This window comes from Vanellus vanellus (assembly GCF_965231255.1).
Source record: "Vanellus vanellus genome assembly, chromosome: 5".
Taxonomy (NCBI): Eukaryota; Metazoa; Chordata; class Aves; order Charadriiformes; family Charadriidae; genus Vanellus; species Vanellus vanellus.
The window spans coordinates 74,781,616-74,842,563 of record NC_138910.1 but is presented as its reverse complement, the minus strand read 5'-3'; the positions used below and the strand labels follow the sequence as shown (position 1 = coordinate 74,842,563).

Genomic DNA, 60,948 nt, shown 5'->3' with positions numbered 1-60,948 from the left:
TCTCTTGTTGAAGGACCCACTGAAACTTCCATGTCCGGGGTTTGGTGCCCTTCTCCACTTCTCCCTGTGGTAGGAACCCGCTTTGTTCCCCAACACAAGGGCTGTGTACCCCGTAGTCTTACCCCAGGGGTGCCGGCTGCTTTCTCACTCATTCTCTCCCTCCCAGGATTTTCTCCAGCCTGACCAGATTTCTTCCTGTTCCATCCCATTTTCTGTTAATACCCACTGCTGTTCTGTATCAGTGGGTACAGCATTTAAAAATGCAGAACTCTGGCTTTAAGGTGTAGAGATTAGCACCGTAATTTCAGAGGCTTGTCTCCTACATGTATCAGTTTAGTAAGCGGATTTATACTGAATAATTTTAAACTGTTACAGCCCTCTGAAACTGTTTCTGTCTAGCTTCTGTAATACCTCAAGTGACATAAGGTCACCGATGCTGTGGAAATTGGTTTTGCGTTCATATGCTAATTCAGAAAGAAATCAGTTCTTGCAGAAACCCAATGAAAATTATTTTAATATAGTACCATGCTACTTTATTGACTTTCAGGAAAGATGTAATTAAAATATTCAAGCGAGTTCCAAGCTGGAGAAAATACCATTATGGAAATATAAGGTTATTTTTACCACACAGCTTATTAGCTTCCTTTCTAAAAGCAAGTCAACTGAATGTGAATGGACACAAAATAACATTTTCACCTGCTCAAGAAGATGAGAAACGAGATTTTTTTATAAAATGAATTCAATATAAGAATAGACTTGATATAGTCTCTTCTGTGTCACTCACTCCAGGTTTACTCTAACCGCTGCTCCAATTTTCTGGATGAAAACTTCCATCCAGATACATCCAGGGCCATTAATAAGGCTGCATCAGTGCAACTCATTGCAACATGGAACGAAATTACCTTGATGGTGCCTAAGGAGAATCTCTGCACTCAGTATGAATAAGGGGTAGCAAATGCCTTATCTTTTCAGAAACAAATAATTAGATTGAATTGAAAATAATTATAGTAGACAATCTCTAAGAATAATTACTAAGAATTTAGAAGCCATATATTTTTTTCCAAACAGTGCATTTATACTAGAGAATTTTTAAGCATAAAAAGTAAAATTACTGTAATATTTACTGTGTAAAGATACTAAAGGAAAACAATTTTACCAGCATAAACTGCTTCGTCTTTTTGAGATGAAAAAGAATAAACAAAATTTTGTTTATTGAAGAATAAACAAAATAAAATTGAGTTTCTAAGAGAAAATTCTAAAAATAACTATATTGTAAAAATTTTATTGTAATTGTCATGTTTTAAAAGCTATTTTAATTTATGAGACATTAAAGGAAAAAACCGACATTTTACTCTTATGTTCTTTCGTAAAACAGGTACAATACTGCTATTCCCAAAGGAAAGATACCAGTTTCAACAAGAGTAGTGTCTGTTCTAGAATGAAAAATAGATGGTTCAAAATATATACATGAAGAAGAAAGTTAGAACACATAATGTGAAAATAACATTATTGTATGTAGCAGCATCCACTGTGTTCAGACTGTTCTGTTTCAGATGGCCCAGGAATGCAAACAGGTATGACGTGGTATCATCTTACATCATTAATGGAAGTGTTTTCTTTAAAATGCACCTTGTTATTTTCTGCTCGAACTTTCTTTCATTAATTCCAAAGTTCGTTTGGCTGAGTCATCTGTGTGTCTGCTTAGCTGTGTTTGCTAAACATGGTTTTCCAGTGTTTTCTAATATAGACTTTATACTGGACAATATATTTAACTGCATTACATGGCATTTTAATAAACTAACATCCTAATAGTCTATATTGATGTATATTGCGATCTTTCCTGGTAATCTGTTTCAGGGTGATGTTGTTATGGAATGGACTACCTCGGAGGTTGCTTTAGCTGTTTTCACTCCATTCCCATAATCCAGGCTTCATTTTTCAGCTGGTAACTTGTCCGGCAATGAGCATTATTATAAAAAGTGGTGATTTAACAAAGAGTAAATCTGACTCTGAATTTCATTGTCGTCTAGGTTTCTTTCTTAGTGCAATACCTGTAAATGAGATTATTTTCAGCTAACAGTCTTCAGAGGCCATGCCAATGTCTTAGCTGTACTCCCCATCCCTCTTCTTCCAAGACTGTGCAGCAGTGGGTGGCGGCAATGATTATTTACCTCCTTTACAAAAGATACATAGCTGTAAGAACAGAGAAGGTTGTAGGTTGTGGAATCCATGTGAGTCACGTATCGCCAGAACCCAGCAAGCTACAGCTCCTGGGTAAGATCTGCAGACTCCGTCGCAGGTGAGTTTGCTTCCGTGGCTGACAGTGCTTATTTGAGCTAGCCTAAGATTTTCTGTGCTTGGTTTCTTCCCAGAGTGGTTTGGTTTTCTCAAATGCTAGACCACTTCTGAGAGTTACCTTAGATGTCAAGCACACATACCCATAAAAGTTTGTTAACTATAAGTATTTATTAATTTAATTCAACTTAGTGAACTCTGATGTTTGCTGTAACGTTCCAATTCAGTTAGAAATTGTACAAGGGCAATGGGCAGTTGTGGAGCAGCATCTGCCAGGCAAAAACTTGATTTACTGTATCACTATAATGATTAATTGGGAAGAGTTTGTGAATGCACAAAAATACAGAAGAGGTGAGAAGAAAGAAATTTATGCAAACTTCATTTGAAAAGACAAAGAAAGAAAAATCAACTGAGACAGCAACTTGAAAGAAGTTTTCCCAGCTGAAGGCTGCAGAGTTTCCATGCCTTGCTTTAGTAGTTATATATTTGTCCAGAGTTCAAATAGAAATGGAAGTGCTCCAGTGGGTGAGCTGTCTGCAACAGCTTTCATATACTACTAAGGACAGTTTGTGGAGAGACCGTGATATGGTCAGTATTAGTTGAAGGGCCTGCAGTTTGGGCTGCAGATCCATATTTGAAGAAGAGACATGAAAGAAGGGTCTGCACCCCGATCCTTTGCGAGAGGCACAGAAGCTGTTCAGACACAGCAGGGTTTATGCACGTGAGATTCCCAGGCAGAGTTCAGCACAGTCCATTGACCCTCCAAGAGGGAAGGAAACTCGGTCCAAGCTGTCATCTTCCCCTCTACCACCTTCACTTTATGCTAGTGTAAATAACAAGTTGTATGCAGTTACTTTTTGAAGAGATGGGAATAGAAAATGCAGTTGCATTTTTAATATTATGCTTCCATAGCTTAGTCCAATAGACATACACAGGATGGATATACGCTGCACACAATCTTTCTGTTTAAAATTCTGGCTCCTCTGTGCGTTACTGATTTGCCTGTATAGCAGATAGAGTACTTGTAACAGTAACACCCTGTTATCTCAAGTGTGAAAAGTTTATTCTGGGAATCTAATGGCAAACAGTGGGATTTAATTTGATTTTTTGTTGTTGTTTTTCAGCAAGCATTTGAAAGTTCCAACAGTTCATCTCTGTCAGAGATTATTTTTCTTGCGGCTTAGCTTGGCCACTAATCTCACTGTTGAGTTTACATTAATGGGGCAGGATCTAAGCTTTTCTCCATGTTATAATTCAGTGTTATAATTCTGACCTTGCAAATCTTGTTGCTTGGGATACTTGCCTGAGAAGTGTCTGTTTGCACAGCAACAACAGAACTAGGGTTCAGACACTGCTAGTTAATCAATCAAGAAGGAACAAAAATAATTTTGATGGCTATCACTTCTTGGCTGATGCTCAGAAGAGTTGGTGAAAGCTGCAAAGACAACTGAGTACGCTGATGACAATATTTATTGTACATTTTATTGCATAACTGGATTTTTAGGAATATTTTTTTTCAATTTAGTTATTTTACTTATTTATTTATTTATTTAGCAAATCATATGTGAATATAGTTGTTGTTTTTCAAAAATGCCTGCTCTGTTTCAGTTGCTGTTGTTGTCACAAGTCGAGTTTTCATTCCATGTGGTAATGTCCACAAGGTGGTGCCACAGCTAAAAAGTTAGCAATAAATAAGACAAATATTATTTTATAATTCTACCTGCTTTTTATAACTGATTCAAGTATTTGCATCATTAAATAATTAATAATTATTTTATAAGTGTAATATCATCTGCATTTCTAATGACATCACAGGTTTGCAAGCTTTTTTTTTTTAAATCACTTGCGTAGACAGAGCTGGGTCTCTCCTCTCTGAGTGGGAGCAGCACCCACACGCTTGTGACTGTCCAAAATCACGTACAAAAATGAAGAGACAGCTCAGGGTTAAGTAGATGGGCTGATGAAGAATGAAGAACTGGATCCATAAAGGCTAAGACCAGGAGAGCTGTTTATGTCCTCGCAGGGTTACCAGTGCCATGCGGATCTGTCTTCTCATGGAGGGCATGAGGAGATGTATGTCTAGATTGCTTCAGCAGTACCGTAGGAGTGAGCCTGAATCTGGACAAGCAGAATAGTTCAGCTAAGTCAGCTTCCGTGCAGTCACCCCGGTGTGGCTATGGCACATCATAGCCTAATTTTCAGAGTTCTTTCTACAGCCAGGGGTAGCCAGGCTCCCCATTACCCTGTCACATGGTAATGTAGTGTTAATTCCAAAGAGGTATGAAGTGCTTACAGGGAGACCTGGAATGAGAGAAACTGGATTAATATATACAGGTAAAATTTAGTAGTAGTCTTTTCTTCAATCATGGTTAAAAAGGCAGCCATCCCAAACTGTGTTTAGTACAGGTGATCAAGTCTCTGAGCATCTTTCTACACAAGATCAGACTAGAGAAAATAAAAGGCAATAACAGGGAATGTAAAATGACTATGTGCATTAACCACCCAGTACAGAAAAGACAATAAAACTTAAAGGGAAAAGTTCTTTGTGTGGATCTGAATGGCTGTGCTGTTTTGAGCAGACTTGCATGTCGCAGAAGAGCTGCAGTGCAGAGAGGCTTGGCCATTCCTCTCAGCATGTGTGTGTCCGGTTCTTCAGCTGCCCTTGGCCACATGGCTGTGGCTGCTTCTTGCACCCCTCAATGACCTCTGCAGTGCAGGTACACATGCTAACACCATAAATATTCTCTAAGAGCTTCCGCAGTGGCTAGCTTAAGTTTGAGTCATTTATTCATCATATTGTTTTGTACCAGAGGCAGCAAGAAAAAAGGATAATTTAAAAATATCTTTCAAACAAGCACTGCATTGATTGCTGCTTCCTGCTAGAATCTCTGTTCGGTATGGTAGGCCTGTATCAGAAACAGAAAAAAATAACAGGTTTTGCATAATATGTTTTCTCTAATTTGCTATATTATTATTTTTAAATATATTAGAATTCTGGTGGCTTGTAAGACTCAGTGGAAGTTATATACACCCATGAATTGTGGTCTGTCTCCCAGCTGTCAACCGGAATGAGAGTTAGAGGCTTAGTAAGCCCAGTTCTAAAAGTTGTCAAATAACACAAGGGTCACCTCTTTTTTTTTTTTTTTTTTAAAGATAATATTTTAAAGTTATATTTTAAAGTGGTTTTCAGTATTTTTAAACTTTGTATTGGGTTTAACAGCAGTTTGGAAAAGTCAGAATCAGAGGACTAACTAAAAGTATAAAGTCACTGAACGGGTAAACTAGATTTAATTCCTGAGTCAGTCGGTGCAGTTAGTTAGTTTGGACTAACTGAATCTTGACAGTGACATTTGGTCAGCGTATTCCTGTAAGACTGTTCTGAGTGTATGGCAGCAATGTGTGTTGCAATAAAAATGACATATTTCTGGTTCAGTATGGGTTTTGCTTTTTCTCTGACTTCATGTGTATTTTTCAGATATTTTGCATCAGGAGAAATTATGCTCTGTTCTAAAGGAAATGGCAGAGGACCTGAGATCATGCATTTAAGTCTCCACTGTATGTAAAACTGAAGTATGCATTATTTTAGTAATTTAACAACTAAATTGAAATACTGAACATTTGCCCTTGCAGTGTTTGCAATGATTTTGCATTCTTGTTAGAAATCCTTTACGTATTTTTATAACATCAAAACTGTTTTTCCTCTAAGTCTGTTTTTCTCGTTTCCCATTTAGGCAATCATGAACAAAACATGCTTTAGCTCTATATCTATACATAAATCTGTATTTAGATACTGTTAAATATTAGAAGGAGGTAACTTCCAGTAGTCTAACTTAGGACTCGGTCTGAGCATGGCTCAGAAATCATCCTGCAGATGCACAGTGTTAACCGGAAACAATTTAGAATGGCAGTGGTATCCTGCAGGATGTGTGCAACTCATTCGGCTATGTGTTGATTTACACAGGACTACATTATAGATTATACATTCTGGTAATTGTGGTATTGTTATTGCTAGGCTATATCTAAGCACAGGAAATACATATAAGCACATTTGAAGTGATAACATCCACTCCTGTTTAAAAGGCAATATTTTATTCTACTTGAAAAACTCATACATAATACGGTATTTGCAAGAGAAAATAGACAATTTCCTAATTAGTACTTAGAAAGACTTTTAGGAAAAAAAATATTAATTACGGGAGGCCCATACCCAGGATTTACAAATAAATCCATGTAAATTTTTATTCTTAATCCCTTTAAAATGTTTTTTTTTTTTCAGTGTGGACTCTAATCCAAGATCAGGAAGGAGACAGTACCTTTCCATCTGAAAACACAAGAAAGACCAAAACAAATTCTGAGTGTGTCACTAAAACCACAGTAGTAGGTTTCTGTCAAGGAGAATGAGTAATACCATTCTAGCTGTGTAGAATTCTGTGAGTAGGTAATAATTTCATCTGACTGATAGGGCAGGTTATATATCCTACAAGAATCGTGGAATCAAGGAATCTTCAGAGTTGGGAGGGACCTCTAGAGATCATCTAGTCCAACTCCCCTGCTAAAGCAGGGTTGCCTAGAGCACATTACTCAGGACTGCATCCATGCGGGTCTTGAAAACCTCCAGAGAAGGGGACTCCACAACCTCCCTGGGCAGCCTGTGCCAGTGCTCTGTCACCCTCACCGTAAAGAAGTTTTTCCGTGTATTTGAACAGAACTTCCTATGTTCCAACTTGTGCCCATTGCCCCTCGTGCTGTCACTTGGAACCATTGAAAAGAGCCTGGCTCCATCCTCCTTCAACCCACCCTTTAGATATTTGTATGCCATAATAAGGTCTCCCTTCAGCCTTCTCTTCTCCAGGCTAAAGAGTCCCAGCTCTCTCAGCCTTTCCTCATAAGGGAGGTGCTCCAATCCCTCAGTCGTCTTAGTTGCCCTATGCTGGACTTGCTCCAGCAGTTTGCTGTCCCTCTTGAACTGGACACGAAACTGGACACAGTATTCCAGTTGTGGCTTCACCAGTGCAGAGTAGAGGGGGAGAATGACCTCCCTCAACCTACTGGCCACACTCTTCCCTATGCAGCCCAGGATTCCATTGGCCTTTTTGGCAACAAGGGCACATTGCTTGCTCATGGATCATTTACTGTCTACCAGGACCCCCAGATCCTTCTCCTCAGAACTACTTCCCAGCAGGTCCACCCCTAACCTATACTAGTGCTTAGCATTCTTCCTCCCCAGGTGCAGGACCTTGCACTTGCTTTTGTTGAACCTCATTAGGTCCTTCTCTAATAAAGAAAATTATCCCATTTAAAATCTTGCCCTATTTTTCCAGCTCAGAGAAAGCCTACCCGCCATACCTGCCTCTCTCACCATTTCTCTTGATGGTGTCGGCTACAGACCTATCTATGCACTTAGGAAAGTTACTGATCAAGTCAGGGGTCTCCCAAGTTCCTTCCTGGAATGGGGTATGGATCTGTCCAGAAGAGGAAGGAAATATCCATCAGATTTTGTATGCCAACCTCTTCTCCACAGGCATGACTAACTGAAAAAATACAGCTAACATATTATGTATGCTATGCCTATTTCTTACTTTGTTTCACCAGGGAAAATAGATTAAAATTGGTATAAGGTTTCCCTCTTATTCCTCTCAACAATGGAAAATTACCAGGGAAGAGAAAAGAAGACAAAGATTTAACTTTATGGAATAATTAGAGGAGAGCATATGATGTTCTCTCAAAAGGCCTTCCAGCTAAGCAAGGGTTTTTTTAATATTATGAAACATTCTTGCCTGTATTAATACATGAGAAAATTAACAGTAGAACTGTGAAACAGCTTAATAAATCCAAAAAATATAAAACCCCGAGCCATAGATAAATCTATATCCATACTAGAGCATGACTTCAATTGTATTGCAGGGTAAAATTAGAATTAGAGTTGATGCTGTTTGACAACTTTTCCCGTTTGTAATCCTGGAGCTTATAATACTGTTGCAGGTCAATAATATCATGCTTTACTGAGTAAATTGATTTGCTGAAATGATAGTTATGAGTGAGGTTCTAAACAGACACTACAACATATAATAAAGCATTGACCTAGTAACGGATCTAATGGCTATGTGATAAACACATATAAAAAATGGCCCAAAGCGCAATGATTTGCTTCACGATTTTACGAAAAGCTTTTTATCGTTATCCATCTATATTATTTAACATTAAGAATACATTTGTCTATGAATTTATAAATGCTACTGGTCTGAGATTTTTGTGCTGATAGTTCAGCTGATACTGAACAAAACTTTAGTTTTGTCAGATCTTATATTAGCAAAATTTTGAAACAATAAGGTGGCTGATGCCTCTAAATTAATATTAATATGCCTTTGCTTTTTTGGGGGGGTTCATTATAATATGCTTTTGGAAACATCACCTGCTTAGGTAAGATTTGATTTACAAGATAATATGAAGATATGTTTAATTTTAAATATGCTCATCAGTATTTTCCTGAATCGGAATCTCTGTCCCTCGTATAAACTCGTAATATCCTGTTTAACAAAGGAGCAGCTTCATTGTACTTAAAATACATCACAGTATGCCAGTTTTCCAAGTTTGTTGCTGGGATCAGGGCTTTAAAAGCAAAGATCAGGTAAAGATGCCTTCTTGCAACACACTAGGAAATGAGGCCCTCTGTTTATTTTTTTCTCATAAGTCTACTTACTAAATAGATGAATAATAACTTTACCTTTAAGTATAATTTAATATATTTATATTTGTGTGAGTCACAGGAAAGGAACAAATATATGTATTCTGCTGAACAGCACACCTAACAGCTGCAGCATGTGTGAATCTTTCTGCACTACATTCAGATTTTGGCTGTCATTAAGCAGTAAAAAATGTCTGAAAAAAAAACCTTGAAACTTCAAAAAGAGATTCTAATGTCTATCTATTTCATATGGGAAATATATTCCATTACTCTTTTACATGATATCAAAATCATTGTGTCCTTCCTTAATCATGAGCATGGAGAATCAATTAATGGAAATTAAAATACCAGACTCTGCATACTGTATGATTTGTAATTAGCTCAAGGTATCTAGAGAAATTCTGTAAGTTACTTTACTCTTGATTTTGCCTTGTCTCAAATCTGTTGGATTCTGTTTGAGTTTATAAGAGCAACTTGTCACTAAACTTTTAGTGGAAATGTATGTGTTTCAAATGAAGTGCTCTAATGAGTCTGCATCATTAAAAACCCATGAGTTCTGTCGCTTGCAAGGAACCGTGCGGAGCCCCGGAGCCCTTGGATAACTCAGAAGCTTCCTCATCTTGCATGAGCAGTGTGACATAACTCTAAAACACCTGAGATATCTCTAGGGCTTAGATATTTGGTGTAAATATCTCAAAGATAAGAGTTTCTTAAGCGTTAGAAGATACAGAGTTTAAAGATCAGATTGAGCCATGTCTCTTGCATTTATTTCTTTAATAAAGCTGTCAGGATGCTGACCAGGTAGCCTGCCAGATGCGTGCTTCCGTATTTTGGGTAAGTAATCTCTTGGGCCTGGGGTCTACTGTACAAGTTATGTCTGAACCCATTTGCAGTTATTTTAGGTGACACGATAAAGTGGTCAGCATAAACTGAAAACTGTTTAGCACTTTGTCAGCATGCCAGAAGAAATTCCTTGGGATTCAGAGTCTAAGGTTTCATTTCAATTAATTGTCAGGCTGCTAAATATTATTTATTCCACGCTAAGGCTCATTTGAATCCCAAACACCGTCAGCTACCATCACTGCAGGCTGAATGATATTTCTTCCTACATAGGAGCCCACCTGGATATAATCCAGTTTGCTCTCCTATCTCTGAATTTCATTTACAAGGACGACAGGAGCAGAGACTGCAGCTGGCCTGGGATTCCTTGCACTTGATCGTGTGGCAGCAGCCCGATCTAAACAGGCAAGTCTGTTTTTCCACAAAATAAAATTATTGCAGACAACAATATGATGAAGTGAAAACTTCTCAAAGTAGTTAAATTATATCTAGTTTTGAAAAGGAGCTGTCGCGAGCAGCTAGTCAGCGAGGCAATGAAGCCCAGTGGGCAGAGTGCTGGACGAGGATTGAGAAATCCGGGTTCTTTTCCAAACTCTTCTGACTTTTAAGTGACCTTGAGCTGTCACTTCTCTGTGTTTCAGTTTCACTGTCTTTAGTAGGAGGATAATAATCCTCCATAATGATTTTAGATTTACTGAAGAAAGGATTTCTATCAACCCCAGGCATTTCTTGCATTGGATGCAGCTGTGGTTAAAGATGGCCAGGATTTGGTCAATACCTCCTGTATTCCAGAAAATCTGAGAAACTTTGGTTTAGACTCCTTGCTTTCTATTGTCTCTCAAAACATATTTCCATGTAAAAGGTCTTTCTTATCTTTCAGACCATTACAAAATATCTCCAGAACATTTCGTATTATTTAGTTGCCACATTAATACTCACAGTTCTCACTAACATTACTGGGAATTGTGATTGCCCAGTGCCTCTCAAGATTTTACAAATGATAACTTAACATAGATAATGTTTTTTTTTTACAAAAAAAGTGTTTTGCAATGTTATACTTAACATATCTGTGTAAAATTGGTATCGGTTAGTTTATGTTATAAGATATTTCAATAGGACTTTTAGCTTGAGTTTAAAACACTCTGATTGAAACTAAAAAAAAAGGGGGGGTTAAATTGTATCTTGATTTTACACATTTTGTATTGATATACAACTGCAAGCTCTGTGCACAAGAACAGTCTACTTTCAAAACTGTTGAATGCTTTGACCTCAAGGGCATAGAAACTGTTGACTCATTGTTTTTACTGCATATAATATTAGTCCTTTGTCACATCCAGGGAATGACATCATCTTCTTCATTGTTAGCAGCAGGTTTGAATAATAGAAAAAGTGCAGCATTAGTTGTCTGCTGTATTTGCTCTTAATAAATGAATGGATATCTGGAACCAAGATTCAGATTAGGATTTTTGAGTAACATTTAGAACAAGTTTGTGCCCGGTCCCTGCAAGGAGCTTTGCTCCTGCCCACCGTCTGCAGGGCAGGCAAGCTGGCAGGAGCACAGAGCCTGCAGAGTGTACTGGCTCCTCAAAAGCAATAAGGAAGAGACAAGGCACAGGATGGAACCGATCTTTTCTTCGAGGTCAGTTTAGTAAAAGGAATCCCTGAACGTTGGGAGTCATATTTCCCTGGAATCTAAAATTGGGAAAGGTAATCCTCTGAAAATAAGTCATCTCTAGGACATACTACCAAAATGGGAACTGATTATCTTCAAAATGCACCAGGATAAGTATTTCATCCATTCCAAATTTGTATTTGTGTCTATTAATCTTCTACTCCCTATAACTAAAATGTCTTTGTCCTGTTCTCAAAGTAATTCCCTATTGGAAGTATTTGCTTACGCCTGCCTGCTTCATGGAAAAAGGATACATCGTTATAGGCAGTAATCAGGTAGTGGAAGTCTTCTTTGGGGTGATAGACCCCCTTCTTCTATAGGATTCTGCAGAATTATTTTATGGTGAGGAAAATTTTAAGTGTTGCTTCCTGAACAATAAATATTCCTGGTGAAACAGAGTTTACACAGGGAGAGATTCCTTGAGAGTCTGATAAAATGCCAAATCCTAATCTGTCTCCATTATCTACTGCCTTTGAGTCTTCCCAGACAAAAAAATGTGATGTATTTAACTCTAAAATTATACCTTTGTGGTCCCAAAAAGATTTTATGCCAAATATAAGTTCCTGTGTTGACAGACTGAATCAAACTGGACTTCGAAAAGCTGAAATCCATACAGCTGTAGAGAAGAAGAGAGGCAGCAGGCTGGGAAAGTTGGAGGCAATGGGTTAAGGATCCAGGATTGCTTAATTGCGGAGTACCACGAGTGGACTCAGACAAGGGGTACAGACATGGAAATACTTCCTAGAATGCCAGAACTAAAAAAGAACAAACCAACCAGGCTGTAAAAGATTAAATTCAGACCCACTGACTGGGAAGCAACAGGGACCTCGTGTATTGGTCTTTTTGCAACAGACTTCTCTACTCGTGCAGGTAGTGACAGCTGCCTTGCAAGGAGATGGCTCAGGTTTAAGCAGGTGCAAGTATCCCAATTCCTATCCCAAACTTCTCTTCCAAATGTCAGACTTATCCACTGTGAGAAGTAAAAAATGTTACGCTTTTTTCGTTATGTTTCATACGCTCTTGCAATACGAAGTCTGACTTCTTTTCTCAGCCTTCTGTTCCAGTCCACAGTTCCTCTTCAGTCAAGATTTCCAAAAGATCTCAAGTGGCATGAATTTTGGTGAGGCTAAATCACTTGATTTTCCCTTACCCTGTTTAGAAGAGACTATACTTGGACAAAAGCAATAATGCCGCCATTTCCCTTCATCCCTTTAAAATTACTGGCCACCTCTAAAGAACTTGGTCTCTCTTTTATGTCACTGTCTGACAACTCGTCCGAGTTAAACAGGTTGCTGTAGCCAAATTAAATGCTTGGGAAATAGACCATAGAATTAATTTGCAGTAGTAAGTTGTCTCACCATCATTTCTCTTCCTCTCGAGGGGAATGCTGGCTCAAGCAAAAGAAAAGATTAACGTAATAATATACTAAAGACATCCTGTTAATTGTCCCAAGCTCAGATGGCATTGTCTGTTCTTTTGTTGTACATAGTCAGCAAACAGTGTAAAATTCAGAATTTCTTCCCACTGTGACAGTATAGCTTTCAGTGCTACAGGATAATCTCTGCCTTAGTGGGTGAAAATGTGGTGTGGCAGAGCTTTGCCTTGGTTTTCGTAGCTGATATCAAATTCTCCCCATTTATAAATATAATAATAGGACTTGTTAATTTTGACACTCCAACAACTTTAATGAAGAGGATAAAGGTATGTGAACAAAAGGAAAATTGCAAACAAAGTAACAGCAAATTTTGGAAAAAGAAGGGATTTTTTTTCTCTGAATATGCAAATAAGGTTTTCCATGTTTGTTTAGGGACAGAAAAGACTTGAAGTTTTAAATTCAGCCAAAATATATGCTTTCATTTACAACTATATTTGAAATATTGAGCTTGAATGTCGAACTCGGCGACAGCAAATCTCATTTAAAAAGTGAGTATATGCAATAAAACTCAAAAATATTCACAAATGACTGAGTGAAACACAGCTTACAGAAAAGTGAGATGTAACAAGAATCTCTATTTGCTCTAAAAGGTCCTTTCCTCAAAATGGGTGAAATCTGATTTAAGGCATTTTTGCTTACATGAAAACAGTCATAAAATAGAGAAGAAAATGCAGAACGTTATTTGCTTCAATTCATGTAAAGTAATCAGGCTGAATGATGAGAGCGTCTTCCTGTAATTCGGAGCACTACTGACTACTGTGTATGAAACAGTGTTCCTCCCCTCGTAAACAACTCGAGCTTTGCATATGGATCAGTGTAGAAAAATAAGTATTGACTTATTCACAAATCACTTTTTAGGCACTGGATTCCCAGAAATGTGTTTGTATAACAGCATCTAGAAGCAAATGAATTTGTTGATAATTTAATCAGTTTTTGTTTCATTTTATGGCCTTAAAGACAACTTGATCTGAAAAAAAACAAATGCCCACTTCCTTACTTCCAATATAGATTTTTGCCGTGGATTCAGTATGCTCTATATAGTTTTCTTTCAGGCTGCCAATTAAGATGTTTCCAAATATTTTATCAAACAAACAGGTTCTCTACAAGAGGCTAACTTGTTCTCCTGGTTTTATTATTTATGTATCTTTCCAAAATGAAATACTTTGAATGGGGTGCCTTTTTTTCATTTTCAGTGTGAGTTTTTTAATTCTGTAATTTTGCAGGACAGTAAGGAGAGACAATAAATCAGATGTTTTATCAGCTTCTGCCTTGATCAGATTTTTCTGTGTTCTCCAAAGAGAACAGTGTGAAGCAAGTGAAGTTCCTGCAGTTTTAGCTTTGAAAATATTTTAAAGACCCAACACTAAGAGAGGAGTTCTACTCATCTTAAAAAAAAAAACAAACAAACAAACAAAAAAAGACTCGTATTGGTTTACTATAGTCATATCTGACCATTTAGGATCTCCTGGTATTTAATCTCCATTACATGAATTGGGAAAAACTTATCAGTAAGAGCCAAAATACAGGCAGAATTTTACCCACCATAATACTTCCCATCCCTGTCCATCACTGACATGAGTGGGTGATGAAAACTGTGTGTAACTGTGCTTCTGGGTTCGTCGTGTGTGGCAACCTAGGAAATATTGACATTGTTTATTAATTAGGCGCTAACCATGATGGGAGAGATGTGTGAGCCTTCACACTGGGGAATTTCTCTGGCTTTGAATTGAAATTAATAATGTTAGCAATAAGTTCATGGTGGCCATGAAGTCTAAAGGTTGTGGTGGAGCGTGTGTCTTTTAATAGACAAGTTGGAAAAGGCAGACAAAGTAATGTTGCCCTCCTTGTGTGATGCTCTTGCTATAGGCAAAGGATGTTGCAGATTTTTTCTGAACATTAAGTAATCCAGGAAGACAATAGGACTGTGAAAACCCAAAAGTTAGGCTTTGATTTTTTTCCATCTCCTTTATTACCTTCTCAAATTATACTGCAAAGCTTCGGAGGTTAGATCTCTGGGAAAGCTCCTCTATCTCTGGGGAAAAGCCTGAGGAAGATGTTCTTCAAAATGATTTACCATTTAGTTTCCTCAGTATGGTGGAAGCTGGATATAGCTCTTCTGGCTCCTTTCAGTCCTCCACAGATCCTCCCATTTATAAGTGGCACCTAACAACAAGTAAACCTTTTTGAAACGTTTGAAAGCCTTCTCAATGCTCCAAAACAGACAGTATTCTCATTATTTAAGATACGTGCCCAAAGTGATTTCTCACTCTTGGTGCCTCCAGTGGAAAATTATTACATTGTCAGAAATAAATCAAGTCTAACTTGTGGGGACAAAACATTGGATTCCATTGTGTGTTTCATGTTGTACCATTATGAAAATGGTATATTAAATTCAAATACTTCAATTGTACCATTAGATGGTGTCATTATGTGGCTTGCTAATTGATAGGTTATTCAAATGAACATTGTCATTTTAGATTTCTTAGAAGCATCCATATGAGGAATTTCCAAACTACAGAGAAGTGAACTGGGTGTTAGGAAGGGAAAACATGTACTGAGAATATTTCCTAACGCATGTCACCAAAAAAATCATTACATAACTGCTGTGTGCATTCCAGGACTTGGTGCAGTCTATTTTTAATACCTGGTATGAAAGAACTTCCTGCTAGTTTTTCTCTTTGAAGGCTGCTTTGTGGTTCATTAGATCATGTTGTCAGGCCAATTTTTCTGCTATCCTGAAACCTCATTCTTCCTGCTAAAAAAAAAAAAAAAAAAAAAGGTGAAACTGTATCAAATGCAAGAGGATGCTGAGCACAAAATATCATTAAGAGTAAGGCACGTTATGTAAATGTTGCAGTGATCCCAGACCTAGGCACTGCCCACTCAGGCTTCACGTTAAACCTGAAAAGAAACCTGAACATGTTAAACACCTGCACTTTTAAGAAAAGCAAAAAACCCCAACTTTTATGCCAAGCAACAGCACCTAGCATGAATTTTCAACTTTGTGTTTATTAAGTTAAATATTATTATTGTTTTTATATTAAATTAAAGAAGTTTTAATTTCATGCTAGTGTCCATACAGTGTTATCACAGGTCACCATTGTGACCATTATTTATATAACCATTATCATTAACACAAAGCATTTTGCTTAAATGCAACCAAACTTCTTCAACCATAGGCTATGCAAGATATTTCCGAATGTGTTCACTGCACAGAAAGTTTACAGCATTAGTGTGATTTTGCTGTTAAAATCCTAGACAAAGACAGACTGCTAGAGATGAAATGGCCAGAGGGGCCAACATTTTCACCTCGTCTGACTTCCTGCAAAACAAAAGGCCACAGGACTTCCTGAATTAATTTCTTTTCAAGCTAGAACCTATCTTTTAGGCAAACCTGCAGTCAAGTGACAGCCAATCCATTCGATCTGCTAAAAGAAATTAAAAGTATTTATTTTATATGTAAAAAAAACAATGAATGTACTTGTGAATTAACAGACAGTTCATTGTATATGACAAAGGACTTCTGTGGCTCTCTTACTTTCATCCATAGCATGGATGGAATGACATTTTTAAATGCGAAATAGCATTCGGTGGTAATTGCTGCAAGCGTTGCCATGAACCTACTCTTGAAATCTCTAGCAGGGAGGCAGCGAAGCGTTTAAGTCAGATGACTGAAACAAGTAATGCCCTCAGCTGTCCAACCTGCCACTCTGACATACATCACCGTTGCCACAAAAGGGAGGTTTCAACGTATGGAGCTGCTCCTGAACTGCCCCAGGTTTCAGTTTGGTGTACGAAGGCAAAGAATTGACTATGGAGATATGGAGCACCTTTAGGGGCCATTGGGTTATGCTCACCCTGGGGGTTGTAATGGTCAGCTGCACCAACGAGAGCGTGGGGGCGAGGGTACCTGCTTCCCACCGCAGGCTTAATCCATTGGCACATGCGGAGCAGAGCCAGGGTATTCAAGAATCCCAGAGCTAAAAAAATATTTGGACTTCCCTTACTGTTGCTTTGATGTTCTCCCACCAGAAGCAATTCCTTTCCTCCCCTTCCCTCTGCTGTCTCCGTAACGTTTCATCTCCACAGAATACTTTTTGATCATTTATTTCTGCACTTCTTTAGATCTTTCAAATTGTTTTTGTTACCAAAGAAACTCCTCCAGCCCTCAGTCCCAGTGCTCCAAGTCTCAGTCCCAGCACACACCTCCCTCTCCCTCTTCGTGTCGAAGCATTCTGGATCATAACCTGTATTTTCAGAGGAAATATCTTCACCCAAAAAATGTGAAATCTGAATTCTGCTTATTGCAACAAAGTTGTTATTAAAAAAATTATGACAGGTCACTTTAAAATTTTCCACACCGATGGCAAAGTCATGGAACTGCTCTGCTTAATCTTGTCCAGTGCTTCATAATAACATCTTGTTTTCAGTTGCTTGTAACTGTTTCGGCTGGTACTTTCCAAGCCAAGCATCTGCCCCAGGTTTAATTTTTGGCAGTTTCCAGCTAAACCGCTGTAGTCATTTTCAAGAACAAGGTTAAAAAAATATTTTGCCCATATTAAAAAATAATAATCTGGTTGCTTCATTCAGAAGTGCCGGTATCCCTATTTCTCTACAGAAGGAGTTTGAAATGGAACACGGTCACTGGTCTAGTTTCATCTGTGTACCTTTTGAGCAGCAACTTGGAATTTGGCAGCCCGACTGCTCTGGTTTCACAGATGTGCATCCAAATGTAACAAAGTTATAAAAACTCCATAAAATCTCATTTTGCACGTGATCGGTTAAGAATTGTTAGCTTTTGGCAGTTAAATTTTCCGATGATCAGCCTGTGCTGATGGAGCCCGTTCCATGTTGGGCTGCTGTATGACACGCAGGCGTCGTGTGCAGCTTTTTCGCAGAGCGACCGAGTACGCTCTTTGCCTGGGGGCAGTGGGGACCAAGCAGTTGTCTGCAATTTCTCCTCCTGCCTTCCTAAGAGATTACTGACTCTGAGCTCTGGGTACCCCTCCTATGCGCATCATCTCCCTTTCTCCTGTTACTGCTGAGGCAGTGAGAAGAGGAGGATGGATCAGGAAGATGGAAGAGTTTGGGATGAGGCCTTTAACGGGCAGAGCACAGGAGGGAGCAGGAGATGAAGGCGATAGGTGCCAGGGAGACAGCTATTACTGACGGGTGCTAGGACTTCTCCTAGAACAACTTGGACATCATGGACAGAAATGAGTTGTGGAAGCAGTTTAATGAGTCTTCATAGTTAGGAAAGAAAAAAGATGAAGGCATAATGAGATTCTGCTCAGCAGTGGGGAAAGGATATGATATATCAGGTAAGAAGGTTGATAAGCATAATGGAGATAAAGATAAGATGCCAGGGGAAATAATTAAGAAAAAATAAGAGGGTGGATCTGCAGATGAAGGAAACTAGGAGATGAAAATGAACTGTGAAGAGTGCGAGAAGACAGGAGCCAGGGAAAGGAGGGGTGGAAAGCAAGAGCTGGGAGTTACCTGGAAACAGCACAGAGGAGAAAGAGAAGGCAGGAGCCGGGCAGGGGGAAAACTAGTTGAGAGCATCAAGGGAGAGGAGTGCGAGTGCAGGCTGAACTCTAAGAACAGGCTGATTTTTTGAGTCAGATATCAAAGCAAATTGTGATTTATCTCTAATGGTATAGGAATAGGAATTGGGTATGGCTAGCATCTGTAGCCATGCTTTTTTTCTCGTTAGAGAGCTTCTTTATCAAGTGTTCTAGATCTCTTGAGCCGGAGCTCCAGAGTTAAGGTGACCGCATGTCACTATCTGTTTACTTTTCAGGCTTCCTCTGACTTTATTAACAAATATTTGAAGTGCCTGAAGTGCAATATGCTGCGCTTTTTTTAACCACAGTAAAAAAAATATTTCTGCAAAATGCATTTAAAAAATATTTTGAGTAATTTTAAAATTATAGGTAGGGCTGCCAGCAATGCCTCTCACTGGCAGAGCGAAGCCAGGCCCTGCGCTTAGCTCGATGGCCTTTCACATGGGGGTGTTTGTCATCTAAGAGGGCTTGCACCATCACCGCTCTCACCTGGCAGGCTTCATCACAGGGATGAGCAGTACCGCCTTTGCAAATTTTTTCTCCCAACAGCTAGGAGCACCACCGCCTGGAGACGTGGGAAGAGAGAGGTGGGAGAGCTGAGCGCTCCGGGTGGCCTCTGCGTGCCCACGGGCAGAGCAGAACTGGAGGTCACTCGAGCAGGAGCCGGGGAGCGCAGCAGCTGCAGCAGGAGGTGTCCTGCCCCATGGTGCTGCTAGAGCTGCAGAGACACCAGAGCTACACTCTTCCAGTGATAAAGTAGGGGGAAACGGTGGCGTTTGCCTCTAACTCGATGATTCAGTTTGCAAGCTGGAATTTCTTTAGCATAAATGGCAGACGCTTCCCCAGAAGCAGCACGTTTGGTCTGTCGTGTCGTGTGCCAGCCGGGAGGCAAGCTTTGCAGAGCTGAGCTGCTTTACTTTCCTTTTGAGAATGAAAGTAGCACTGCTGTCAGATTAAGTTGTTGGTATGTATCAGGTGATAGGAAAAATTACTCTGAGCTGCAAATGGTCTGAGATACATGTGTTTTTATATACTTGGGAGTTGCAAGTGTTGATTTGCTGTCTATTTATGTGTTTGTCATACTGATAGCTTAAAAGCACAAACTATACTCCCAATAACAGCTCCGAGGGGTAAGGCTGCTCTTACTACTTGGTCCCTCCTAAAGATTAAACAGAGCTAAGAGGTGATACATTGACCTATCGCTTCTTGAAGCAGTTCTCTGGTCAAATTCTGACCTACGTCCCAGCTAAAAACGCGTTCAGCCTTTTCTTAATTTGTAATAGATCCTTGTGTACATTACAAAACCATCTCGCAATTTGGCAAATTAAGTTGTCTGTGGTTAGCTCTGGAATTGCAGAGATATTGCAGTGCAGTGCAGCATTGCATAACTTTGCCTTCCCCAGACTTTGCCTTACTCGAGTGAGTAACAGTAATCCTTATCTCCAGCGAGCATCAGATTCATCCCATTTTTGAGAAAAGGATTAGTATCAAATATACGATGGGCATGTTATGCCTTGTGGCTGCAATGTTTTTTCAATTAACTTCTCTGAATATACCACAATGAAAAGTGTCAGCTTTTTGCCTCAGAGGCCTGTAATTAGATTAAATGAATACAGTTAATTATCTACTACCTTCTTTACACAAAACAATATGTTTCTATAAATTAAAATGCTCGTACAGGAAGGAAATTGTTGTTCACTCCAATATATGCATATGGAGCTGGAATACTGTGAATATATCAGAGTGTAGCACAGCTTTTTGTCTGCAGCCCTTATTTTACAGGAGCTAAACCAAATTACAGCTGAAAAATCCACATACATCACACTATTTAGAGCATATATGTTGGTGCAAGGAGGTGACGTTATGAAAAGTTGCAGTGCTCAGGAAACAAATATACTTTTCTCTTTAGCAGATGTTCTCTATCAAATTCCCTTCGAGAGATTAAATACAGCCTTGTTTGTGTACCTACAGTCACACCCTCAAGGACTATGGTATGTCCAGATACAAAGCTGCTTTTTCTAGCAGAGTGTACTTCTCCTTTCAGAAAATTAAAAAAAAAAAAAAAAACAAAAAAACAAAACCCAAACTTTCTGTAGGAAATATTTACAATGAAGAGCTCGGTTTCCAGGCCTGCTGTAGTCTGAAAATCTTCTCTCCCTGTTCTCCAGTGTGACTAAATATAAGCAAAAGTCCAGGACCGATCAATACGCTCCCATCCTGGCATGCCTGATTCAGAAGTGCAGATATTCAAATGGTGGTACGTCACCTCGGGGGTATCATATCTGAAGCAGAAAGCACTCTTTTTGATTTGACAAAGTGTATCCGAATGTCCTTATTTCCCTCAGAATAGATGTTAATAACTTAAGGCCTAAATATGCGATCCTCCCTCACCAGAAAATTACAATTAACTCTAGCAGGAGCCCTCATTCCGGCCTGTGGTACACTCTGCATATAAATGTGGTGTGTAGCCAGGATTGCTCCTGGGTTTCCTTAGGGTCAAACCCTGAAAAGCTTTTGAATACTCAAGAGTTCCTACAGGACATCGCTTTGTATTGTGGTCTGTGCTGTGTGAGTATCTTTTCCCTTAAACGTTCATTAGCTCCGTGTATCAAAGAGTTCATTAAAATCTCATTGTGTTGATAATAATCTTAATACTGAGGAGTGAAGAGGGTTGTGTTGCCATACAAATGCTGCCCCGTTTCCTGCTCTCGGGGTGTAACAGGAGAAGAGAAAGACCATCTTGATAGGCACTATCTGCTAAGGAAAACTTTCACCAGGAGCTGTGAATCGACTTTAACCTTTTAGTGGCTGCACTGTGAAGCAAAATGTTTCGTGCCTCCTACCCGGAATGAAGCTTTTTATTTAAAATACCGGTAAATACCAGTGGCCCTCCTAATTACTTCTACGAATATCAGAAAGCAGCTACAGAGGAACAAAGAAATGCAACTGGAAACATGGTTCAGTGGTCTTGTACTTCCCTGAAAAGCTGATTATACTTTTGGCTGATTCAGTTTCTTTCAGAGGGAATTTACCCTTTTTGGCAGTTTGAGTTTCAGCAGTGCTGATTGGACTAACGGCAGAAAATGCGTCTTGGGCTGAGGAAATTAGCTCAGGGTCCTGCGTGTATCAAACTGAATTTTGCCAGCGAGCTCTAGATTTTTGTCTTTTAGCCCCTCGGTGCCCCTTGTTTTGTAGGATCCAGAAGCCATTTTAACACAAGTTTCGAGACAGAGACATTTCATTTATGCTTTTGCAGGTGCCTTGCCCAATTCCCTGCTTTCCCTTGTGTGATTTATCTTTTAGGATAAGCACTAATGAAAGGTCAAGGTTATTCTAAAGTGTCCAACATGCGAGAGTTCTCTTCCTCGGAGCTCCTGAAGATTAACTTTGCACAATTATAGCTGGTACCGTGCTGAGAGGTAATACAAACGTTGTGGGAAACAGTACAAAATGAGAAGCGGTAACCTTTAGCACTGTAAAACGTCCCTGGTGATTTGTATTTAGTGCTTCTTCAAAATGCAAGGAGCCATCTTACCACTCAGTGCCATGGCAGAAGGGGTTTTTTGTTTGGTTGGTTTTGGGGTTGTTTGTTTGTTTGTTTTTTTTTCGCGTGGGGCTCTGTTAAATGAGGTCTGCAAGAGCGAGACCCGACGCGTCTGCCCATCAGAAATGTGCCATGCAGTTTACATCCGAAGACAATTTCGTCGCCTCCGTCACACAGAAACCAAGAAGCCTGGACATTCCCCCCCCCCCCCCCCTCTTTCGCCTGTCTGTAATTTTCAAATGCAACAAAAGGTCATAAAAAGCTCTGGCTGGAAAATACACCTTGCTTCCTTTTTTTTTTTTTTTAAGGAAACCTGGAGATAAACCTGTCTCTTTTTGCCTTCTGGGAGAAGATGCTCCTGCCTCCCTGAAATCTGGGGGTGGGGGAAGGAGAGCCCCGAGCTGCAGCGGGGCAGCAGCCACTAATACGTGTCATAAACACCCTCCCGGCAGATGTGGGTCCCTTTTCTGTACTCACTGCGGCTTGGGCGGGAGGGGGTGGGCTGCGAAGCCATCGGGGTTATGCTGAGAAGGCTCCATCCCGGCTGCGGGGAGAGGGAGGGAGGAAAGGCAGGGAAAAAATTTAAAAAAAAAAAAAAAAAAGGGAAGAAGAAGAAGGACGAAAGAAAAAAAAAAAAAAACAAACAAGGAGAAGAAGAAGAAGAAGGGGCGCAGTGCAAGTTGCGAAGAAACGCGGCGGCGGAGGCGAGGCGGGAGGTGGCGGGGGTGGCCGGAGCCCCGCCGAGCCGCGGGCGGGCGCGGAGCGCTGCGCGGGCCGGTGGCCGCCCGCGGGGCCCCGGCGGTGGGGGGCCGGGGCGAGGCGGCGGCGGCGGCGGCGGCGGTGGAGCCCGCGGAGGAAACTAAATAAATAAAATCAGACTGTTATTTAAGGCGCGTAAATTTAAAAATATTTGGACAGGAAGAGAAAGGGGAGAGGAACGGTAGGAGAGAAGCTAACGGTTTCGGAGCCGGCCCCCCCCCCGCCCGGCGGCCCCGCTCCCGGGCGCGCTCCCCGGGGGCCGCCCGACCTGCCCCGCACCTCCGCCGGCCCCGACCCTCCCCGCCCCCCCCCCGGGCATCCCGGCAGAGCCCTCCGGGAGCACCGACATTTTGAATGCATGTGTTGCGGGGCAGGCTTTGCTGAGACGTGGTGAGAAATCTTTCTTTCTCTCTTTCTTTCTTTCCTTCGTTCTCCTTCCCCCCCCCTTCCCCCCCTCCCCCGCCATGCCCAGTATAACACTCCTCACAAATAAATGCAGAAGCTTTGCTCCCCTCATTTTTTTTTTTTCCGAGGGAATTTCAGCACTTTAGGGAGTAGATAACATTATAATATTACTTCTGGCTGCCCAGTGAATTACCAGGTACACTAGTGAAAGAGACCCTCTTCTTTCTTTCAAAAGCTAAAAAGTGGTGGTTGTCTACTGTTTTAACTCTTTCCTCCTGTGAACAATGCAATGGCATTTCCTACGGAGCCCGTTTCTCATCCCACCATGGAATAAAAGCATTGATTTCATTCCTCTCCCCACACTGAAAGGTGGGAAGAAGGTCTTTTCGTGCACTTCACTGTGCGGTCATTGATGGCACCGGGACAGAGCTGAGTTCACCTTCAAATACCTTCTCATTTACGCTCCCCTGAGTAAGCGCTTTAGGTGCCCGCACCTCTCCCCCTCTTCCCCCCCAGCAGCCCCAGGCCGGCGCTTCCACCCTCTGCTGCCCCAGGTCCAACCCTGCTCGTTCCCTGGAGGGTCTCTTTAGGATCTGCCCCTTTTCAAAAGGAGTTCAGCAGCCCCCGCCGTTGTTCCGAGGACGATTTAGAAACAAAGGTCAAGTGTAAGAGCTTTGCTCATCCGTGTGACTGAAATAGGGGAGAGGGCTCTTTCCCCATAGTTGTGTTCTCACGTAGCCTGGTCAGTGTGAGTCCCGGTACAGCTACAGTTCAGACTCTCTTGCTTCACATTGTTCTGTGCTCGCTGTATTTGTTTCTATTTCTACATCTCATCTCGATCCTATATTGTTTGCTGCCCGTCCCTGGGCTGCCGCAGGGCAGGCGCTGCTCCTGCCTGGGAGCTTTACTTTTCAGTTGGTTTATGTCTCAATAAACGCTCTCAAAAAGATTTCGTTCCATCTCACACGCTCCAGTTTTGTGTCTCCGGGTCAATATTAGTGTCGACATTTTCACAGATATGCGAATTTGTAAAACTGGACTTTTTGATGTTGCCAGACTACTGGGGGGAAAAAAAAAATCATAAAAACCATTGCCGAAACCACATCCGATATTAGAATCCTTGCTCGGTATAAAGATTCCCGGTTAATGAGACTTGCTTTACATTATTTTCTCCTCGTTCAGCAACCGTAAAAAGCCGCAGGAAAGCTGCCCCGTAGCCCAGCCCAGCAGCTAGACACCTTTTAGCACCTCCAGATCCCGTGGGGTGCCCGTAACCCACCAGCTCATTTATTTCTTGGGTTTCCCAGAGGCTTTTTGTAATAACTATTAACTTCTTGGGGCAACAGAGCGTAATTTTCGCTTTCAAAGTATCTAACGAGGATTCTCAATTTATACTATGGTTTCCACTGAACGGGGTGGCTCACAGAGAAAATCCAGCAGTAAAAACAATTAAAACGTACCTTTAAACCAGACTTACCACCGCCCGTGACTCACCCGCTAAGGCTGTAGGCACGACCGTGGTGCGACACGTCCTGGCTTTAAACCTGAACTTCTGGCATGCAATAAAAGCCGCTATTTCTGCCTAGGCGGGGCGTTTTCCTCGGAAAAGCAGTTGGTTTATTAAGCAGCCTCTTGAACTTCGGCTTAGCGTAAATTAAATGCTGGTGGAGCTCAAAAAGGGGCTGGGATGAAGGTTTGGTTTTTTTTTTTTAGTAGCACAGGTGAAAAATGAGTGAGAAAGATGAATATTACCTTTCGGTGTTCAGCTCTGCCGTAGCAGCGGATGGGAGAAATCCGGGTGGCAGCGCGGATTTCTGCCTTATAAGAGTGCGGGGCACTGGTTGTGGAGAAGGAAAAAGCTTGGAAGCATCCTCCAGGACATGAGGAAAGGGAGACGGAGAGCAACAGAGAGCGCTTTGGGTCACTTCACCTCGGGGACCTGTGGATTACGTTGCTCGGTTTTAATATTTCGGGTGGGTTTAATGCTCTTTATACCGGGCGTTTTGTGGGTTATTTCCCCAAACGCGCATCCTATGTGCCGTGCTGCTTGGATTAGTGATCTCTCCGTCCCTTGTGAACAAAAAAAATGATAACAAAAGCGCGCAAAGCTTCATATTTCACAGAGGTTTTTAATCAGAAAACACAGCAGTATGACAGAGCATATAGTAAACGTGACAGACAGTTTCAGCAAATTACTTTTGACTCGAAAACGGTAGTAACTGATTTTGTGGGGACAAAATCTTTTTTTGGTTTGAAGGGTTAAAATCTAAGCTAATATACACCCCCTCCTCTTTTAAGTGCTGTTTTAAGTACTATTCATTTTGCATTGATTTCGAACCTTCTATTTCGCGCAATTAAATTTTAGGCTATTCAAAATAAAGCACTTTAAACTGCCCATCTGTCCAACAGCTGGATCCTGTACAAATATTAGAAGTTTCACGCTAAACTCTTTCCAAAACGGTGCTGAGCGTCGTTAGCTCCTGTTGTGGCTGGAGAGGTAAATGAATTTGGGTCTGACGAATACTCTCAACTGCATTGCAATGGAAAATTTTCAATGGTTAAATTGCCGTTTTCAATGGTTAAATTGGTTTTAGGTGCAAGCAATAACATCGCTTCCCGAATATCAAACGTGCTGCTTCCTAAATGTCACTGTATTCAACAGTTATGATTTGTGACGCGCATCTATCATTAAAATAGTTTATTTCCAGGCAAAACAGAATAGTTGGTGGAAAGCAAGTATTTCTTAAAGAGCATCTAAACTGCGCTCATCTTATGAAACGACCAGAAAACTTGTGTTACAGCCTTCGTGTCCTCTTGCCTCTGACAATGGTTCTCTGCTGCTTGTTTTGAAACTAGAAAAAACGTCTCGTTCATGCACAGTAAACACGAACTACTAAACTGAGCTGTTTAAAACCTCTGGCAATCAAAAAAACCCCACCACTTGTACTGTTTCTGGTAACTAAATTCAAAACCAGCTTGGTGAAAGTTGAAATACACAAAGGGGGAAAGTGTCATCTACATTTAGAAAGTAAGTGACCTACTTCTACAAGCTCCTGTTAGTGTCAAACTGCAGCTATTTCCCAAAGCCTCTAAGCGCCATCCTCTGTCCTCAGGCCAAGCAGCCTTTGACTTCAAGCTCTGCCTGAGCAGGGACTTGCCAGGTGACCCCTTAAAAGGCTGTTTTAATCCCAAACAGGACCTCAAAATCTTAAGGGGGGTGGGGGAACGGGGGGTGGGGGTAGGCAAGAGGGGGAGTTGCGTTGAGAGGTGGGAGAAATCACAGTAAGCTATTTCCTTTTCTTAAAAGTCCAGCAACATTAAGCATGTGAATATGTAACTCTTGTATTAATGACTTAATACGGATGAGCTAAAATAAATTGTAAAACTCGATACTGGAAAACTAGATATGAGCGACAGACATAGACACGGCTGAGTAAATGGCAGGTGTAAGAAATTGCTGGGAGCATGGATTTAAAACATTTCCATTATCTAAAAACCCACCTCTAGAATTTCTTGAGACTTACACTACCAGCTCTTCAAGAAAAAAAAAAAAAATAGAAGTAAGGTTGCAACAAATGTTATTAAAAAGGAGGGGGGGAAAAAAAAAAAAGGCTGAAAGCCTTAATGTCCAAAGGGGAGCCCGTCCGAGTCGGATTTAATTTCTGTCTTCGGGGAATAAGCTGCTGTCCTCCAAGAGCTTCACCACGGCAGATCTCTTGTAGAGCTTGGCCAGGTCGTAGGCGGTGGCCCCCCGCTTGTTCTGGTGGCCCACCTTGCACTCCGCGCACTCCAGCAGGAACGCCACCACCCGCACATGCCCCTCCCGGGCCGCCAAGTGCAAGGGCAGGTTGCCCTCGTTATCCTCAATGTTAACATCAGCTTTAAACTCCACCAGAGTCTGCAGAGTGTCCAGAAAACCCTCTCTGGCTACATCGTGAATTACAGCGAAGCCAGTACTGTCTTTGAGATTGGGATTTGCCCCGTTAATTAGCAATCTCCTGGCAATTTCGGGGTTCCCGAGTTTCATTACCTATGAAAGAAAAAGAAGAGTTGAATACCTCGGGGGGGGGGGGGGGGGGGGGGAATTGCTTCAGCATTAGCTTTAAAGCCTCAATTCTCGTCTCTGGGTTTTGTCACGGCTCAATCCTCATTTAAAACAGGCAGGAGAGCCCCACTCTAAAACTAACGATACACCAGAATATCTAGGTTTTATGTATTTTTTTTTACTAAACTCGGTGAACTGCTGCAAGATGCTATCATTTCGGTGGTAACAGCTTTCTGTCTCAGAGAGAGTAATGTCTGAAACAGGCGGTGTAGAATGGGGATATAATAACTTTTTTTTTTTTTTTTTTTAACGTGGGTTATCTCAGTTTCTTAACATCCAAAAATTAAGTATGGTTCGGTTTTATTTGCCTAAGTATTGACACACCTTTGCATTACTGTTTAATCTCGTTAAACATCAAATATAGGGGATCTGAGGAACAGATATTTCACCTCAGCAACAGTAAATGTAGAATGTGTTTTTATAAGCTTTCAGGTGTTTACATTGTCTGTGCATTATCATAAAACAAATATTTGGACTGTACCATAGTTCTGTCTGCTAAGAAAAATAAATGCTAGAAGAAATTTTTCTCCCCAATATTTGTGTTTCATTATGTCACCCAAAAAGGAGAAGTTAAAAGGAATGTTTCAAAGTTCCAGCAGTTTTCTTCAAAAAACAGTATATTATATTATACTTTCCTAATTTCACTACAAGTAAACTGTGAGTATATTCAGTTGTTAAAAAACATCAATTAAAAAAAGAAAACAACAATAATTGGATTTTTTTACTGTTCCTCTGAGGAAAAAAAAAAAAAAGCTTCTTTAAATTTTCTCGATTGCATCATAAAACTACCATAATTAGAACGCAAATCTCTCTTATTTGTGACTTAACTGCTTGCACCGATTTCCCCCAAATCCCTCATTTTTGTTGTCTCAAAGACTTTCAAAAAATGAACACGGTAATGTATAATCTCCAGCCTATAGGCAGCATTTTCCTGTTCTTGTTATTGCTCTCACTATAAGTGTCAAATTCGAAAAAATACCTTTCTTATTTTCTTAGAAACCTCCACACACCGATTTGAAAATCTCAGTAAAAAAAAAAATAAAAAAATCTGCATAAATGAGCATTACAGTGCATTAGATTTAACATAATGTGCAATTTCTACAAGGCATTTGCTGAAAAACTCTCCTGGTGAAAAAATATGTATTAGGCTTTTTAAGAAAAAGCAAGCTATAATAAATATAATTACTGCAGCATTTGCACCCTAAAGCAGCCCAATATATTATATCTACAGAGAAGAGTAAAAGTGCAGATAAGCCAGGCTGGGGTTCAGGGAAAGAGTTTTCTCTGTGCCCCAAAGCTTCCAGCTCCGAATGTGTCATTTCTTTCACTTCTGACTAGAGATGGAAGCGATGTAAAAGAAAACAAGAGCATTGTGATCTCTTTTTCTTGAATAAAATCTGGACATTTTGGTCCCTTTTTGAGGGCCCGGGCTGTATTATTTTTGAATTCAAAACATGTATTTGGTTTAAGTGGGAGTTTGCTGTGTTCAGGCTGGGGGACTGAAGGCTTCAGTTAAAGATGCGGGGGGGGGGGAAGCATATAAAAGGTGATGCTATTGGGAGGTGGGCTACAACTGTACAGCAAACGCCCTTTATTTTGCAAAGTTTCACTTGGGGGAGAGAGGCAAAGAAGGCGAAAGCATTAATTGAATAAGTCTGACGAAGTGCACAAGGGCAGGACATGTATTTGAGGCCTGCATAGGTACACTTCGTCAGAAACAAAAAGTACAGAGCAAGACAAGCTGAGCAGTTGATTAATTAAACATAAAGGCAGAAGAAAAATATAAATTCATTGGTATTAATATAGGAGCATTCTCTCCGTTTTAATTGAGAGGGAGATTATGGAGAGATTATCTCAGCTGTGGAGAGTGCAGTGACAGAGAAGCTCTTTCGAGCGTGGTCATGCACCCACAGCACATTTCGGGATGATACATATTGAAAATAAGTCGACAGATTCTCCTGTTTTGATTTTTGTTGTGGTTCATTAACTCCGTTATGATTAGGCAGCGATAAGAAGCATTGTTAGGACACGGATGCTTGTTTAATACAGCTGGATGCTATGTCATTGTGTAAAATATGCCTTAACTCAGGGTACGGACAGTTAGCTGCTTTTAGGAAAAAAAAAAATTACATTACTGTAGGACAAATCGGTTTTCAGCTCTCATCCCGAGGATAAACCAGCTAACTAAATGTTTCCTGCTTCCTTAAAGAAGTTAGTTTGTGTAAGTTTTTAATTTAAATCCTTTCACTCTCTTAAAAGTTGCTGCAAGTGCCTGCACTGCCATGCGATGCCCTATTTAGGTGCTAACAGGACAGAGAAGAGCTCACAGATCTCCAGCTTCAGCGAAATTGTCAAAAAAGGGTCATTCCTGCTTTTTTAGCGAGAGGTGCTTATTTTCCAGCTCTAACATTTTGACGTTAAGCCAAAGAAAAAAAAAAAAAAGCTGTAAATATCTCGAGCACATTCGCAAGCTCTATGCTGTTTAAAAAACCCAATTTCAGAAATGATTATCATGGTTTCGGGGGAGGGGGGCAAAGCAGTTAACAAACGATTTTTCTAATGTGTGAAATTAAAAAGACCTATAGGTCCACTTCCACATTTCATTACCTACACCTTAAGTACAAATAACCACACATATTTCCCCCCTCTCCTCCGGACTTATAAATCACTTCTTTCACTATTTGGTAGGCATTCTAGCTTTTTCGCCATCATTATCTGATATTATTAAAAGCAAAATCTTTCATCAGCTCCAATAGTTCGCAGTTGGACGAGTTCCAACTCCTGCCTGCACAGCCACACACTTAAAAATTAGGACATAGCACCCTATACGATCAGAAAGGAAATAGCTGGAACCAGTGCCCTGCCAGCCGATCTGAAAAAGCACATTTTGAAGCCTTAATTATGAATGAAAAGGCAAGTGATTCAGCTGGACCCCTGACTCGGGGGGCTAACTCTTAATGTACATCGGAGGTCCTGGGTTCTGAGCAGCATGCTTCCCAATGAGAAAGGTCATTCCTCACAAACAGCGTCTAAAGGAAAAGTACCATCCACAGCAGCCCCCAGAACCGAGACAAGCCACGATTTAAAAGCATATTGCAGGGAAGACAAAAAAAAAAAAAAAAAAAAAAAAAAGGAAAAGAAAAAAGGAGGAAAAAAAGAGATAAATCCTAAGCTTCAGAGAACAGCACATTTGTGTTTACAGACCTGCTATGAAATCCTGCTCACCTAAGCTGATTTCTTTTCATCTCAGCTCTCTCATTCCTTGCCTCCTCCCCACGAAGTTACAAAATATTAGCAAACTCGCAGCCCGTTTGACATTGAGGGTGATCCCCGATTGAAATAATGGTTTTGACCAGTTTTATTTCAAGTACGTCATTTTAGGGAGTTGGAGCCACTAAAGTTATAAAATATGGCATCCAACGAGTTTGAAAAACCACTCGAATTTCATCCACCAGCCTGTTTAAAACGTTGTCTTTTTTGGAAACCCGGGTCACGTAGGTACCAGTGATGAAATATTTTCTCCCTCTCTGGATACCAACCTGCAGCGCAGTCCTCCCAAATCCATTTTGTGCATTGACGTTTACATTCTTTTGCAACAAATTAGTAAGTTGCACTAGGTCCCCCTTGGCAGCCGCGGACGCCAGCTCGTTCCCAGAAGGCTCGGCCATTCTTTAGGGTGACTGACGATCGGAAAAAAGATGAGATTTTTTTTTTTTTTTTTTTTTTTTTTACCCAGGCATGGCATCGGAGACTGACAGAAGGATTGGGATGGTTAATCTTCTGGAGTAGACCTTGTAGTAAATACTCGTAAAAAACCTCCTTGCCAAGAGCCCGCCCCTAACTCACACGTGATTATTCAGCAAAACTGCAGCTCCACTTGAAAGAAGATTTCTTTGCTTCCACATATAGAGTAACTCCTATTAAAGACTTTGGCCACTTTCGCGGGGGGGGGGTGGGGGGGAGGGGGGATAGATTAAAAGCTATGCAATATATCATATATGTTACAGGTAACATATATATACACGTACACCGGAGACTCACTCAGACCTGAGATCTTTGAAGAAGAAGACAACCCACCCTGTTCACAGTTGGGATCTGAAACTTTAGCAGCAACAGCTCGGAGGAAAAGTCTTCTGTAGCAGTGTGCATCCACTCCCGCTCGGGATCCCCCCTTTCATCCCACACCGCCGCCTCTAGTCCGGGCTGAGCAGGGACGAGAAGGACGATCCGCGCCCGCGGAGGACCCTGCGCGGCGGCGGCTGCCCGGCCGCCCAGTTCGCTCCCTCGGCGCTCTGGCTTCCCGCAGCAGCTTCACTCCCGCCGACCCGCGTAGCCTCCGCGGGCGCGATCCCGGCCGGCGGCCGCCCCCGCCGGCGGCAGCGGCTCCGGAGCATCCAGGAGGGCGGCGGGTCAGCGGGCGGCGGCGGCGGCGGCGGGGGGGGGGGGGTGCTGCCGCGAACCGCCGCCCGCGCTCAAAGCGCGGAGGATCCGCGGAGCGGGGCCGTCTCCACCGCCCGCCGGGGCCCCGCCGCCGCTCCCCGGCGACACCCGCGCCTCTGGTCCCGGTCGGGGCGCGGGGGGCGAGCTCGGGCGGGGGCAGGGGCTGCGCGGTGCCCGCCGCTGCCCCGGCCCGGCTCTGCCCGGCAGCCTCCCGGCGCGCAGTGACAGCCGCCGCTCGCCTCCGCCTTCGGCTCCGCGAAATGAAGCTGCACTTGCCGGTCCGCGGTCGCTGCCTCCGCCCGCGACTTTGCGCTCCCCCTTTTTTAAGCACAAACAATCGCTACTTCTGTTTCCTACGGACACGAAGCCGGTTTCTCTCTCTTTTTTTTTTTTTTTTTCCTCCCCCCCCCCTCCTTTTTTTTTTTTTTTAACCTCATCAGCTTTTTTTGAAAAGAAAAAAAATTTGAGCGCTTTTTGAGCTGAAACACCCGCCCACATTTTAACGGCAGAGATTTAAGGAGGCGCGGCGGAGTTACGGCTCCGGCCGGGCAGGAAGGCCTGCAGCGGCGCCCGCCCGCCCCTCGCCCGGCCCCGGCCCCGGCCCCGGCCCCGGCTCCGCCGTGCAGGCCCCGGCCCCGGCCCCGGCGCTGCAGCGCGGCGCCGTGTGTCGTCCCCTTTGCCGTGCAGCCCGGGCACGGCGCTGCCCCGCCACAGCCATAACAGTCAGGGTGCTTTTAGGAGGAGCGCTGCTGGGGCCTGGGGGGGGGGGGGGGGAGGGGGGAATAGGGAGGAGGGGGTAATGAAAGGAAAAGGAGGTTTTAGCACCGGGAGGCGCCGCGCCCCTGCGGGAGGACCGGGGATCGGGGGGCGGGAGGGCGGCCTCCCGCCGCGGCTCTGCCCCGCCGCGGCCCCCCGGTCTCCACCTGCCCGCGGAGCGGGGGGGGGGGGGGGGGGGGGGCGAACGGACCCGCACACGGACCCGCAGCCGGTCCCGGCCTCGCTCGGCTCCCCGCCGGGCGGCGGCTCCGGGGCCGGGGGTCCAGCCCGGCAGCGAGGCGGGGTCCTCTCGCTAAGGACAAGGTCAAGGCTGAAGGGTCAATGTCAAGTTGTCTTAACGGTGGGAGGCGACCGGCCACGGCAGCGCTCCTCGCTTTCCGCGTTCCTGGTGTCCTTTGATTGATTCGAAAGTGCCATTTTGAGGGGGAGATGCACCCCGCCACCGGGGGGACGTGAGGGCTTCGCCGGTCCTTCGGAGGGCGAAGAAGTGCCGGCGGTACAGCACGGAGATCTCACCGCCCTTCTGCCTAACAGCATTTAATGTCTTAAAACTGCTTTAATGGCCGGATTGCTTTAAGTTTCAGGGAGCCCGGGAAGGCAGCCTTGTGCCAAAGCGAACCCTGCGAGAGGTAAGACGCAATGTCACGGCTCCCCGATAAGCACACACCGGTGGCGGAGGCGATCCCGCCCGTCTGTTTTCTGCGGGGACGCTCCGAGAAAGCGAATTTGAATGTAAACAGGCGTGAGGCGGCGCGGGGAGATGGGTTCGCGGGGGAACCTGCCCGGCAGTGGCACCGGCTCCTCCCGGGAAACCCGCCGCCGGCAGCCGGGCAGGGGCGGGGGGCGGCCGGGGCCTGAGCTGCGGCACCGGGGACGAACCTGCCACCCGGGAGCCGCTGTGACTTCTGCATCTGAGTCTCCTCGCAGCTCCGGGGGCTTCGGGCTTCGCAGTTACATTTTCCTGCACTGATACCCCCCTACCCCCCCGCCCCCTCACACACTGGTTGGTGAAAATACGAAGGTGACAAGTAACGAACTGCCTACCCACGGAGCAGGGAAAGCTCAAAATCTCAGCTGACCCCCCACTCACGCTCCCACCAAAGAGGGAAAAAGAAAGAAAGAAAAAAAAGGCGTATTTTTAAGGGCCTCATTATGATAATTCTCGGCCAGAAGCAATAGTGCTAATAGTTTTGTAAACAAAAATACGAATGGTAATTTCCCTCAAAGTTAACTCTAGAAATGTATGTATCTAAATAACATTTATGTACTCAAATATAATCGTTTTTCTGCATAAGGAAGGAATTTATATGCAAAACTTCGAATATTCAGTCAGGCGGCTTATAAATGACTTCTTTTGTGACTAAAATCCACAGGCTATGGTGGTCTTACCTGTTGCTAACATACTGCAGAATTAGACCTGCAAGTCTTACAACAGTTCCCCATTTTTTTCTGTTTTGTTTTGATTTACAGTTCGGAATAAAGCCCCCATCTTCTGTTAATCGTGCCACATTAAAATATTTAAGCAAAGGGTAGCCGGGCTGCTGCAGGCCTCCTGCAAAAAGCTGCCGGGCCAGAAATGCCATCAAACCTCCTTCACCGTGCGGGTCTGTAAAAAATCTTTGCAGAAATCAGCACGTTAATCGTGATCATTTCTTCTCAAGAATGATGAAGATACTCCTCCTAAACCAGAAAAAAAAAAATCGCCCCAATCGGCTCCAAAATCAGCAGCCAAAACACCTTCTGGAAGGAGATATTATCGCTGGGCGTTGCAGGGAGTAAAATAAGCGAGTGTCACCCCGGCTCCCTAATTTGTGTGACACTGGTTGGAGGGAAAAAGGCCACCTCGAGTGGCTGAGAGTGAGGGGTTGTGAGAAGCAGAATAGAAACTTTCGCTGTGACTTGAACGTGAACTTCCTGCGACATGGGGCACGTGCACCTTTTCACCTTTTCTTCACGTTCAGGATCAAATCCTTCCTGTTTTGATCTAATATAGATATCTTTATTTAAAATATGACTGTAATAGACGTGAACGCCGTGTAACTAATCTTGACAACATACCTATAGCTTCGATTCGTGCCAGGAATTAATTGGCTTTGATCCAATTGCTAAAACTCGCTTTTCAGCCTTTATTATAGTTACTCTCTAGTAATGTGTGGGTGGATTTGTTTGTAATTTAGCATAGGCTGTCCCTGGCATTGCACCATACCTTGTACCAAGCACAGAACTGTCTGTAACATCAAACTGGGGGGGAGGAAAAAAAAAGGGCAGGTGTGAGGGCAATTACTTTATCATCCCTCCGCTCGGTGGTGGGGCGCTCCAATTGTTAAGCCAACGTCAGCGGGCAATAAAAACCTCTCGGCAACCCCCGCCAACATAAACTAGAGCAGGAACACGATAAAAACATAATATTCAGCTTCTCTGACACCCTGGCTTTGCATCGCAACGGGACGTTTCAGTGTGGCCTCAGCCCGCCTGGAGACCCCCCGCACGGCCCCGCCGCCGCCAGACACCCGCCCCAGGCGCCCCCCAGCCCACGCTCCCCAAGCAGCGAACAGGCTTTAAACAATTCCCAGGAGTATTTTTCTTGGGAACACCGACCCTCCTGCGGGTACAGTTTAACTTTTCATACGCCCCTGCCTCTCCCCTCGGACGGAGCCCGGGGCCGCGGCGGGCGGTCGGGTTGGGTCGTGTCCCCCTCCCGCAGCTCTCCCCGGTGCCAGGCCGACGGCTGGGAGCTCGCAGGCTCCGGGAAACTCGCGTAAAACCCTCACGGGCGGAAGAGAAAGACAATAAGGAACTGTGTTTCCTAAAAACGGCAAAACAACTTGATTCAAAGATGTCATCGTCTAGCTTTATTAGCTAGTAGGAAAGGTGCTTGATGTATCTGTGACCTTAGGTAGCCGCGACGCCCGTACAAAGCGCTCAGCAAAACATGTTGGAATAATTAGCAAACTGGTGTCCGAATGCGTGTTTGTGTTCAACGTCAGTGCTAAAGGGGTAGGTGTACGGCATCAGGTTGTAGGAGGCAGACTTAAAAAGCATTAATTACAGACAGATTTGCATTACTTAAAAAAAAAAAGAAAAATAACCAAACAGATATATATGTGATATATAATGCAATTGCATCTTACAGTGCTGGAGTACTAAGCTCGAGCGAGGAGGGCCGCTGTGCAGCTCACGGTCTGTGGGCTCAGAAACCTGCGAAAAACGCTTTTCCTCCTTTTGAGAGAAGTAGGAAGATGGGGAAACCCACTACGTTTTACCCAGCCCTCCCCCCCGCCCCCCCCCCCGGCCGCTGCGTGCGAGGTTCGGGTCCCTCAGCAACCACAAAGTTCGGGGCAGCCGGAGCAGCCACGCGCGGCGCGGTGGACCGAGTCGCTGTATTGACCGATGCCACCGCCATCCCGCCCGCTCCTCCGTCCCGGGGCTGCGGATAGAAGTCCCGCTGCCGCAAGGGGAGGCAGAGCCGCCCTCCCTCCGGCCGGCGCCTGCAGAGGCTCTTGTTCCCCCCCCCCGCCCCCTCTCCGGACGGCTGCAGCCGGGGCCCCGCCGACCCGGTTAGGCCGCAGCCGGCGGCTGAGCCCAGCCGGGCCGCCCTGCGCCGCCGCCGGGCCGGGTGTCAGCCCCCGGGGAGCAGCGCTGCCCCCTGCCGAACCGAGCTGCTCCGCTCGCTCGGAGGAGGCGCTCCCCCGCTCCGAGGCCGGGCCGCGGCCGTTGCACCCGCCGGAGGCTGAGGCGGGTCCGTCCCCTCAGGAAAGGCCTACGCGCGGGCCGTCGCTTGCCCGGACCGCAGGGCACCTTCCGCTGGGCGGCGGGGCGGGCTCCTGGCGCACCCCCTTCCCTTCCCGTCCCGCCCCGAGGGGGCCGTTGCCGGGGCCGGTGCGGGGGCCGCGGTCACGGCAGGCCACCGGAGAGGCGCCGCCCCATCCCCCCCTCCCCCCCGCGCGCTCCCCCCCTCCGCGGCTTCGCGAGCGCTTGACAGGAGGGTGGTCACGTGCCGGCCGCAAAGCGCCTCTTTGCGACCTCAATGACAGGCAAAATGTGCGACAGGCGCTGTGGAGGCAGGGAGGGAGCGGCGCTGCCTCCTCCTCCGCCTCCTCCTCCTCTCCGGGCCAGCAGCTGAGGCAGCGCTGCCCGCTCCCGGCCCCGGCCCGCTCCCGGCCCCCTGCCCGCCTCTCTCCTCCCCTCCTCTGCCCGCCGGCCGCCGCCGAGCTGCTAGGTGGGGCAGCCCGGGGCCGCCGCGGGAGCCTGAGAGGATCCCGGCGCCTCGATGAGCTCCTAGCTCCCACCCTGCCCCGTCCTCGCCGGCAGCAGCTCCAGGTGCGCGGGTCAGAGCAGAGCCGGGGACGCCGCTGGCTGCAATGGCGTCCAACATGGACCGAGAAATGATATTGGCTGATTTCCAGGTAAATTTCAAGCCGCCGCCGCCGCCGCCACACGACCGTGGCCTCTCGCTGCTTTTCTCTTTCTCCTCGTTGCTGTGCTGCTTGTTCTTTGTGGGAAGGTCCGGGGCGGCGGGTGTGAAGCCCACCCTCCAGAGCCTCCGCTCTTTCTTTCTTTCTTTCTTTCTTTCCTTTCTTTTCTTTTCTCTCTTTCTTTTCTTTTCTTTTTTTTTTTTTTTTTTCTGTCAGAAATAGGGAACGCGCCTTCTTCTCTTAAGGTGCGTGAACAAAATGTCGTCTTTAACTTACAGAGTTTCAGTTTTTAATAAAAAAAAAAAAAAAGCTTTTTTCATCCACTTTGCTTGTTCCAACCCTCTACAACCACCTAGGCCCTGGGACAGCTGTGTGCCAGCTCACTTGGAAGAGGCAAATGCCAGGGAGGATACAAAACTCATCACTGCTCATGATTTGTCACAGTGTTTGTAATGAATCACTTGCTGGTACTACCGATTAACGCTGAACAGAGGTGTTTCCATTATAACATCAACACTAACTTCAAGGTTGCCTCAGCCTATGACTGTTGTAATGACGATAAAACTCTTCCCACCCCGTTCGAAACAACAACATGTTTGTGTAGAAAGGAAGAATATACCCTTAAAAGTTGTTTGTTACCTTCCCTCTTCCCTACAAAAGGCTTATAATTTAACTTTAAACTCTTAAATCTTATTCCCAGAATAAAGTCTTTCTCTAAATAAAAGTGATGTGTTCAGGAGCCTGATTAATATTTTCAGTATATTGCTGCTTAATATTGCTTTGTTTTTTAAGAACAAGTAAAGAAGTGGAAGATAGCTGCATTTGAGATAGTGGGGAGAGCCAAAAGCAGCTTGGAAGGCTATCAGATTATATTTGAATATATCTTTTTAATGTTTGCTCTTCAATTAATTTTTTTTTTTAAGCTTTGTCCATTTGCATGGCTGTTCTTACATAGGTAGCCTCCTGGATATTCTTGGATTGAGTTATAAAACTGCTCAACTTCTTAATGTTCAACTTCTTAAAAGACTGTTTCTCAGCTGTTATCAGTGAAACCATTTCATTTTCAAAAAGTAATCCCTTCATTCACTTTGTGTGTGTGTTTAACACGACTGTTTCTTTGGAATTACAGGTAGGGTGACTGTAGTGTACATTATGTAATTCCTCTTTTGCACAAGGTGCCTGATATCTCACTGACGTAACATGCGGAGTTCCCAGTTGATAACAGGGAAGTGTTTTCCCTTTCTGTACCTGAGTATCTTACACCCATATTTATTAAAATGCTTAACAAATGTTTCTATAATGATGCTTTATTTTGTTGTGCTTGGAGATACTTTTGTGTATGTAAGGAGTGATGTCTTAATTCTAAGGCTGGAGTTTCATAAAGGAGTTCTTCCAGTAACAATATACCGTGTAAAAGGAAACTGGGACCCCAATTCTGCGGTCATACTAGTGGGAGATAGATTTATGTAATCCCTCATTATTAGCTGAAACAGGTTTACATTCAGGGATCCCAGACAATGATTAAGTTAGTGGCTGGTGAATGTAAGATTTATTTTTAGTAGAGTTTTCAGTCTGTATCCACTTTCCAAGTTTTTAGTGTCAGTGCTGTTTTGCGATTCTCCAGTATTTTTCTGCTTGGGTTTTGAAGTCAATTAATAAAGGTATAAGACCAACTGTAATGTTTGGTACCACGAAGACAAGTAAGTATTATTGCAAACTTGCAGATGGGCAGTGGAGTCACAGAAACCATTTGTGGATCAAGGATGACATAATGTGTCTGAACCTAGGAAATATTTTGTCATGTAACAATGCTTATTTAAAAAAAAAAACAAACCTTTTCCTCTTGTATTTCAGCAACTTTGTTTTTCTGTTTCATCCTTTTATTCCCCCTCTCCCCCTTTTTTTTATGAACACTCTAAAGCTTCTACCTGATTCTGAAACACAGAGCTATCAATTGTCATGCCGTTAAAGTTTCAGATTAGTAAAGGACAATGTAAATCATTATTAGGCCTCGTATCTTTAGGCTGCTATGAAATGATAAAGGATTTGGGGTGTTTTAAATACTTAATGGAATTTACAACTCATTCACTAAGAATTTAAAATGGAAAATAAAAGATTATGTGCAAAGTAATTCTGCGTGATTTTGCCTTCTATATTTTCTGTACCTTTTAATTAATAAATATATTTCTTGTAGTTCTGCTGCTATTTGCTATATTTGTGTAATGCATCTTGTTGAAGAATGTTGTGCACACTGGAAATTTTAAAAGCAATTGTTTGTAGTTTTGTTCAGCTAATCTTTGCTGAATTAAATTGGGAGGGAAACGTCCATTGTCATTTCACACTTGTCTTTCCCAAGTTACTTTTAAGAGGGATAGAGCAGTGGTCTTTGAACTTTTAAAACCTGAAAGGGTTTTCCCTCCACATAAGAAATTTTTTAGTGAAGTCATAACTGTACTGATGTTTGATGCTTTTGTGAAGCTTTCATGGACTTACTTTGTGTCTTTCAAAGCCATTAGGGATTCTGCCATTGATTTCAACTACAGCAGGATCTTGTATTGCATTTGATTTTTCCTTGTAGCTCTGATTGTTGTAACAAGTTACTTCTGTATTCTGAGGTACTAAAGACAAATACTTAAAAAATGTTTTGTATATATACATATGTATATGTAAAAACATTGAATAATTTTATAAAATATTTTAACTATAGAGTAAAACACAGTAAGTGATCTAGCAAAATATTTTTTCTTAATGTCTCAAAACAATTTAAGCCTGTTCTGTGTGGTTTATAATTATTTTCTTTCCCTCTCATTTTTTAATGAGGTTACACTATGCTACCAAGGAGTACAAAGTACGTATTCATGCATGTGGGCTGTATAAGCAACCTGTCTAACTTTTCCTTCTTAGGTCCTCACTTAGGAAAGATTATGCAGAAGCTTAGCTTTGTACATGAGTAGTCTGATTGTTTTCAGTGGAAGTAGTTAAAGTAGTGGAGTTAAGCGCACAAACAAGTTTTAGCTGTTTTGCTAAATGCAATTCAGAATTTCTCCACAAAGTGTCATTGGCTTATAGGAAAAACACCACAGGAAAAAACCCAACAACTTGTCTTTCTAGCATAAATTCTTTAAAAAGGTAATGGCATGTGAATTTGTAACAGTGATGCTGCAATGTACCTCAGATACTGGGGTAAATAAGGGCGTATAATTTCTACCAATTTTTCTTCTTTTGTGTGTTGTGTTTAACTGCAAAATGTTCTTCCATCTCCAGTGGGATACCCAGGTACTCATATGATACAAATATATTCATGATCTATGCAGTTTGGAGTTTGAAGAGAATAGCTGTCACAGTGTATTGATCCACTTTTCATTACAAAGAAAATAGATATTTCTTTTTTTTTTTTTTTTTTTTTAATTGGAAACGTTAGTTGCATTGAAGCTAGTTAAATTGGTGTAGTTAAACTGTTCAGGAATGAAAAACAATCTTTGAGTATTGGCAGAAGTGTCAGACTGACATTTTTGTATGCTAGCACCTTTACTTTTTTTTTTTTTTTTTTACAGCTTCACTTAGGGTGGGGACTAAAATTAGCAAGAATATCTTTTTGTCATTATAAGTTATGTCCACCTACAGGACCACTTTATTCATGCTATGTGGTTGTCCTCACAACAGTTCTAAGCATTGGAGTATCATGGGAGTTGCCAGCTACTGGGTGGCCATATATTCCAAAAATATCTGCCACATGGAGCTTCAGAAGGAAATTTCTCATAGAATTCACATTTTTCATTGACCTAATAAAAAATAGTTCAAGATTTGGTCTGGGTGAGAAGGCTTCGGAGTGGAATGGCAAAACTCAATAATTCTTGCTTTCATCGAAGCAACAGATATCTAATAGTTTTCTTCTTCGTTCTGTCTTTCATCTGTATTCATTGTGAAACAGAGTTATGTGAGGTTTTTTTGTTTTTACAGTTCTCTTTTTAACAGTAATAGACTGCTTTGGTATGATTCACACACGTATATAAAAGTATCTTTTCTTCAAACTTCACCTTTGTGTCAATCTTTTTCATAAAAACAGAGGTTTGTGGGAGGAGCAAGGGGGAATTGGGAAGGAAGAACCTCATTGCCATCAGTTACAGAAAGGTGAGAAAGCATGCCAGATAATCATGTTTTAAGTTATAAAACTGGCCATGACATTGATACATCAGCTTATTGTTTCTTTATTTTTTTTAAGATTTAACTATAATTCAAACTACTTGTTTCCTTCTGGAATGGCTAAAATTAAAGCAACAGTGCTGTTAAATAACTGACAAGATGTATTTTAAAAGTGGGTTGTTATTTTTTTTGGTGGTTATAAGAAATGTGTCTGCTTCAGCTCTGTACAAGATTATCTCTGTTTTGCACACTGTTTTCACTGTCTAGCAGCCGATGTGCGGCATTCACACGTGTATTAATTTTTTTGGGGGTGGTAAGGAAGCTTTGCTTTCTTCTATGTGTGTTGGCACGCTGGCTCAGTTTTTCTGTCACTTTTAAGTTATTGCCAGTATGAAAATTTGATGGGTGAAGAAGGCAGGCAGATACAGGAATAGCTTCAAGTCAGTACCCTTGGTTCTTGCCCTGGACTGTGACTTACACTAGGGGCTGGAAAGATTGTTTCAACCATTTTCTGTAAACGATCCACTAAGGGGTTTTGAACAAATAGCAAACTCGATATCCTTAACATTGAATTCTGAAAGGAATTATGTTGTTTTGTCATTAAGGCATGGGAGCAGAAAGGACTGTTCTTCGTTTCTTTGCAGACTTTCTGTGAAGTGTCAATTCACTTGGAACAAGGTCCTCAGCAAAAGATAGGTGCTGAAGAAACTTCCACTCAAAGTTTAAATCTTTGGAAAGTGTTCCCCAACTTAAGTTTAAAGTTCTCAGAGGCCTAATTTTCATCAGAACGTTTTCCTAGGCACCTAAATATCTGCATTTATATGTGTTCAGATCTGTCTGAGCTTAAAACCTCAGTCTTGCTCATACAAGATCATTCTTCTGTGTGGCCTCTCTGTAGGATATAATGCAGTGGGCGCTCCCAGAGCATGCCAGCTGGAGTGAGCTCTGCAGTTCTCCCCATAGTAGTTGGAAGGAAATCCAGTACTCTGTAGATTAGAAATCAGGGTTTGGGAGAGATGGGTTTGTTTCTTCATCCCCTCATACTAGGTAAAAGCGGACTCTGCTAAATTTCTAATAGGCAGGTGCCGAGATGCTCAGCACTGCTTCATCTGACCTTTTATGTGGATATAGGTTACTATGTCCTTAGCTAAATTTTGAGATAGTTAACAGGGCTGATTTTAGTGAAGGAAAAAAAAAAAAAAAGGACCTCACTACACCATAGGATGTTGAAGCTCATACCTATGAGGCCTCTTAACTTATGTTTTTATTAGAATTCCTTTTAATCCTTGTTGCTTTTTATCACGTCTTACAGTTTTGTGCATTGAACTGTCAGTAACAGCATTGGAACTGGTAGTTGGACCTCTTGGTTTGCAACACAATTGGTTTTGTTTGCTGTAAATGGCCTTGGGGGCAAGAGACAAGATAAAAGCATACTGCATGCTTAGTGTGTTTTAGTTTGGTTATTTTGTCATTGTCTGCTACCAAGACCATTGATTATATTAATTTGTTTTATGTGTGTGTCTGAAGAATGAACAGTTTAATTTCTTTAGATACTTTTAGACTCAACTGTAATCCCAAAGCTCATGTTCATCAGAACAAAGCAGTTTGATTTACTGGTCACCTTTCTGGCTTTAAACTGAAGGTTGATTCCAGAGTCACAAGTAAGAAACTGGAGTAAGAGTGATGTCTGTTTAGCAACCTGATAACTTGGATATTTCTGCTGATAACTGTTAAAGGGAAAACCCAGCTAATTTCTCTTATATAAGGACAGATAGGTAACTGGAAATGCTATATGACGTTTATAGAGAAGAAACAGGATACTATGATTTGTGTGCATTACAGCCCTGCTTTAAGAACCTAAATAATTTACCACTGGAGCACAGGTTCATCTTCAGAAAGAGGTTTATGCTGTTCTTTTCATTCAGTTACCTTGAAAAGATTCTTCACATCATAGTAATCATGTCACTGTTTCCATCAGCCCATTCATGTAGGTATTTGGGTTAGTAGGTCACTGAAACAGATTGAGAGGTGGTAGCTGTAGGATCCTTTTTCAAATGCCATGACAACTAATACTGATTATAATATTGAAATTATTAATTATATGTACTCCCAGAGGCTAGGAATGTGCTTTCATTGAAAGGCAATATGAAAGTTATTTGGCACATTGAAAATAAAATGTGGCTAATATTTCATAGTAAGCAAAGATCATTTACAGTAAATACACTTACTGAGTTTATATTTTTGTGTGGAAGGAGAGGATGAGGATTAGAGCAAGGGGTCCTGAGAATCTTCCATCTTAAGAATATTGCATTGGTGCTGGAAAGTCCAAGAGGGTAGAATTTCCCCCTCTATTTGGGCAGTTATCATGATTCATTTACCATTGCAAGCCTAGCTTTCATGCATTTCCCCACTAGAAGCCAGAATTAATAGCTTATTAAAGGCGTATCTTTGATACGATTTAATAATTTTCTAGTCAGTGGATAAGTTTGTACATTTGTGGGGTGGCCATTAGATGAGTCCTTTCTTTTAAATACTGTAAGGACTGAAAAGCCTGGGGAAGTACCTAACGTTTTACTCATCCCTCATAATTTGGATGAAAGGAAATGACATGCTTACTGTCTGGATTGATACCTACTAATTCCGCCCATTTTTTAGAGTTGACTAGAGAATGTGCAATTGTAAAAACAAACTGCTCAAAGAGGAAACCAAAGCCCTAATGTATGCATTACACGTTGTTTGGTCTATCTAAGTAGTCATCTACTGCTCCTCTATGTCTAACTGGTTGAGCAGGTCTTTGTTCTGTGGCAGTAGTTATGCTTTCAAAAAATAATTCATTAAAGCTGAAGTTCTTAAGAGATGTTTTGAAACTAGAACAGAGTACGTTAGCCCTTGAGTTATTTTGTAGAGGTTTCATGTTTTACCTATTGCAGGAAACAATTTGTAAAGACAAGAACTCTGAAACTGAGTCACCTCTATTATTTTTTGTTTAAAGGTCAGGTTGTTTGTGTGAGCAAATATCAAAGGTGCCATATCAGCTCAGATCGAAGACCCAGCTGGCCTAATGTCTCATCTGCAGCAGTGACTGGTCCTTAGGAAAGAGCTGAAAGAAACAGAATTTGAATGGATTTGCCTCATCCTAGTTTCTGGAACTCAGCACTTAAGGAGCTTGATAATGGGGTTTGTTATAAGACTTTGGAAATAAACTGCGTCAGCTTGAGTTAGTCTTGCATTCTTTGGAGACATCTGAGTAGTTTTGTGATATGAGAGTTTGCTTTGTAGAAGCTGTGTTCACTTTTCCTCAGTATGTCATATATATTCATGTATAAACTAATTCTATTTTATATACTTTATTGGAATTTCTGCTGTTTCTTATGGTACAGAAGTCAAATTTGTCTGAGCTGTAGAAATCTTAACCACTTCTGGTTTGCAGCCCAATAAAATTAACGAAAAAGCTAATGTCAGCACTGTGGGAATGTGAGATTGATTTAATCTTTAATTAATGCTCATTTAAAGAGCAGTCTGTGTTTTTTAAAAAAATCCTATTTAAGTTCCTTTAAAATTTTGTGGACTATCATCTGGTCCTGGTGCCTTGGTCTGTATGTCTCTGGTGACACTTTTGGATGAGTTCTCTGTATAGAGCAGCTTTGTTACAGCATGGTCCCTAAGTTCCTCTGTAGTGAATATGAGTGCACAGAATTAATTTAGCTTTTATGATGTCCCCTTACCTTCTCTGAATACTTCTTTAGTATCTTTTTCCTTTGGTCCCACTGACTTGCTGGCAGGCTTCCTTGTCCTGATGCTTTTAAAAGCTTATATAATTTTTATGTCTTTAGAGAAATGTTTGGGTTTTTTGTTTGTGTTTTTTTTTTTTTTTTTTTTTCTTTTTTGCAGTCCTTGTTGGCCTGCATTATGGTATGACCTGTGCTTTGCTGGGATTTGAGTGTTCTTCTGTTTCCCTATTTTGGATACCATTTCCAGGTTTTGAAGAATATGTCTGTTCCTTGTGGTCCTGTTTTTTATCAAAAAAATAATAGTGTTTGTGAAATGTTGAGTAAAATATTTTTTTGGATGGATTAGTACTCTTCCTTTATGTGCTTGTCTAGAAAGTGGCTTTTATTTATTCTGTAGATTTTTTTAGGGTTCCACTGCTCTTGAGGCAATGAGGAGAAAGGTGACTGCAAATATCCAGTAAGGAGAAGTGTTTGTCTGACATCTGCAGTTCTTTTCTGTTTTCCATCAGTTTTTCTTCTTATGTGATAATGTATAAGATACTTTAAGAGCAAAATGACTGTGACTTAGGAAATCTTGAGATTGTTACCTTCACTGGGATACTTTAATACAAGTACTAAACAAGCACAGAGACTTTGGGATAATCCTAACTAAAGCTTTTTGTAGTTGTTGGGTAAAGGCTGTCTTCAGTCCTCAGGAAAGACAGATGGCTTTCGTAGTCCAGAGTACTAATTAATGGGTACTGACTTTTGTTTTGGTTTTTAATTCAGTTTGAGCACTGCTCTTTGTATGTAGTGCATGGGGCTTAAACGCGAGAGTGTTAGCATGGGGCTTGGGAGACTAGAGTTCATGTCTTGGCTCAGCTCATGAGCTTCCTAGGGATGTGCCTTCATGATAGTCTGGAAGCAGAATTTGCTCCAGAGCCTTGAGAATGTTCAAAGTCTGCTGAAAACCATTTGAAAGTGGTTAGCGTGGTGCCAAGTTAGCTAGTTCTGCTAAGAAGTGGTTAGAGCTTCACGCTACCAGTTTAGACTTTGTAGCCTGCCTTCTTTGTTCAGGAGGCTTGCAGTCATCTCAGAGCATGGGCAAAGTTCACTCTTGTCTGCTTGGTAACTGACAGGTAGAAATGTCTTCTGTGACCTTCAGAAATGCAATTTTTTCTTTTTCTTTTACCTCCGATTTCTCCTGTAAGAAGGGACTGATGCTTCCTTAAGTTTAAGGTGGTGCTCAAATAGTAGAACAATGAAGTTTGGAAATAGTTGGGGGTGGGATTTGAAATGCATTGGGCAAAACTTTAGCCTGGCATATTTGCCTAAACCCTTTCTAAATTTCCGATACTGGTAAGTGTGTTAGCTTGTTTGTTAAGTGAACAGCTGGTGAATCTGCTTAATTTTTACCATATGGTCTTCTGAGTTATGTAAAAACAGAGAAGTGTTCCTATCTCTTCATTTAGATGCTTGCAGTAGGTGACCTTTCAGTTTGTGTCTCAGTCAATGTGCCTGGATGTTTTTTCAAATGTTTGTCTGAAACAGAAAGAAGTAAAAGTTAATTTAATAACCACGGATGACTCATAATAAGAACAGTCTCATTACATCAGTAGGGTTGTTGCAAGGTTAGAATTATAGGGGATGCCACAGAGGGGCATGTATGTAGCTGGTGTTGCAGTCTGTGGAGGTGGTCCTGAGGCTGGCGAGACTCTGCGATGAGAACCGAGGTACCAAAAAATCTCAGTTGTGAGTGTCCGAATGCGCTGAATCTCTTGATAGCCCAGAGTGGAGTTATGCATGGATCCTAAATCTGATATTACGATACTAAAGCCTTTACCTGCTTGGCTGAGCATATTGGTTTAACTTACCTGTTTTGAGGGAACAAGTGTTACGCTTTTTTTCAGTTGCTGTGAACTAATTACCATTGCAACAGTGTATGTGTGAATTTTCAAATAAATTTTCTGACTTACTAATGTGTCATAGGTGATTTAGTGTCCTAAAGCTTTCCGGGTTTGAGTAGACTTCTAGCAGATCCAATGTGGAGCTGCCCTTGGCTGCTTTATAGACTTCTAATTATTATCTTTCGTTACTGAGCCTTTCTCCTTGTAAGGGATGGGAAAAGGAAGCAAGGTACTATGTTTCACTCTAGAAACAGAGAACTCGGGATCGGGTTGTTTAAAAATCCTACATTGAGAAACCTGATTTTTATTAGGAATGCTTAGAAAGGGAATTGTGGATTCTTCTGGTAGAAGTAGTAGCCGCGTAGTGGGCCACATTAGTATGCCAGGAGACTGAGGGAAGCCATTCTTCACCTCTACTCGGTACTGGTGAGACCACTACCACCAGGAGTACTGTGTCCCCTATCTGTCCCTCCATTGACAAAGTGGAGCAAGTCCAGCGGAGGGCTGCCTAGGTGGGGAAGATGCTGGAGCTTGTTTTGTGAAAGGTGAGGTTAAGGGAACTGGGTTTGTGTAGCCTGGAAGAGAAGGCTAAGAGGGGATGTAGTTGCTGTCTCAACTATACAGTGGGTGATAACACAAAATATCAAATCAAATTTCTCTTGGGGTTGCACAGTCCAAGGATGAGAGGCAGTGGAGACAAGTTACAGCAAGGGAAATTATAATTAAATATAAGGATTTTTTTTTTTTCCCAGTGAAGGTAGTGAAGCACTGGAACAAGCTGCCCAGAGAGGCTGTAGACTGTCTGTCTCTGGAGATATGCAAAACCTGACGGGAAGCTGAAGTGTGTCTGTGAACTGATCTGTTTGTCTGTAATTGAAGAGGTGAATAAAACAGCAAACTAAATTTTGGTTATATTGGAGGCTAAGTATGCAAGGAGAGAGCAATATCCTTTGCTGTATCTCAAACGCTACTAAGAACAGCTCTGGGTCTTTTTTTGTTTTGTTTCTAAGCTGCTGACCTGGAGAATTCAGGCATCCTTCTGAGCAGGTTAGTGGCCTGTACTTGAAAAGAGTTTTCGGTGCTCCTGGTCTTTCTTATCTTTTGAAGAGTAGGTTACCAAAGGGATAGTGAATTGATTTTAACAGTATTTGTTCTTTGCCAGCATTTTTGATTTCTCTTTAAAACCTCATATATCTTTATGGAATAGAGTTTGCTCTAGTTGCATTGCTGTATCTAGTGATAAAAATTTATTGGATACTTTCAAAAGTGAGCATTTCCTAGGGTGCTGTCTGTGTGGTTGTGGTGGATGGACATGTATTAATGCTGGCTTCCTGGGGTTTTGTAGGAGATCCCAAAGGGTGAAAACTCTTCTTCCTAGGTGATCTCACCTGTTGAGTCTTGTGGTGCCTTAATGTAGTAGTTTCTTTGGGCATTGTAGTTTTGTACAAATATTGAAAAGATGGACTGAGCTACAGTTACAACAAAATGCTGATGGCAGAAAGTTCTTTTCCCCTTTTTCCTCCAGCACAGGAGAGTCTGTATCAGCTGTTTCAATGTCTGAGGACTAGGCATCAGATTGAATCAGAGTAGCTTAGTCTTATTCTGAGACAGATGGATGTGATATTAGCGAGAGGGGAAAAAGTCTGTAGTTGACAACTGGTGTGACTCTACCCTGGAGATCAGTTGTCTGGGTTTGTTGCTGTACTGGGTACTTGGAGCTCTGCCTCCAATTTTATTCTTTTTGTTATGTGGGCTGAGCATGGTACCTGTATTTGCATCTGCTGTAAGTTACTGCAGGAGGCTGCAGCTGAGGATGTTAACTGCAGAGTGCGTGTGGGGATTAGTTAGGCACCAAATCACAAAATGAGTTGGTTGTTTTTTTGTTTTTTTTTTTTCCGGTTGACTTTTACAGGAGAGAGTGGTGCGCAGTGTAATTCACAGCCGTCTGTCTGTCTGTCTGTCTGATTCTAATGGCCTGAACCTGTTGTGCAAAATGTTCTAGGCTAAAGCCTAGCTTGGGTTTGCTTAGAGATGGTCCCTGTTTGAAGGAAATATAGCTACTGTTGGCAGTCAAAGGAGATACAGAATTGTTCAACAAAAAATATTGAGAGAGGCAGACTTCTAAGTCCTCCGTATCCAGCTGCTGGCTGTTAGGCTGAATGTGGTCTTCTGGCTACTTTTGACTGCTGCGCTTTGCCTTGGCGAGACGGGCAATGGTGCCACAGGTGAGAGAAATTCTGCCTTGCTGCCAAATACCATTTGCTCCCGGCTTCTGTGCAACAACTGCCACCCACTATTCGTCAGGGCAACAGTAGCTGGACTCTGTCTGTGAGTCAGCAACAGCTGTTTGTTGCTTTCCCGGCTTTTGCAGAAGTAACAGCCCGGCTCTCTGTGTTAGGGGCGGCAGTTGTCCCTTCCAGCTTCGCTGTGTAACAACTGCCTGGATCTCTGCAGCAGGTGCCGGAGGAGCGTTTTCAACAGCAGCTGCTGCCAGATGGGGAAGTCAGCTGCTTTCCTGGGATGTGGAGGTAGGCTAAAGCCCGCGCGGGTGCGATGGGGGGTCGCGGAGGGTCTCAAAACCAGGATCCAGCTGTTACGGCTGCCGGGGTCAGACCACCCTGCAAGGGATTTAGAAGAGCAAGCCTGTCATCCCTCATTACAGCTTTCTGGAAGCACCTCCTAGTTTTGTCTTGAATGCCTAGAAGTCTGTCTGCGCTCCGACTTTTCTCCTACTGAGTTGTTTCCTCAGTGGCTACTTTGCTTCTTTTATGTAACTGATTAAGGTTACTGTGCCAGTTAAATAGGACCCCTAATGGTTAGCTGTGAGTCTTTCCAAGGGTAAGCTCTCCATCACTGAGGTGATGGTTAATCTGCAAAGCTACCTGAAAAAAGTTTGGAGAAGTGCTCTGAAATTTTATTACATGCAAATATAAATCTGCCTGGTGGAAACGCTTACCTGGCCTGGAAAAGCAGGATGTTTTAACATTCAATAACTTCAGAATCTGATTTTATGCATTCAGTGCAATAGTTTTCTAATCTTCACATTCATTTTCCTCTTGTGTGGTCTGAAAAAAACACAGACTGCACAGTCGCTGGACCTGCTGTGAAGGGCAAAAATGCTATCCTAGATTTAGAGGCAATGCACAGAGGAGGAGAAGGAACTTGCTCTACCTTTTCTTCCCCTTTGTCCTTCAGAAAAAAAATTCTTCAGTTTCTTTTTGAGATGTAAAGGTTTACAAATCAATGAGCCTTGAGGGTTATACCTTTACTGTGGCGGTTTGTTTCTTTCAGTTTGATAACTTGGAGGAGGTGCTGGTTGCTGATTGAATCGAGAGTTAGTAGGAATTTTCTTCTAAAATATTTAATGCCTTTTATTAAGTAGGTCTCTCATGAAAATAAAGCTGAATAAAATCTGTGAATAAAAAAAAGATTCTCAACTGATATCACTTTACTTGCTTAGTAATGAAGACGTGGATTTGCATCTTTGGAGTTCATCTACTTTGCTATATTTTGAAGTTGTTTTTTTTTTCTCTTCTGTTTCTGCGCAAATTTAACATGATTTTTTATTCGTATTCAACTATTTTTTTTTTTATTTGTTTCTTGCTTGGGTAGAATGAAAGGCATAAAAATGAGAAAAAAAATCTGTATGTATTGTAAATAAGTAAACCCTGTGACTTTTAGTCTGCCTTCCTAGATAAGTAAGGCGTATATAGTCTTATAGTGCCCAGGTGTTCCCTGGAGTCATACCAACTAAATTATTCCAAATTTCATGAACATACAGCCAGGTAACATGGAAAGGAGTCCATCAAAAGCAGCCCTTATAAATATTCCAGCCATAGGAAAATCTTAAATCAGCCCTTGCAATTAGGGGTGAGAGGCAAACCTGCAAGGAACCAGACTTTGTTAATTTTGTTGCTTACAGAACCTGCTGGTTTCCTGTGTGCGTTTCCCTATAGAAAATGAAGGCAGAAGCAGGTCAGGTTGTTCTGGGACTAATCTGCCACTCCAGGAGTCCTTGGCGTCATGTCATACTTGCCAGTGAGGTGCCAGACACCTGTCTCGCGTGCTTAATTTCTTAGGGAAAATTAAAGACATGCAAAGAGGACGATTTTCTTGAATTTATCTTGCATGATATGATGCAGTTGAAAGGAAGTAAACTTTAATTTTCAGGGGTGTGTGTTGGTTTTTTTTTTTTTTTTTTTGTCTTACTGATGGATCATGACTTGAGGCAGGGATTTGTATGTGGTGGTGTATAGTGTCTGGATGTAGAAATATTCTGAAAAATCTTAGTTTGCTGCAACTGTGACATTAACAGCGCTTTGAGGAAGATCTTAGAATGTCTGTTTTGTGGTTACATTGATAAGTAGCACTCATTCCTTCATTGTTGTCATTCAGAAGTGTTTGTTTTCTGTTTTATTGACAACTAGCAAAAACAGTCCATCTGGAAAGTGAAATCTTAGTTTTAGAACTCCTCGAAATCAAATGTTGAAAGAGATTGTAAAAATGGTCCAAGAGTTTTCAACAAAACCGCTTTTCTTGGGTATTAAGAATTCTGATGGTTTTGATTAGTGTTTATACCTGTCCATTCCTCTTACCCAATGACTCCGCATTGCTAAGAGAGCAAGAGTGGAGTTCTATTTTAGATTGTGAATCCCCAACAAGATGATTTAGGAAGGATGTATACATACAAGTGAATTAATTGCTTAATTACTCTGCCTCCACTGTGATGAGGTAACTCCTTTTGCTGTGCGCGCTGGTAGAAGGGTAAGCTAATTTTGTTTAGTTTATCTAAAAATAAAAGTCTACCAAACTGTGCCAAACTGAGCTGAACTGATGTGCAGTTAGTATGAGCTAAGAGTGTGCATATGGACAGTTGCAAGTCAGCTGAGCTGCAGGGGGGATATGGAAGATGGGGCAATTAAAACCAATATTTGAGCCCTGAATTCTAGGTGCCCTCTCTTCAACTTCACGTGCACAGCCCAGCGTCGAAAACACCACTACCACATTGTTGGCCAGGTTTTTATTGTAGGTTGGAAGACAACTTAGGTCTTAGAAAGGTCACGCAGAGTTTGTGGTGCTGATAAATGAGAAATAATAACTCTTTCTGTAATGAAAAGATTTTTACGTGTATTTCACTTAACTGTGAACAGAACCTCAGACTGTCACTTCTGCAAAAGTAAGACTACTTTGCAGCAGAACTGTCGACATGAGTTTCAGTGGCAGGTTTATGGCAGTATGAACCCTCCTGAGATTTCAGAAATGACAAGCTCATGCCCTGCACTCCTCAAGCTTACCTGGCATAAGCATATATCCTTCCCGTTTGCTAGGGAATGTGTTAAAGTGTTGTCTCATTTTTATCTTAAGAAGTAACTGCAAGAGGTAATGGAAGAGAAGGCAAAATGACGCTTCTAAAGAGCAGAACTGTATTTTTTGAATTTTTTTAGCACTCCAGATGCAAAGTGGGTGAAATTCAGTATTAACACAGCATGCTGTGAGCAAGGGAAGAAATTTTGTCTTGTTCCAGAGAGAATCAGTCTGGCCATGAGAGCATTGTGGATCAACAGAAACTGCTGCCTCCCCTCTGCAGGCAAAAAAGTCTCTAAAATGCCTTCTTGTGATCCTTGTGGTCCTCCAGACTGGTCCATTTTGTGTAGACACACTCTCTGTAATGCTTTGTAAGTGCGGAATTCTTCAGCGTTGAATTTGGGAAGAGAGAACTGGCCTTGAATGTGTCTGTGATTTCTTTTCTACTTTTTATTTCTTACATTCGTTGTTGTAAATTGGGAGAAAAGTCAGAGCATGGATAATGTATGACCTGATTTATTTTTTTTTATGTCTTGGGAGGAAAAAAGTGTCTGTTTCTGTGCCTAGCGCCCCTTTTCTCTTATCACATAAAGGAAAAAGAGGACTATATGTCTTTGGAATCAGGAAAACTGATCTGTTTGCTGCTGCTATCTAACTGTATTATTACTGTTAAAAGGTTGGATTTTTTAAATGTAGCTTTATATAAACTTTTTATATAACTGTGTGGTGGAGCAGAAGGAACACGATCATGTTTCAGGTCTTGTAAAAGTCTGAACTCATCTTGTGTGCTTGAATACAGAGCATAGCTTTGATTAGGATGAAAGATAAATTCCAGAAAGAAACGTAACTTTCCATTTTCCCCTCTGGTGAAATATATCTGATATGTGGCAGAATGAATAGCAATGCTCTGCCTGCTGAAGTTGAATATTTGAAAAAATATGTGTATCAAAAAAAAAAAAAAAGAAAGCAGGATGCTGGATCACGGTTTTTGCTGACTAGACATGCTGTCTTGTATTTGTAATTAAATTCCATTTACAATACCATTTTGTAGGATGTTATCACTACTTTAAAAACACTATTCTGTTAGATTTCTTGAACTAGGTAAAGTCAGATTATAGGGCTGGAACAACATGCAAGCGTTGTAAATGTTTCATTATACAGTCTTAATTTTAAATAGTTTCACAAGGGGTGCTTATTTGTACATGCAGTGGTAAGTTGGCACTTTGACAATCGAAAATTCATACTTGCCACCTTCTTTTCCTCTTACGCTGCACTGTGTAACACCCAGAGTGAGTAGGGGTATAAGATGATGGTGGAGGCAATAGGGTTTATATATGTGTTTCTGGCTTTAGTCAAAATATTTCAGCCATCTCAAACATAATTTTAAATACTAAGTATTTTTGTGCTGCATTTTAAGGTAGCACGAGTGTTTCATAATTTTGAATGTGGAATTCTCAAAACACTTTTGTGGGACAGCACTATTGTCCTAATTTTACAAATAACTACTTTGTCTTGCTTCCCTAGGTGACTTGCTCAAGGTTACACAGGAATCCTCTGGTGGGACAGGGAATTACATCCAAATGTTTGATGTTTAACACTTGAAATCTGATTTCTGGATCAACCTCTCCTAACAGAAATGAAAGACCTATGCCTTCCCTGTCATTCTGCTGAAATGAATTAAATTATAAGTATTAATATTCTGATTTTGATCAATGCTTTTAATTCTGTTTACTACTGCTTTTTCTTTTTAGGCATGTACTGGTATTGAAAATATTGATGAAGCTATAACATTGCTTGAACAAAATAACTGGGATTTAGTGGTAAGTATTCTGAGAAACTGACTTCATAGATCAACTTCATGTAACAGTGATGTGCCATGTTGCTGAGACAGCTATTATCTTTATTTCAAATTTGGACATGTCTTTTGTGGCTGGGGCAAGCACGTTGCTGGTCTGTTAAAGCTTCATTGCCAAGTTAAGATTATATTGGGTTGTATATACCCAGGTATATTCTGATTGTCTTTGTGCCTTTTTGATTTGTTTCTTTTCTTTTAAATCAATGTTTCATATTGTGTTTAGTTTCCTTTTTGTTTAATTGTGTGCATAATTTTGTAAGTAGTACTATTAAGGGTAGCATTTTTAGAAAACATCTTGTGTATACACGTGAGATTTTTGAGGATATAGGTGCCTGTGGAAGAAAAGGAAGGTAAAACAACTTCTTCAATTTTTCATATGCTTTTAGTTTAAAAATAAGGTGGTTGCTCTTCTATTGTTAGTTATAATGCAGAATTAAATCAGAGATTAAGGCCATACCTTATTTAGATTTGGTATTATCCAGATACAATTAAACACAAACAAAAAACCAGCAAACAAACTCATCCTAAAAAAACCCGTTGTGTAGTTTGTTACAAGGTTCAATGTGCAGATGAGTAGGAGGAAACCAATAAAACAAGCAAAACAGTCTTAGGTATTTTAAGACACTGCATAGGATTATCAAGATAAATAAAGACACAATTAATCCATTTTCTTAAATTTAAAAGTGTAAAATAGAACAAACTTAATTAAAAAGCAAGTTATCTTCCTTTAAACTGTAATACCTTTGATTTCCACCTTTCTTTTTCTTTTCCAAATGAATGATCTTTGGACCAGTCCAAATTATCAGAAAATTATTAAAAAAAAAAAAAATTAGATTTTCCAAAACTGACTGTGGATACAGTTTCAAGTGTCTGCCACATTGTGTAGCCAGCATATTGTTTAGAGTGTTCTGTATGTTTTAATAATTACAAACTAAACATCACAGAAGTTAGGGTGGGATTTTAAACTGCGTTTGTTAGAATGAGTAGTGTTTCTTTTAAGGAATAATGATTAAAATGACATGCAATATTGTAACCTATTGTAAACAAATGCTACCAATGCCAAACACTTGAAACTAAATGTTTAAAATGAACGTTGGCCAAAGTATACGGAGTCTTTATTTTGCAACATGTCATGGTATAAGCAAGGATGAGACACCAATGAGCAAAAGGGAGTGCATATCGTCCAGTGTCTTTAAACAGAAAAACACAAATGTATGTTGACAGAGTGGTATAGAAAAAAATATCTTTTTGTCTAGTAGTTTGTTGTGACTTAGCATGAGCTGTTTTGAAAATGAAAGTGTTAATGGGAAGGCAAGGAATAGCCTTATGTGTTCTGTTCAGGTTGTAAAGTTCTCAATACAATGCATTAAATCAGTTGGATGTGGTTTTGGGGGATTTGTAAATTGTAAAGTATATGCTTTAAAATAAATGCTCACAGGTGGGGCTGAATGAGAGAATTGTGATGAAAAATGGTAAGAACAACCATTTGTTTTGATTTTTTTTTTTTCTTTTCTTTTGAGACTCCAGAACGAGCAGAAAGGGAGAGTGAAGTATTTAAAGCTATGAAAGTGGCTATGATAATAGCTTTAAATAGTTAATTTTATTCATGATGATTAAGTGATCTACAAGTATAATATAGTGGGAATAGAAGTAATGACCCCAAAAATGCAAGCTTAAAAAAGGCATATGGAAAGTAAGAAAGGAAAGAAAATTAGGGATGTAAGAGGTGCTTCAGGAAAGTACATGGTTCTTCAGACTAAACAGAAGATGAATGAGAGGAGTGTCTATGAAAAGGAAATGGTAAGTTGTGGAGGAATAAAAATAAATTGGGGAGAGTAAAAGTGAAGAAGATGCCCTAAGAGTCTGCCATTGGTAGGACACTGGTTGCTTTTTATTAAAAGCAGCCTTCTTGTAAAAAAGGGAGTGAAAACCAAATCATGCTAATCTAACAGGGAATTAGAAGCAGAAGAGTGAAGAAAGAGGAGAGAAGATGAAATGTGAACGTTAGAAGAAAAGGAGTTGCTAGCTTGAGAGAGAATCAGACATCTCGCTGTTAGGCAAGGGATTTTTGCATTTCAAAAGTCCAAACAGTACATGAAAAAAAGACTTATGACTTATAAGAAATGTAGCTTTTTTATTTTTAAATTAAAAGTGTATGATCTGTGTGTGATGGGGGTGTTTTTGTTTGTTTTGGGTTTCTTTTTTCTTTCTTTCTTTTTTATTTTTTTTATATACCTTTGATTCAGTAGTCAAGTACAGCTTCAGTGCCAAGAAATTGGGGAGGAGCGAAGGCTTTATTGCGATTGAACCAAAAGGTCTTGGAATTTTTTAGCTGAGATGAAAAATTTAAAAATCCTTCTGCTTGGCACTAATTATTTCATTCAACACAGAGCAAAACCTTTTTTTGGATTTCTAAGGAAAACAAAATTCGTATTACTCGGTTCACAAATCATGAAGACAGTAGCGAAGTAGTAGTGATGATTTTGTTAAGGGTTCCTCTGTCATCCTTGGACCACCAGTCTGTTAGGTAAATGGGAAGAACATCATTGCTGTCCTCTCTAAATTCACTTAGTTTTGTGCATCTTATCCACAGGCTTATTTCAAGTTTTTGATAAACATGACCTGTGTAGTAAAATACAGTTACATAGGTGTTCAGGGTTTTTTTGGGAGGGCTTTTTTTTTTTTTAATGTAGATTCTTTTGCTTCCATGATTTTGTAAGTAAAATCAGAGGTCTGTATTTGATCAGGAAAGCTTCCATGAGGCACCCAGGGTAATACAAAGTAGAAAGCGAAGCAAATCCTGTTAGGCTGTGATCAACCTAAATTCAGGGACACTTCTACAGCATTAGGGAAAAACCAAAAGAGTGAGTTAAGGAAGTTCTTGCCTCAGAACAGATTGCTGTCTTGCTCTTCATTCAGGCTGTCTGTATCTCAATTCCATTTTGCTTTTTGGGGAAAAAAAGTCGTGCACTGTCAGAGGCTGTGCTGGGGACTCAGGTTGAAGATTCCCTTGAGCATCTGTTGCTTCATGAACTCTGTGAGACTCAAGGGCACTGTTATTTCTCTGCGACTTCAGCCAAAGTAAATAAGAGCAAGTAGTCCTGGTAAGCTGGAAAGCAGAAGGATCCCAAAACAGAAACAGTGAAGTCCTTACTGAAATAGGCTGACAGATAAGTACATCAGAATGCACAGAGGCAGCAGAGGTTGTGTAGTTCACAAAACAGTTTCTAATGTCATGCTACAAGTACTCTGTTTTTGTGTAAGCTTTTTTGAGTATTTCTTTGTTTGCACTGATGCAATATTCCTGCTGCTTATTTTCTCCATCCTCCCCCCCCCCCCGTCTTGCTAGTAGATCAAGGGTTAAAATGTCACCAATGGTTCTTCCTGTTACTTCAGGGAGTGTTTGGTATATTTTGGACATTTGGTCTTGCCTGTAAACAAAGCCAAACCTGAGTAAAGTGTAAGGAACTCCTTTCTTGGTTTGTTTTTTCTAGTAGCCACTTATGTTTTTTATTAAGAATTCATCTGACTTTTTTTTTCCTATTCAGTTTAGAACTGAAACATTAGCTTCCTATTTTTGAACTTTTAAAGATTACCCACTCCCAATTAGAAGTCTTCATGTCTATTCCTCTATATGGGATACTTTAAGACAACATAAACTGCCATTAATTTATCTTTGACTTGGAACTAAATAAATTGTATTTAAATGTCTCAGAGTTGTGTATGTTTTACAACATTCAAATCTTGTTTGTAGCTGTTTGAAGTGATACAGGAAACTGTCTTTCATAAATGTTTGGTTGCTAGACATTGTTCAAGTGCTTAAAATCAAATTGATCACGAGAGTGCTGCAGAGGAATTCGTATACAATAACAGCATATAAATTGCTTGGTGAAGTCTAATCTTGCCAATAATTAGTTCCCCACTGTTGCATATGACTCGGTGTTTGTGGTGGTCTGACACATATATAACAGCTTAGGTTTTTTCCTGTATTAGAACACTGTAGCCTAATTACTAGGCTTATCATAGGCTCAGCAATGAAATGTTACAGATGTTCTGTGAGATACAGAAGATCAACATACATAATATAATGATCTCTTCAGGCCTTCATCGTGATGAAACTGTTCTGCAATGAATGGATCCAGCAACTCTCTTAAGCCTGCCAAGATTGCTGATATGTTATTTCCCGAGTGTCATTTCTTTAGATCTATTAATTTACAATCATTTTTAACATCTGAGGAAGCAAAAGTGAGGAATTTGTCTGTTGTAAAATCCGATGGTTTTCACAGCTTGCCCGTTTAAACTATGGCCTTCTGCTTTGGCATTTGAAGATAAGAATGACAGTATAAATGTATCTTAAACTTTGTGTAAAGGCAATAAAACAAAAGTATGAAAAATCACAACTATGTGTCTTTTGAAATGTTTCTGATGATGGTACAGATTTAAAGGAAATGACCCATTAGTGTACCCTATGCAATATGGACCTTTGTATGTATGAGGTTATTATATAGGTAATAGCTCTTTGCTCTCCTGATATCGAATGCTTGTATCTGTGCATAAAACTTGGTCTCCTGTAGCTTTCACAGATTCAGTGAAAAGGTCAAAATCCCTTGTATATAGCATGACTTTATGTTCTGTACTGGTAATCAGAACAGGATTTTTGAATGAAAAGAGGGTTTCACCATGTTTAATTTTTTACTTTTTCCAGTATGACCATTTCTGTTGTTACTCCTGATCACTGGTTTTAAAAATTATTTTTATTTCATGTCTTTTCCAATAGACATTGTAACGTAGGGACTCCTTAATATCACTTTAAGAAGAAAATAAATTTCATCAAAATAAAGGGGGGGAGGTATCCCATATTCACTTCACTATGAATGTGTACAATGATTATTTAAAAAAAACCTCTGGTTTTTGTTTTCAAAATATATCCTTAAAATGACCTTTGTGCCTTGCTGCTATACTTGTTTTCATTATTCTGTGTTCTGGTAGAGGCTCAAAGCACAATATAACTTCAGTAAAACCTGCAGTTCAGTGCACCTGGAGATGTGATGCCTTGCAGTTCCTGTTGTACGTAGCTTCCAAGGGATGGCTGACAAAAATCATTTCTGTACCTTGGAAGGAGAAAGTTGTGTATTCTGAGCATCTGTTTTTATAAAGCTTCAACTCTCAATTATAATTTTTATTTTTGAACGGATAACTTAGGCAGACGTTTGGACAGGCTGGATCAATGGGCTGAGGCCAATGGTATGAGGTTCAACAAGGCCAAGTGCCAGGACCTGCACTTTTGCCACAACAACCCCGTGCAGTGCTACAGGCTTGGGGAAGAGTGGCTGGAAAGCTGCCCAGCGGGAAAGGACCTGGGGGTGTTGGTTGACAGCCGGCTAAATATGAGCCAGCAGTTTGCCCAGGTGGCCAAGAAGGCCAACAGCATCCTGGCCTGTGTCAGGAATAGTGTGGTGAGCAGGACTAGGGCAGCGATCGTCCCCCTGTACTCAGCACTGGTGAGGCCCCACCTCGAGTACTGTGTTCAGTTTTGGGCCTTTGACTGCAAGAAAGACCTTGAGGTGCTGGAGTGTGTCTAGAGAAGGGCAGTGGAGCTGGTGAGGGGCCTAGAGCACAAGTCTTATGAGAAGCAGCTGAGGGAACTGGGGTTGTTTAGCCTGGAGAAAAGGAGGCTGAGGGGAGACCTTACTGCTCTCTGCAACTACCTGAAGGGAGGTTGTAGCGAGGTGGGGGTCGGTCTCTTCTCCCGAGTAACAAGAGATGGGACAAGAGGAAATGGCCTCAGTTTGCATTGGGGGGGGTGTGGTGGGGCAGTTAGGATGGATATTAGGAAAAATTTCTTCACAGAAGGGGTTATCAAACATTGGAACAGGCTGCCCAGGGAAGTGGTGGAGTCACCATCCCTGGAGATATTTAAAAGATCGGTAGACATGGTGCTGAGGGACATGGTTTAGTGGTGGACTTGGCAGTTTTAGGTTTACGGTTGGACTTGATCTTAAAGGTCCCTTCTAACATAAATGATTCTGTGATGAGGGTTTTTTTTTGCATCTTGCTGTTTAAAACCTCTTTAAAAATAGTAATTATTTGTCAGACAGGATTTCTTTAATAATATAAGTACCCATTTTGTTTATGAATTTATATTTACTTCTATGTAATGTTGTCTTTTGGAAAGAAAGATGTAAAAAAAAAAAAAATCCAAACAAAAAAATTGAACTGAGAAAAATGAGCCTAGGGCTTTACAGTTTTTCTTTTTTATTTCTGTTGGAGGTGCCAGTTTAGATGGGATTCCAAGGCAGAAAATGATCCATTGGCTCTTGACAGTTATCAATAATCTGTTATTTGTATTTTTTATTGCTTTCTAACCTTTAAGTTAGTTCTTTTGTTATAATGTATAGTAAATCTTAATACAAATTGGTACAAACTAATACACTAATGATGTCTTTTGTCTCTTTTTCTAACTGGTTTGCCCTGCAAAAGCTGTGATATGGTATCTCTTTGTACGCTTTTTTGATCAATTTGAATTAGCCTGCCTCCAGAAACCAGGTGATTAGTAAGTTTGGCCCAAGGCCATTTCTTTTCCTTGAATGTGGGACAGTATTGTCATATGTTTTGCAGCTCCCTTGTTTCATTCCAAGTGGGCTGCGTTTCAGTGGCTGGAGAACCAGGACTACACATTACAGTGATCGTGTTCATCACGTTGTCCCCTTTTATCTTGTATTGTTGACCTGCTGTTTTCTTTACTTCAGAGTTGTATACTGAATATGGCACACATTTGACAGCACTCACTGTGGGAGTAGTGAGAAGTTCGTGGTGGGCTCCTCTCACTAGGACTAGATCTGGGGCGTTTTCACTGTTGGCAACATGGACTTATCTGTGTATTAATAACATTCTTCTTGTGGTCAAATGGACAGTCGCATCTGCTTGTGGGAAGCAGAGGCTTATATCCCGAAATTTTTTTTTAAGGAGTTTTTCAAGTTTTATTTTAGACAGGTGTCCTCTTCTAGATCTTGGTGTCCTGTCAAACATGTTATTGTCAGCTCAGTTAGTTTATGCTCGCCGTTACTGCATGGAGTAGCCTGGACAGCAT

The 60,948-nt window shown here is 41.5% G+C and overlaps 2 protein-coding genes and 2 long non-coding RNA genes across 5 annotated transcripts in view; 2 read left to right on the top strand and 2 right to left on the bottom strand.

Moving 5' to 3' along the window:
• Positions 1 to 2,181: 2,181 nt before the first annotated feature.
• Positions 2,182 to 12,221, top strand: LOC309672386. Of its 2 annotated transcripts, XR_014269238.1 has the most exons (4): positions 5,809 to 5,850; positions 9,763 to 9,814; positions 10,150 to 10,225; positions 12,068 to 12,221. It is a non-coding gene; the product is annotated as an uncharacterized lncRNA (long non-coding RNA). The 2 variants fall into 2 exon arrangements; XR_014269239.1 differs by lacking the exons at positions 9,763 to 9,814; positions 10,150 to 10,225; positions 12,068 to 12,221 and adding exons at positions 2,182 to 2,299; positions 6,572 to 6,707 and having other exon boundaries at positions 5,771 to 5,850.
• LOC309672385 lies at positions 3,798 to 22,602 on the bottom strand. Its single transcript, XR_014269237.1, has 5 exons — positions 22,516 to 22,602; positions 15,572 to 15,682; positions 15,002 to 15,090; positions 14,470 to 14,560; positions 3,798 to 4,596 (listed from the first exon to the last, which is right to left on the bottom strand). It is a non-coding gene; the product is annotated as an uncharacterized lncRNA (long non-coding RNA).
• A 2,715-nt stretch (positions 22,603 to 25,317) lies between these two features.
• Positions 25,318 to 31,238, bottom strand: CDKN2C (cyclin dependent kinase inhibitor 2C). Its single transcript, XM_082484295.1, has 2 exons — positions 30,847 to 31,238; positions 25,318 to 27,232 (listed from the first exon to the last, which is right to left on the bottom strand). Exons 1-2 carry the CDS (start codon positions 30,973 to 30,975, stop codon positions 26,858 to 26,860), a joined length of 504 nt encoding a protein of 167 aa, XP_082340421.1. The 5' UTR covers positions 30,976 to 31,238; the 3' UTR covers positions 25,318 to 26,857.
• Positions 31,239 to 36,645: 5,407 nt separating this feature from the next.
• Positions 36,646 to 60,948, top strand: part of FAF1 (Fas associated factor 1) — a 171,525-nt gene continuing 147,222 nt past the window's right edge. The window contains exons 1-2 of the mRNA XM_082483796.1: positions 36,646 to 36,930; positions 53,755 to 53,823. Coding sequence (XP_082339922.1) covers positions 36,886 to 36,930; positions 53,755 to 53,823 — 114 coding nt within the window. The 5' untranslated portion in view covers positions 36,646 to 36,885. The remainder of the gene's footprint in view (positions 36,931 to 53,754; positions 53,824 to 60,948) is intronic.

Excerpts from the sequence above, each read along its gene's own strand:
- CDKN2C (XM_082484295.1), bottom strand. The coding sequence starts at position 30,975 with ATGGCCGAGCCTTCTGGGAACGAGCTGGCGTCCGCGGCTGCCAAGGGG. Across the intron at positions 27,233-30,846 it reads TTGGGAGGACTGCGCTGCAG|GTAATGAAACTCGGGAACCC; the intron begins GTTGGTATCCAG and ends TTTCTTTCATAG.